The sequence below is a fragment of the Cupressus sempervirens genome, chromosome 6 (genome assembly GCF_028749045.1).
Source record: "Cupressus sempervirens isolate cs-2001-9-10 chromosome 6, ASM2874904v1, whole genome shotgun sequence".
Classification (NCBI taxonomy): domain Eukaryota; kingdom Viridiplantae; phylum Streptophyta; class Pinopsida; order Cupressales; family Cupressaceae; genus Cupressus; species Cupressus sempervirens.
In genome coordinates, this window is record NC_143123.1 from 74,473,917 (window position 1) to 74,546,005 (window position 72,089).

The window sequence follows — 72,089 nt, forward strand, 5'->3', positions numbered from 1 at the left end:
TCTATATTAGAAATTCTAAAAGTATGTTGGAAAACACTATATGAACTTCACTCTTAGGCACTGAAAAAAATTATCTATATGCACTGAAACTCTGTAATTGCTCAAAATTTATTTCTCTATAAATGATAAACTGCAATTGAATGATAGGATGTCTTTATAGCTTGATGTATATTATCAACGTTCATCTTTGCATTGATTATCAGCATGCTCGAGCCATAAAATTAGCTGATTATGTCAACTAAGGGGAGCATCATCATTATTATTTAAAATTTCACTTTTGGTCATTTCTTAAATCTCATTGGTCAAGAATCCTTTGTTGTTTCTAGCTTAGAAAATGGAAAACACAATATCAACTTAGGGTTTACGCTCCTACGATCAACCCCAGAGTCAAAACCCTCATAAAATCTCAAGCAAGGAAGAGATGTCCTTCAATATTATGATCTCCTGAAGTAAAAAACCCTTATCACACTATCGCAAGGCTTGGAAAATATCTCTACAATCTCACAATATGTTTGCTACCGCGACATCAGAGCTTTCCATTAAAATATTTACAATCTCATGACATGCGGTTTATAGTACACAATGTAACATCTCATGTTTCCCTCTAGACCCCTATGCTACTATGAGAAAATGTTACCTCTCTTTATTGTAGCATTGTGGGATTTACCTTTTACTTTTATGATCTCACTTTCCAATCCTCTTTGTAGTATTGTAGCACTTTATCCATTGGCTTGAGATCTTGTGATACACTATTTATTGTAAGATTAGAGATTAAATTATGTTGCATTAAAATATAACTTATGTAAAATAAGTTTTTGGCCCCACCAATCCAGCTTAGCATCCACCTAGTGTACATTTCACAATTGACCAATAAGGATCAGACTCCTGTCACTTGTCTGACACTATACTACCACTTCGTCTTGTCATTTTCCACCTTATGATCTTACAATCATAGGTACCCTATAGCATCAAAGAATTCTCAATCTCACTTTCTGATCTTATGACCAAGACTTCATTGTATCATCTTACAACTATTCAAAGACCTTCCCAATGTCTCAATCACCTTCTTTGTTGTAACATTGCACACTAGACTTGGAATCTCTTCAACATGACATACAACCATACGATATAAAGGGAATTGTAAGATTAGGCACTTTAACTTTCTTATCTATGATATTATAACACATTGCATATCTTATGATCGGGGAACTAAAATCATTACGCTACAATCCTCTACTAACCCTTATGTCACAACATTGTAAGAGATGATGTGAAAGACAAATAAACTCTTGCTTAGATATAAAGCCTAAGGTAAGGGCTAGAATTTAATTTTTATGAAATTTCTTGTAAGATAGGATGAGAAAAAAATCCTTCGAGCATCATTTTCCACACTAGGGAAAGGAAAAATAACTGGATTAGGGAAAAAGAACCATGTTAGGGCTATCCTCTAAAAATGAAAATTGATAACACATTAACCCTAACATCACAACACTCTTTTTTAAAGCATTTTCACAATGAAATTTTACAAATTTAAGTTTAGTGAAAATAGGGGCTATCAGTGGCTCTATCTAGGGATGATGGATAATCTATATCCATGCAAGAAAATAGAATCACTGGGTTAAGTAGACCACATACTTGACAACCCAAGACAACCTTCTACGACTATACATCAAAATATACACATATATACAAGGGTTCTAGACATATGCACATAAATTTATGAATTTGTACAAAGACACAAACCCTAATTAATATTCATGGAAGATAAATACCTTCAACATAAGTATTTCTTCATGAATTGTCTATGAACTAGCAATTCAAGAAAGTTACCTAATAATTCTTTGATGAAGTATGAATCCTCACTTCAAGTAGAACCAACCAAATAGGGACCAAGCTAGATAGGATCAAATTTTCCATGTTTACCTTTATCTTCTAGCCTTGTATTCCATATTAGGGAAAATATCATTTGATTGAAACTTTCTCTCAATTGTCCTCTTATCATACAGATGTTTTTTCTACAGCTATAATTTCATATTTCTTGTAGAAGCCTCCTTTCTTGTTTTAGTTAATCCAACTAACTCATCTATCCTCTCTTGTATATCATCAATGATATCGTCATCACAGATCTAGATGTAGTTGTACAAGCCCATCAGATTGTTCTGGGGCATTCTGAACTAGATTCCATATACAAGGTCAAAAGGTGATACACCAATTTCTTTCTTCACTATTACTCTTTCAACCCAGATTGCTAACTACAATTTAGAGTCCCAAGCCTTCTTGTTATCATCCAAAGTCCTCTTTATGACTCTTAACAAGCTCTTGTTTATAGATTTAGCTTATCCATTCCCTTGTGGATGATAAGATGATGAAATTGATCTATTGATGCCATTTTTATCACAAAATTTAATAAATTCTTTATATCTAAAGCACATAGCATTATCAGTTACTATTCTTTCATGAAACCAAATCTTGAAATAATGTTATTTAATAGGAAATTGTTTACCTCTTTACTATTAGAATTCCTAGTAGGGATGGCCTCTACCCATTTTGTAAAATAATCAGTTGCAACTAGTATCCATGAGTAATCCATCCCCCATTTTTGAGAGGGTGCCTAGACCTCAACTAAATTCAAAGGTGTGTTCCTGGAAAACTTAAATTTTCTTGCAAACCTTTGGCAAGGGTCACATCTCCTAACAAGGACTTGAGCATCCTTAAATAAGTTAGGTCACCAAAAGCCCACTTGCATGATCTTCTGGGAAATAGTCTTTGCCATGTAGTGCTCACTACATACCCCTAAATGCATGTCACTCAATACTTTTTTTGATTTCTATTGATCAATGCATTTCAAAAGTATTCTTTCAAAATTTCTCCACCATAAATCTTTATTTATAACAATGTATCTGACTGCATGCAATTTTACAATCTTCCTTTCATTGTCTATTAGATGGGATGGAGATTGAATATGTTGTAAATAGTATATCACATCTTTGTACCAATCACATTGATCCATATCACATGTACCAAAGGTGAGGTTCTGATCTTAAGCATTTATTTTATTAGCATCTAAATTTGCCTGAGCCATAATCATAGTTAATCCCCAACCTCTTACCAACTTGGTAATCTGAATATCTATGTTAAACTTTTGGATTCTATTGATCCATCTACACCTTCTACCAAACACTTCTTGCTGAGAAAAGATATCCTTTACTGCTACACTAGGCACAAAAGCAATAACAATAGCACCTACTAGGTAACACCTAATATCCTTGACAACTTTGACTAAAGAATATTCTTGCTTCTCATTGATTTCATACTTAAGTTCTACAAGCTATAGAGATTTGCTAAAGAATGTTATAGGTTGTTCATGATCATCTTCATTTTTTTGAAGTAAAATTGTTGCAATGGTATGAAAAGATGCAAAAGAAAACATATGCATAGGCTTTTCATAATTTGGGGTCCTAAGGACTGGTGCATTCCTAATGGCATTCTTAATTTCTTGGAAAGCAATAGGCTCCCCTTCCCAACTAATAGTTTCTCCTTTTCTGAGAATTTTTGAAATTGGCCTACTGACCTCAACAAAGTTAGTCACAAATCTCCTTAATAAATTAACTTTCCCAAAGAAGGATTGTATACCTTTGACATTTTTGGGCTTTTGCACCTTATCAATTGCTACCACTCTTTCAAGGTCAATATTTACCCTATATTTTGAAACTATATGCCCAAGGAGCTTCCCCTTTATTACTCCAAAAGTGGACTTGTTGGGATTTAAAGAAACACCATAATCTAGGGCATTAATAAAAATCTTTTCAAGATGCCTACAATGGTCTTCAACTTTCTTCGAATATGCAGTCAAGTCATCTTGATACACCACCATTAATTTGTCAATATATTCTTTGAATGTTGCATCCATGACCCTTTGAAAAGTTGCTCCTACATTTATGAGACCAAAAGGCATTATCACATATACATAGGTTCCCCAAGGGGTAGTAAAAGTTGTCTTGAATTGTTCCTTTTCATCAAAAAGGACCTAATTATATCCTGAAAAACCATCCATTAGAGACATTAAATCTAAACCAGTCACTTGTTGTAGCATAGCATCCATGTTAGGCAACCCATAGTTATCCTTCAAAGATGCAATATTCAAATTCCTAAAATCAACACAAAGCCTAATGTCACCATTCTTTTTCCTGACTGGTACCAAGTTAGACACCCATGAAGAATGCCTAATTGGCTTTATTATACCCCCATCCCTAAGCTTCATAAGTTCTTGCATTTTAGGGGCTAAAGTGGGATTCATAGGCCGTTGTTTTTTCTTGAAAGGTTTGACATCCTCTTTAAGGGGTATTACATGCTAGAATAAATCTTTCCTATAGGCTTTAAGGTCATCATAAGACCATGCCAAAACATGTCTAAATTTTATTAACAAGCCTATCAAGGATTTTATAATCTTAGGAGATAGGGTCTTACCAATATATACTTTCTTTGGGTTTCTTGTCTTTAGAATTTGAATATACTTGGTCCCAGTTATCAAAAAATAATTCCAAAACAACTAATCCCTTGGGCACCTTGTTGATCTTGAGCTGTAGGATCTCTTGGCCACAGATCTTCTCTTCTCCATCTATTTTTTCTATCCAAGAACTGCAGTCAAGCTTTTGTCCATGATATTTATTCTCATTAAGGAGGAAGTTTAGGATGTACTCATCATTCTCAAAAACTTGCCAACTTTCCATATAATTTGGAATTGAAGGCCTATTTTTCATTTCAATTGTTGATAGACTAGAAAATAATATGTCATTTGTCTTAATAACTACACTAGCTAATAAGTCATCCATTTTATTATTGCTTCTATCTTTCCTCATTATTCTAAAAGCATCAAAAGACTCAATCATATCCCAAACAACATTCCAATATTATTTCAATCTTTTATTTTTTGAAACATACAATCCTCTAACTTGAGAGATAATTAACTTAGAATCACCAATGACATGCATTTTCTTGATTCTATGGCTCACTGCTACCTTTAACCCTAGCAACAATGCCTCATATTCTGCAACATTATTGGTACATGCAAAGTTAAGGGAAAAAGAATACCTGAATGTATATTTCTACAAGGAGATAAAAACTATCCTAGCTCCTAATCCTTCCTTTGAGTTTGTTCCATCAAAATACATGTTCATAAATTAGGTGAGTCCATACAATAAGTCACCTCCTATCCAATCAATGCTGATGACTTCTCAACCTCTTGGATAATCAATTTAGCTATAAATACATTCACCTCTATGTCTAAGAAATAAGTTGCATCCTTGTAAATACTATCTTCAAAAATGTAGGTTACCCTTGGATCTCTATCAACTTTGATAGAATTTCCACTTATATGGAAAGTTGGATATGATAAATCATACTAAAAACTACCTCCCATCATAGCACTCCACTTCCTAGAGAGCAACATCCTATAGTGGGGAGAGATATCTACAAGGATTGTCATAGTTAGTTCTATATTAGGGTATGCAACAAGTTTGAAAGGTAATTTATTTATAGTACCTATGATAGCTACTTCCCTAGCATCCATTGCCCTACACCTACCTTGCTTGGTATCTACTTCTAAACCAAGGGCTTCCATAACCTTGAAAGCCATTATGGTATTAGATGTGCTAGAGTCAATCATACAATTCTTTAAAGTTCTACCCTTTATGATCAAGTGAAGGAAGAAAGGCTCAATGTCTTCCAAGTATGCAACTCATGAATTGTCCAAATACATTTGGGGTGTTTGGGACATGACTACCTTATCCTCTTTTTATTTTATTAAGATTGGTATTTGATGTATGACTATTGGTTCTTGTGTAACAAAATTATTATTTCATATCCCTCCTAACCAAGACAGAGCCCTATCCTTATGTTCTTTTATCCTAAACATTTTTGATGAAGGAACCTTGATAGTAATTTGTGATAACATTGAAATCATGTCAACTTGGTCATAATTGGTAGGCTTAATAGAAATACCTATGGATGCAGGCTTTTGAACAATATATGAATCCTTTTGTTTGATAGTATCAGAGTCTGATCTTTTTTCTTGCATGTTTTCCTTGGTAGTTTCAACTCCTTGAAATTGTACCTTCTTCTTTGGCTCCCATTTATTATTCTTGTTGTCCTTGATCTTATAAGTTTTAGGAGTGTCTTTCTTGTTGTAATTGGTGACCTTTGTAGTAGTGTCCTTAATAAAGATATCGACTGGCTTCATTGGAGTACCATTGACAGTCCTATTCCTTAAATTGTGTCTACTTTGGGCTTGAGTCACAATCTCCATAGTAATCTTATCAATCTCTTCATTTGAAGGATTTCTCTAATCTATGTGATCCATCACTGCCAATGTGTTGCATATAGTGCTTTCATCCCAATCTTCACTATCGAAAAGCACCTGCAGATGATGCATATGATATATATTTCTTTGGTCTGCAACATCATGTTCAGATTCCTCAATGTCAGACTCTTTATCATTGCCACAAAGGTGGATCATATTACATGCCACATCCTCTTGATTTTCTTCTTCCCCTTCCTCATCATTTTATACCTACTAATTTACAGAAAAAGATTGAGATACTACACAATAGTCATGGGAATGAAAGGATTGACAAACAATACACCAAGGTATCTCTTCTATCATGTTCATAGAGTTTCTTTGCAAAGGATCTAGTGTTCCTTTATCTTTATTTCCTTGAGAGAGATTGAGAATTGACTTACCATCCTTCTATTAGAGTAAATAATTAATTAATTGTTAATTATTTATTCTATTTACTTAAGCTTTCTTAGGTTAATGCATGTAGTTGAGGTTAGTTGTCGACAACACGGGAGTTTGTTCCCTTTAGCATACTTATCCTTTTCACCTCTTGTGGATGTGTGCTTGGTTGTCAACCTTATCTCCTAACTCATTCCAACGTGTTCTACAAGCTTCCATGAGGCCTTTTTATTTGGTCTCCCATTCATTGTAAATTCATTCCATTCACATAGCAATTCTAATTTCCTATTGTGAAATATTCTCTTGTGCGGTATTTGCTTCAAGCTCTTTGCATTGCAGGTGATTTTGGTGCATTTCTGGATTCAGATTCTCAACTCCTACATGGTATCAAAGCCTCGTTGCTACTTCTTGTTCGACAGATTTTTGAAGCCATAATTTGGAGTCACAAACCCTAGTTTATTTATGCATTTTTCTTCAAATCAGGGGTAGAGAAATTTTTTGGAGCACTTTACGGTCAAATAGATGTTGCCATTAGATCCAAAAGGCCATTTTCAGTTAGATTTCATATAGAACTTTTTTTTTTGGCTACAGGGCTTTTTTGGAAAAAAAATTTGGGCACCCAGGTCATTGCCGTATGGACTGTACAGACGAGAAAGGAAAGAAAAAATTAAAAAAAAACATGCTGCCATAGCAGCGCCGAAGCGCCACCCAATGGCCACCCAGTGGCCTCCCACCCACCTCCAGTCTGTTGCTAGGTCAGCAGCTCCCTCGCCAGGCTCCACCATAGCTACACTCCACTAAAGCTCCGCTAGAGAGCCACCAACCACTAGTGCCACCATCAAGTTTTCCTCCTTGGCACCACTGCCATCGACAATTTTCACTATTCCACCACCCTGTGGTCGCTTCACCCTACTGACATCACCTTTAGATCAGCTTACATCATTTCACTACATTGTGATGTCATCTTCCATCACTATGACATCATTTCCTGATGCTGATGTCATTTTGCACAGCGACTTGGATGACATCATTTTTCTATTTGTTGATGTCATCTTCCTAGTTGCTAATGTCATCTTTCTGGCGATGGTCGTACGGGCATCAAATTTAACATATTGTCTATAATTTTCTAGCAAGGTGCATTTTTGGAGCAACAGTCAGTTTTTTGGCCATAACTGGAGCATACAGAGGTCTTTTTCCATTCTGAAAGAAGCGTAGGAAAGCTGACTCAAAGAAAAAGACATTGGTGCTAGTTTCATAAGATTTTGATTTCATTTGAGCTCCCATTTTTGGCATAAAATTAGAGGCTTGTGTTTCCTCCTATTTCGCATCAAAAAATCCAGGTTCTTTTCCAATTTTTTGCTTTTCATAGTTATTTTTTGTGGTATTCGAGAGATATTCTTGTACGTTTGTGGGAGGGTGTCTTTCTTTTCTATAATTTACTTTAGTTAATACCCTTCTACTTCTGCCTTCTTTTTTCTCTCAATGGTAGATCCATTTGTGACCCATCTTACTTCGCACAACTATCACACCTAGAAGACATAAATGACTAGGCTTCTCATATCAAGAGGTCTATGGTCTTCTCTGGATACAAATAAACCTATTCTTATGTGCCCTTTTGAGGTTCTACAACACAAGAAGAAAATGGATGAAGCCATGGGACTGATTGCACTAAACATTTTAGATAGTCTGCTATTTCATCTGTATGGTTTGACTACTCCACGGGCTTATTTGCAGAAATTTTAGACTTTGTTTGGATAGGTGAATGAGTTCTAAGAACTTTAGTTGGATGCAAAGTTAACTTCTTTGTCACCAAGAAACTTTCCCACCATCAAGGACTTTCTAATGAAGTTCAAATTCCTATGTGCAGTTTTATAGGGATGTGAGAAGAACAAAACTAATGATGAGTGCATATTCTTGATACTCTCAAAGCTGAAGGGGTAGTATCAGGTTTTTTCTCCTACTTTCTATTCCACCATGGATGCCCTTGGAGATAGACATAGGATCCCTACATTTGAGACATTTTGTGATAGGTTGATTAGGGAATAGGCAAAGATCCAACAGTTGGATGCCTCTGACTTTTCCAGCCAAGCATTGGTTACTCAAAATTCTAAGTGGAAATGAAAGAAGAAAGGAAGATTGAAGAAAGACATATCAAAATATCATCCTAAGCCTCCAGCTAATCCTCTAGCAAACCCTCCCAAGGGTAAATATTCTTCAAAGTCGGGTGAGTCTTCCTCCAAGAACAAGAAGAAATTGAGTGAGAACTGCAATTTTTGTGGGAAAGATGGACATTCAGTTTCTAGGTGTTGGAAATGATTGGAGGATTTAGAGGAAGCCATGAAGGAGGATCACATTTCAACTCCTTAGTCTTCATCTCCACCTATAGGGAAAGGTCATGCTCTTTTTGCATGAGCTATGACTTTAGAACCTTTATGGATTCTTGATTCCAGGGCTTCTCGCCACATAACAAACACTCCTAAGTTACTTACCTCACTTGCTCCTTGTGCCACCACATAGATTACAGTTGGGAACTCTTCACAACCTTTAGTTTTGGGTTTTTGCATGATCGCTTTGGCTGGGGGCTCTCTATAGGATGTACTTTGTGTTCCTGATATTTCAATGAACCTTCTATCTATCTATTAGATTTTCCACTTTGGCTTTGGGAAGACAGTCGAGTTCTCACCACATGATGTGGTTATTCAAGACTTGCATGATCTGGAGATGATCATGGCCACTGGGAGTGTTGACTCTGCATCTCTTCTCTATAGATTTGATGGATTTGAGTCTTCTGATGACACAGGTTCATGTTTAGTTGCACATGCAAATTTAGTAAGCAGACTTTGGCATGAATGTTTTGGGCATGTCAATTACAGATATCTTCAGCATATGAGCACATGGGCACTTGTTCTTGGGCTTCCCCAGATTTCCTGTCCAGATGGTGTTTGTTAGGGATGTGCACTTGGCAAGAAACATAGGGATTCTTTTCCACATGGATAATTCACTTGTAGTTTAGCACCTTTGGAGTTGATTCCTAGTGACCTCATGTCATTTTCTACTCCTTTTTTAGGTGCTAGATATGTGCTTACATTTGTTGATGACTTCTCCAAATGCACATGAGTGTACTTTCTCAAGTACAAGTTTGAAGCCTTCGACTCATTTCAAGTGTTTAAGGCATTTGTAGAGAAGCAGTCTGAGCTTTCTATTTAGTGGATATGCATGAATAATGGGGTGGAGTACATGAACTAGGCTTTCAGAGACTTCTATTTTGAGCATGGTCTTTAGCATCAGCTTTCAGTGCCCTACACTCCTTAGCAGAATGGTGTGGCTAAGAGGAAGAATAGAACCCTTCGGGAGATGACAAATTGCATGATTTAGTCTAGGTCCATGGATTCATGTTTTTGGATAGAGGCAGTCAATTGTGCCAACTACATTCAAAATTGGATGCCTCACAAGGCACTTCAACATATGACTCCTAAGGAGGCTTGGTCCCATGTCAAGCTTGATGTGTCATCATTCAAATTTTTTGGGAGTATGACATATGCATTTGTACCTAATGCTCAGAGGAAAGCATTGGAATTGAAGAGCCGACTATTGATTTCTATTGGCTACTGCGAGGATGTAAAGGCTTACAAGTTATTTGATCCTTATTCCAAAGAGGTCCTATTTCAACGAGATGTCCAATTTGATGAGAGCCCTCCTGCAGTACATTCCTCACCTCCAATGACTCCTTCCGCTCGCACTACTCCCTCTTCATCTCCACTTTGTTTCATGGATGATGAGGATGATGATCATGGTGATCCTAATATATGTCCACCATAGGATCCTCCCCAAATGCCTAAATGGGCTCGAGCTACTGTTGAGGCTGTAGGATCTCTAGCTGGTGACCCATCCACATCCTGTCACACCCATTCTCACACTGCGGGTTTTAGTCTACTCATTCATGTTGTTATTACTAATCCTAAGACATTTGCGGAGGCAACAGGACATTCAGAATGGGATAGTGAAATGGAGGAGGATTATTCTTCTTTGATGAAGAACCACACATGGGATCTTTTTTCTCTTCCCAAGGGGAGAAAATAGTGTGTTGTAAGTGGATTTACTGCACCAAATATGTTGTTGATGGCTCCATTGATAAGCATAAGGCTCATCTTGTTGCAAAGGGTTTTTCGCAAGTCAAGGGTGTTGATTACTCCGAGACATTTGCCCCTTTCACCAAGATGAATTATATTTGCCTTGTCTTATCCCTTGTAGCTTTATAGGGATGGCCAGTTTATCAAATGGATGTGAAAAGTTCCTTCCTGCATGGTGATATCACTGAGGAGATTTATATGGAGCAGCCTCCAAGTTTTTTCTAGGATCCCACCTTGGTTTGCAGGCTTTGATGTTCATTGTATGGTCTCAAGAAAGTCCCTAGGGCTTGGTATGAGAAGATGGACTCATTTCTATTGTCTACAGGCTTCACTCACTGCCATTTCAATCCCATAGTGTAAATTCAGTGTCTTGGTGATGAGATTCTGATTCTTGTTTTGTATGTTGATGATCTTATCCTTACAAGTAGTTCATCATCCATGCTCTAGGATGTTAAGCATGTACTAATGGACCAGTTCAAGATGACTAATCTTGGTTTGCTGCACTACTTTCTTGGTCTTCAGATTCATCGGTCTCTTACTAGCAATTTTGTGTATCAGCAAAAGTATGCTCTTGACATGTTTCATCGCTTTCACATGCTTAATTGTAAGGGTACTCCTACACCATTTCAGTCGGGTGTTACTTTGTCTACCTCCTACTCCTCATCTACAGTGGATGCTACTTTGTATTGACTGTTGGTTGGCAACCTATTGTACGTGACACACATGCGCCTTGATCTTTCTTTTGTGGTTGGCCTAGTCTCTCAATTTTATTAGGACCCTCATGAGAGTCATTGGCAAGTTGCTAGGCATATTCTGCACTATATTTAGGGCACACTCATGTATGTCATTCACTATACTATGGAGACTCCACACATTGTTGGCTACACTGACTCAGATTGGGCCAGTGATGTTGATGATCGAAAGTCTACTTCTGGCTTTGTGTTTTTCCTTGGCTTCGATCCAATCACATGGTCATTCAAGAAGTAGCATGCTCAAGCACTTTCATCTACAGAGGCTGAGTGCAGGGCAGTAGTTCTTGCTAGTCAGGAGGCTTTATGGCTTCATCAGTTGATGATAGAGTTTAGCTTTCCTCCTGATCATCCCACTATTTTCTGGTGCAATAATTAGAGTGCCATCCACATTTCTTGCAACCTAATGGAACATCAGCGTACCAAGCACATTGAGTTGCCTATGCATTTCATCTGTCAGTTGATCCAGGATGGTGTTATTGCATTGGAGTACATTCCTACTGCTGGTTAGGTTGTAGACATCTTCAATAAGGCTTTTGCATTGCCCCACTTTCTTCAGCTATGGTCAATGCTTGGGGTGATGGAAGTTGTCCTTGGGGGACTGGTTGAGGCCTTCCTTCCTTCACTTCATGTTTTTCAACATGTTGTTTTACCTCTTTTTGGGGGAGAGTTTATCCCATTTGGTTTTCTCTCTTTACCCATTTTACAGAGGTTGCATTTAGTTGCATTGTACTTGGGTACCTAAAATGGCCAGGCATTCCCTTAAGTTGCACTTAAGGGGGGGTGTTAGAGTAAATAATTAATTAATTTTTAATTATTTATTTTATTTAATTAAGCTTACTTAGGTTAATGCATGTAGTTGAGGTTAGATTTTGACAACATGGGAGTTTGTTCCCTTTAGCATACTTATCTTTTCCACCTCTTGTGGATGTGTGCTTAGTTGTCAACCTTATCTCCTACCTCATTCCAGCTTGTTCTATAAGCTTCCATGAGGCCTTTTTATTTGGTCTCTCATTCATTGTAAATTCATTCCATTCACATAGAAATTCTAATTTCCTATTGTGAAATATTCTCTTGTGCGATATTTGCTTCAAGCTCTTTGCTCCCTAGGTTTCTCTTCAACAAGCTATTTACATTGTAGGTGATCTTGGCACATTTCTGGAGTCGGATTCTCAACTCCTACACCTTCCACTGAGTGGTATAAGGATAGTTTTGCATCCTAGGCTACTTATTAAAATTATTGTTGAAAGGAACCTTCTTAGTAGTATTTGGCTTATTTTCATGGCAAGTTGGTGGATTCAGTTTCTTAGGCAGACTTAAAACTTGCCCCATTGTATCCTCTCTAGGCTTCTTTCTTGTAATAGGCTTTTCACCCTCTTTCTTATTTCTAGGATTGAACAACTTGGGATCATCCCTTTTCCCAAGCTTACCAGTAGCTCTTCTATTATTTTAAATGTTTACAACCATTGTGTAAGCATCCCTCAATTTTTTAGGATCCTTTTTCTTGAGATCACAGGCCATCTTACTATCAAAAGCGTTGGAATAAGTAGTAAGACAAACATGCTCTTTCAACCTCATCACTTAGAATAACTTGTACATTCCCTCTTGAAATATGACATTGAAATCAAAAGCTGACTCATTAGGATTCTTCTTAATATTGTTGAAGTCATTTAACATGAAACCAACATTGGTCTTATCATTATACTACTCTTTGAACAATTTTTCAAGATCATTCCATAACTAATGCTATCATCCGAAAATCTTCTGAACCAATCTCTGGCATCCTCAATCGGTGAATGAACAAAGAGTTTCATCACTATATCTTCATGTTCCACCTCATAATGATTGAGCGTGTTAATGAGATTCCTGAGGTTCTCTTCACTAGTAATAGCATTATTTCTAGTGAACTTTGTGACCTTATCTCTAAGGTCATTTGAGATGGGATGGGGAAAACCAGGGATACCTAAGAAAGAAATTTTTTTGTGTTTCTCCATATAGATTGGTCTCCTTTGGGAAACTAAAGAACATGATGTACTTCCCCCAAAAACTTGACTTTGGTTAGGGACTTGGGGCTATTGGGATTGTTGAAAAGTAGGGATTTGACTAATAGTAGCAAAAGTTAAAACATGGGTTGATTTAGAAAAGCTTTGGCCTACTATCAGAGGTGTAATACTATAGATAACATGGGCAATTTGTGAGGGTTGTCTTGACTAAGAAGATAGGGTAGAGTTGGATTTAATGAATTGGATCTTTCTCCTAGTCTCATCTTCTTGAGCTTCATTCTCTACTTTCTCAAGTTCATTTGCTAGATCTTCCCTCTCCTTTTTGGCCTTTTCCATTTCTAGATCAAGCTTTGACATGACAAGGCCATTGGGCTTACTAGGAACCTGGGGCTTAGTGATCTATACTCCCACAATCTTTTGTTTTCCTCTATCAGAGTCTCTTAGAGTCAAATCCACAACTCTCGGTTCAAGAAGTTTATAAGGTTGCACTTGTGCAATAACAGGCCCCTCCTTCTCTTTAAGAAGGTGCTCCTACTCTTGGGCCTTAGATTTTAAGCCTTCCATATCTCCAAATATATCAAAGTGTAGTTTGGAGGATCACTCCTCTAATCTCTTATTTTTTCTTGTAGGGAAGTCATTCTCCTAAGTTATCTCTTTCAATAATGGTATTCAAGGTAATTTGTTCTTTTTCCATTTCCAAATGAATCTGTTCGGCTTCCTCTTCTACAACTCTCTTCTGAAGAAGGATAAGTTTTGGATACAACTCTTCATTGTCTATAGTAGTCACCTCAAAATCCACTAAATCATCTAGATCTATAAGGTTAGCTACATATGGTCCTTATCTAGGATTGAAACTTGAACCAACATTCTCCCTAAAACCCCAACTATGGTTTATTTCATTTACTAGTTTTGGTCTATAAGGGATACCCCCCTTAAGAGACATATTTTTATCATGAAAAATCATTTTCTCCCTAAATGGATTAGTGAATGCCTCTCCCAATAGTGTAGCCCCATTTTATTTGGTACTTTTAGAGGATGACTCTTTGTCTATCATAGGGTGATATAGTGATTGGGCTGACATATTACCTTTGGGAATAAATGTAGGATTAGATTCAACTTTCTTCTAATTTTTATTCTTTCTACCCCCAGGAGGTAATACTATAAACAATAGAATATTAGGGTAGTCCTTTGTAAAGGCACATGTATTTTTCTTCTTCTCAGCCACTCGTTTAGGATTTTCCTAAAATTTATAGTACTAGCTACAAAACCTTAGACTTGAGTCATCACCCTATGAAGGGAAAGTATTGAAATGAAGCTTGAGAATGAAAAATAACACTAGAGAAAAAAAAATAGCTCTGATACAAGGTCAATAAAAAAGCCTTAACTCTACACTAGGTAATACACTAGAAAACTATAGCACAAATATATCAATATTGCTTACAAGGTATTCCCCATCAAAGTTTCTATTTTTTTGTAGTTCTTTCTAGGTAAGGAACATATTAGGTGGGTTTAAACCTAATATCAGCAGGCATAAGATAGGGAAAAGCCTAAGGATGAGCTAAATCCTATATTCAGTAGGGCTAAATCTTAGTTCTGGGCCAACATTAATAGAGTCATCGGGACTCACTTCACTTTAGGCGCTATAGGGCCAAGGCAGGAAAACCTTAGGGATTGATCTTATTAACTTGATATTCTTCTCTTCAAGACTATCCCCTATAGCAGAAATGGTCAATGCTCTTCTATGATTTTCTAATAAATTTCCTAATCACAGTAGCTAACTATAAGCACATAGAAGGTAAAATAAAATAAGTAATGACAAAAAATTTTAATTCTTCAATACATAAAATGGTAAATTGATTTGTTTGTTTGTGATGTATTTTTTTCAATTAAGTGAATCATCAATTTTTTCTTGAACTTCAATTGACTAGTGTCTTATCCATTTATATATAGAGTCAAAACCAAAAAACTTGGACCTATTTAATCAATTTGTAATTAAATTTGTCAATAGTGACCTCTGAATTTCATTCTTATCAAATCCTTCTTAAAAACCCTAAACCCTATTAGTTACAGAGAGTGATTATCTAATTCTTTGAATCAGCAACAATTAGTAAGAGATATAAAAATTATGGAATTGCGTCAAACTAAATGAAACTTGTTCATTTCAATCTCAAGATTATAGATATATAAGAAAGGAGGCAAAACTCAAAGACATAGATAGATAGAGAATTTCCTTCTTGTATTGATTTTCTTTGAAAATGGTTATAATACTAGTAGAGAATAAAAAATAACTCAAAACTTGACAACTGATATTTGGTTTTCAGTGTATATATTCAGGTATACAAAAATTGATTACATTCATATAGCTACAAAATAATGGACTGACTATAAAAAGACATGAGAAAGTAGGAAAATTCTATAGATAGCCAACCTCTACTCCACATCTTAGGAATCCTTAAATAGGACTACAACAAGGTACAGATGGGAGGATGACACATGCCAAAATATGGATGGATACTAAAATGACAATATATAAACAAAAAGATATGCAAGACATTCCTCAATGCTTGATCCAAAAGGAGGAGGTAGCTTAAAAAGTTAGTATGTAAAAATTTATGTCATGCTTTTTTGACTTTACTCCCCTTCATCCTTTACTATCTTTAGCAAAACATTTCAACTACCTCCCATCGGTAGGGCTTTAATTTCTCCTACTACTTCCCAAATGTAGATCTCCCTTTTAGCAAGCCACTCTATAGTTCTAACCTCTTCTAGGTCCTTCGTGGCTTTAGTCCACCTGGCATCTATAATTTCTTTAGACTCAATAGAAAACTTGTTTAAGTCTATCTCTACTTTAAATAGGGAGTCAATCAATTTATTATAAGGGGTATCAGAGTTCTCTTCAAAAATTTCCATAGTGGCCACTTCAGTCAAAATGACACCAAAGGAATTAGACCATTCCCACCAATCTCTCACTATACTAGTAGCAATAAAAAATGGTGGTATACAGAGTTGTATTCCTTGAGATAAAACTTTTAGTTTACCTTGTATAAATTGCAATTCACCAATGAAGAAGCTAGTTAATTATTTGACTACCATTAAGTCCTCCTTCACTATGATTATCTTATCAGGAAAATATGGCCTTTTAGCTATCAATACAATAAGCCTCTCTAAAAACTATGTATATGCCCCCTACAAATTGAATGTGGGTGATAGCCATGAAAGTGCCTCATTGCAAAATTTCTTAGCACATTGTAAAGCAATATAAAAAATGTGAGCCTATCATGATATATTCTTTAGAGTCTCAACCCTATGGCTCATCAAACTTTTAAGGACAATAGTCCTTACCTCATCTCCTTGCTGAGTAGGTGGTGCATCAGTACTCATTCTTCTTGGTTTTACTGTATCCTCTACTTCCAAACCATTTTTTTGTGTTGGGGCCTCAGTTGTGTCCATAGCTGGTTGCTCATGATCTTTTTGCTCTTGTCTGTATTCTATAGCAACCTCTTACTCTATATATACAAATTTCTCTCTAAGAGATGCAACCTCAGCCTCTAGTGCTTAGAGCTTAGCTTCAAGCTCTGCAATTTTCTCCTCATACTCATGGATTTTTCTAAGCTCATCCTTATAGAGCTTCCTTACATTAGTGTTATCATGTATGGACTTGGAAAGTTTGGTCTCAATCTCCTCTAACTTAGCCTCATTCATGAATGAGACATACTTCATTGCCTTTGAGATTTCTATACCAGAGGTTCCCTATAGAATCCACACAATCATGTTACCCTATTCTATGCTCTGCACATCCATTAACTTTGGTTTATTTGATGATGGATCCATGCTCCAAACTACCAAAGATTCACTATCTATGTTGAATCTAGTTCTTCTCTGTAGTCCATCAGCACCAAATGCTTGATATGAGATGGCATTTTCCTGTCTCCTTACTTAATCAAGCATAAATGCTTGCTCCAAATCCCATCTAGTTACTTACAACATACCACTCCTCTGCACAAGGTCTCTTGCCTCCTCTAGAGTCATGATTTCAGTCTTAGGATCATAGGACTATAGCTTTTCAACTAGTTCTAACTTCTACTCTTTTGATTCTCCTAGTTTCATCTTCAACATCAACTCACTCTTTTTTACCTTAGACAGAAAACTCTTGAACTCATCCAATTTGATGAATTTATCATCCTCTATGAATTTTTGGGCTTGAATAATCCTATCATCTAGCCTTTCCACTACTAGTTCCAAGTCTATGATTGTGCTCTTGACTACATTGATTCTATCTTGAAGATAGCTTTTCCTTAAGTCAAAAAAATGTTGACCATTGCCTAGTAAAATCTATAGGGTCCTTTGTTTCACCTCTATAGGGATATGGATGACTTTTTTGTCTCTTATTGTCTTTTATGACCCATGATGCCATAGGAGCATCATCTTCCACTATTTCTAGAGTCACATTAGGTTTAGGGCTATCTAGGCATATCGTCTCTTCTTCTCCAATAGGTCCCTCTAGCATATTGGCTATGATTGCATCATGGTCAGTAACCATCTTCCTAATCCTTTAAGGATAGGGGATATCCAAATCAAATCGCTTGAAATTAGGATCATTTTTATTCACCTCCCTCTCCACCCTCAAAACATCATCCAACTTTGCCAATTTATCAACTACCTCACTCTCCACAACTATATTTGGAATAACATCCTCATTTGGTAGCTCCTTGGTTCCAGGTAACACATAGTTCCTTATTTCCTTAAGGGTGATCTTCATCCAATTATCATGATCATACATCATGTAGGGACAAATCGATAGGTTGTAGTGGATGAGGAAAGAATGGATTTGATCAAGGACCTCTTTTCCTATTGAAAAGTCCTCCACCTTGAAACATCTACAAAGAAAGTGTCTTTATGCACTTTAGGCCCTAGATACTCCTTATTGACCATAAACAACTTCCATATGAATTCCATTATCCCCAACCTAGGGGGAATAAACTTTGGTAATATGTGGGTGGCTGGGGTCAACCATAGACTCTCATTAAGGAAAAATTTGTAAATAAGAAAATGTCCCCCCAATTATGGTCTAATCTTTTACCCTTAGAAAGAAGGGTTGGTCTCAACAGACTTTTTAAAATCTCATGTGCCCTAAAATGACTTGAATCTAACAGTCTCATTATTATAGTACTAAAATTATTAAATAATGAAACAAAATTAGAAAAATGATAATTACTATCCCATACCCATGTTCATATTTGAATTGGCATCTCTCCAATTGCATCAATGGTATGGTCAATGAAATTAGGGCTTATGTACCCCACATTCTTGTACAAGATCAGGTGCATCAACAATGAATAGTGATGGAGCTTGAAATCTTTCAACTCTCCACTCTGAGCTAGGGAAATATTTTCCTTCATCACCTCCAAAATGTATTCAACATAATCATCCCCTCCCCATGTTAGGAGTCTTGCACATCTCTAGCAATAATAAATTCAACACCATACACCATATCAATTCCATCTTTTCCAACCACCTTGTGGACACCATATACTATTTTCACAAGATAATTTTTAAACTTGTCCAAAGGCATCATTTTTTGTATCTTCTTATGGTAATCACCCACACTCTTTAAATCCATAGGGATATGCTATAGCATAGACTTCCCCATGTAGGCATTTATATATCTCTCAAACTTCTTCTGTAAATCTACCAAATCTATAGGTTGGCCCATGGCTCCATCCAATCCAAAAGCTTCAATGAATGAAGCATGGTCAAGAGTACAAAGGACAGTTCCATCTCTCCTATGGAAAGATCTGGTGGTTGGGTTGTATGATCAAATTAGGGCCTTCACCAATTCTACGTCCACAAAGACCTCTAGAAAGATCAACTTTTCTAGGTTCTTCTTCCATGGGTTACACACTGGGATCTTCTTCTCCCTATTATGATAAAAATATTTGAAAAGCTCAAAACTTGTGACTCTAGGGCATGTAGCATCTTTGCACATAAAATATGGGTCAATGAAAGCATGGTCATCTATAGCATTAGCATTTGAGGAACCAGGGAGAAGCTTAATCCATTTTTTGACAAACCTATTAGGTTTTCTTTGCCACATTTTCCCTCTCTTAGAGGTCAAAGTTTTTGCCTCTTCCATCTTTGACGCTTGAATTTCTTCTACGTATTTATCAAACATCTTGAAAGTATGCTGGAAAAAACTATATGAACTTCTCTCTTAGGCACTGAAAATAATTATTTGTATGCACTAAAACTTTGCAACTGCTCAAAATCCCTTTCTCTATAAATAGTAAATAGTAACTAATTGATAAGATGTCTTTATAGCTTGATATATATTATCAACATTCATCTTTGCTTTGATTTTCAGCATGGTTGATCCATAAAATCATCTTATTCTATCACCTAAGGGGAGTGTCATCATTATTATCTAACATTTCACTTTTTGTTCATTGCTTAAACCTCATTGGTCGAGAACCCTTTGTCATTTCCAACTTAGAAAATGGAAAAAAATAATGTCAACTTAGGGTTTATTCTCCTATGATCAACCATAGAGTCAAAACCCTCATAATATCTTAGGCGAGAAAGAGATGTTCTTCAATATTATGATCTCTTGAAGTAAAAACTCTCATCACAATGTTGCAGGTCTTGGAAAAAGTCTCTATGATCTCATGATATACTAGCTACCATGGCATCAAAGCTTTCCTTTAAAATCTTTACGATCTTACAACATGTGGTTTATATTGAATAGTGAAAAATATCATGTTTCCCTCTAGAGCCCTATGATACTATGAGAAACTATTACCTCTCTTTACCATAGTATTATAGACTTTATCTTTTACTTTTACGATATTTAGTTCCAATCCTCTTCATAGTGTCGTAACACTTTATCCATTGTCTTGAGATCTTACAATACATTGTTGATCATAAGATCAGAGATTACAATATGCTGCATTAAAATATAAATTATATAAAATAATTTTTTGCCCCACCAGTCCAACTAAGCATCCACCTGGTGTACATTTCATAGTTGACCAATCAAGATCCGACACGCATCACTTGTCTAACACTATACTGCCACTTTGCCTTGTCATTTGGTACCTTATGATCATAGGTAGCCCATAGCATTCTCAATATCACTTTTCGATATTATGGCCAGGGCTTCATCATAACATCTTACAACTTTTTAAAGACCTTCCCAATGTCTTGATCACCTTCTTTGTTGTAACATCACACACTGGACTTGGAACCTCTTCAACATTACATATGACCATACGATATAAATGAAATTGTAATATCATGCACTTTAAATTTCTTATCTATGATATTATGACACACTGCATATCTTATGATTGGGGAACTAAAATCATTATGCTACGATCCTCTCCTAACCCTTATCATGTCACAACATTGTAAGAGATGATGTGAAAGACAAATAAACTCCTGCTTAGATATAAAACCTACGGTAAGTGCTAAACTTTAACTTTTTTGAATTTTCTTGTAAGATAGGATGAGAAGAAAACCCTTAGAGCATCATTTTTCACACCAAGGCAAGGAAACATAACTGGATTAGGGGAAAAAAGCCATGTTAGGACTATCCTCTAAAAATGAAAATTTATGACACATAAACCCTAACATCAAAATACTCTTTTTAAAATCATTTTTATCATTAAATTTTGCAAATTTAACTTCAGTGAAAATAGGGGCTATTATTAGTAGTAGTAAATTATTCAAATATCATTTGGATCAAACAATTTTTGAAAGGTATGAAGGAAGAGATTACTGATTGAGTGGTTATCTATTGTGTTAGCACATGTTCTATTAACATATAAAAGATCCTTGTTATGCACACAAAAATAAAGTACATTGCTATCAAGTATGACTACTTGAGAGAGAAAGTTCAAGACAAAGAAATGAAATTGGAATATGTGAACACAAAAGAGAAAATTGCTGACATATTCACTAAAGATTTACTTGAGGATGCTCATGAACATCTTGGAGGTAAACTAGGGGTGATTCTCCTAGAAAAAAACTACTCAAAGCTACAGAGAAGCATTTCATCAAATGTGTTGATAAGACTATCTTAGCATTGATGCAAATAGTTCTACTCTAGTAGTTGCCTAAGGTAGTACTGAAGGACAATATAACAAATTAGTTATATGAAGAATTGAAAATTGGCATGCAATTATCTACATAATCAAGATGTATGAGAAAGAGATAGTGTCTTTGGCATTGTTGTCAAAAAGGGAGAGATTGCATATTTCATAAAATATTAAAGAGGGATAGATTATCTAAGAAGCAAAGAGAGTATGAATCCTAGAGGGAGAAAGTGGATGCTATTAGAGACGTGCTAAGTAAGAGGTAGTGATTACTTAGAGGGAGTTCATAAATTCTTAAGAGGTGTTACCAGATCATAGATGTGCATCAAAATGAAACTAAGGATATTAATGAATGATATGATACCTTGAGAGTGTTGCTCAAAGACTATCTAATTTTTTGGATTTTATGGTAGCCTGAAGTCTTTCTGCAAATATTTTTTTAGGTGTTTCCATGAATGGAAAAGAGGGAGATTGTTTGAAAATACAATTGGAGCACTTTTTATGTTGTCATTGATGTCAAATCTATTGGTGAGACAATTTTATGTTTGATCTAAATGTCATATCTATTTGATTGATGAAGAGGATTTGAGAAGTTTATCATTACAAAAGCATCTAGAGGAAAGGTTTACTTATGAAGAGGAAACTACAAATGGACATTTGATTAGTTAGACTTTGACAAGACAAAGTGATTTTTTAAATCATGTTGTAAGTGGAGAAGAAAATAATGTTCAAGTGTTGGAAGAATGAGCAAAGATAGATCAAATATGTAGTCTTAAAAAAGTAACCGAGAAAAAGAGTAAGAAATATTGATGAACATGCCAAGTGATGCTAATGTCAACCAAGCCACAATAAGTGCCAAGACAACTTAGTTTTGATTGAGCATCAATAACCATCGAGTGACAATGTTGATACTAAGCAAGAAATTTTATAGCAGTTGAGTAACTCAGTGACGAGTGTGTGTCAAAACTTAGTGTTAGCCGAGGAACAAAATTTTAACTATTTACGAGGAATCACAATTTCTAACTGACTAAGTTGATTTCTTGGGATAAGGAAAACATGTTGAAGATAAGGTTCGATGAGTTGGATCATTTAATTTTAGGAGAGGATTAGGTAAATGACTTAAGAGATGAATTCAAGGAGAAGTTTCTAGAAAATAAGAGATAAACATAATGGCAATTAGATACATAATATATGATGGATCAAATCATGAACCCTAAGATTCACAATGTTGATTAAGTGGAAAAATATCATAACTTTCTATTTAAAGAGTTAAAAAAGAGAACTTTCATATGGGTAGAGAGGTTGTGCACATGTGAAGGAGTTCCAAAGAGCTAGAGCTATTACTGATGTTGTTGACTAGAGAATGTAATCAAAAGGCTTAATTGAGTTAAGAAGAAGTGAAGGGTGATTTCTTGAAGGGTTCCAAGTGAATTTGAGATTGAAATGGGAATGAAGGCCAGGTAGTGAATTGGTACATAGAAGATGAGCATAGATTTGTACATGCAAAGTGAGTTGTACTTAATAGATCAAACATGTTACTTTTTAACCATTGTAAATAGTATTTGAAATCCTTTAATCAAGGTTGACCTAATTTTCATAAGGACTTAATAGTCTATGTAAATCCTTTAAAAAGGTGACATTATAATGGAATGTTATTTAAAGTCCTCTAACAAGGACACTCCTAACATGATGATTAAATCATTTAACAAGGTCATATTTAATAGTGTGTATTGTAAACTTTAACAAGGTTGACCCCTAATAGGGCTCACTTTAGAAGAATGAAAATTGGTGAGATGTTGCTAGTGCTTTTTCCCAAATTCGGTTTCTACATTAAATCCTAGTATCAAATTTGTGTGGATGTTATTATGTTGCTTTACTGATTAAAGTTTACATTCAATAAAGTCTATTATTTTAGGACAATAGGCAACTAGCTAATGTTGCAAATAGTTTATAGTAAAGACCGAGCAATGGAATGATAAGATTTGAAGTTGTTTAAGTGTTTATTTGTTCAATTGGTACATCTAGACCTTGGATAATTGATTCACCCCCTGTCTCAATTATTCTAAATATTCTAACAACTTGGTGACCATAAAGTTGCTCAGCTCCTATAGAGCTTGACATATACAAGATTATTTAGAAGTCTAAAAAATACATAACTCAGCCTATATAGAGTGACTCAGTCATAGTGATGACCGACCAAATTTTCCTTGTATATGACTAAGTGTTTGAAACTAATAGAAATCAAAACTAAAGATATCAACAAATGGAACCTACAAGGTAATGCATTAATATATAAGTTCCTTATGAAAGGATGTGACCTTGTTAGGAGTCAAGTATAATTTCCCTTGTTAGAGGAAAGATCCCTATTACCAGACCTTTGAACCCTTTTTAGAAGGTTACACCCTTAATAAAAGGATGATATCAAACAAATAGAAACACTTGCTAAATTATCTTGCAAGTGTGAATGATAAAACTTTCAAGATAACATATCTAATAGCATGAACTAATTGATCAACAAATTACTTTCTAAATAGTTCCTTTGAAGTCCACTTTCATCAACCAACATCATATCTTCTCTTTTATGATTATCTAGCATAAAATATTTCATCATATGTATTAATACATACCACTTGCATACCCAACTAAGAAAAATAACTTTCCTTTATACCCTTTACAAATGCTTGGTTAGGTTAACCTAATAGAGCCTCTGCAATAAAAAATGAATTCAATATGTCCAGGGGAAGACATACACACCTTCACAAGCATGATCAAAATTATCATAGTGAGGTTACCACATATTACAATAAGGATATCACATTATAGAATAATGAATTACATGTTTCCTCAACATAGTTAGCTGCTAGTAAAATGTACCACACAGTAAACATTAGAGACCTTTACATAATAATCCAAATGCTTCCTAACCATGAACAAGCTGTTATTTATATACCATCTTAAATTGAAAGAACTCTAATTTAATGAATTTTTAAAACCTATTTAATGTGAGTTCATCATGTTCTCCTCCTCTTTCATTTCTTTCTCCCATTTTCATCCTTTCTCCTAGGTGGAGTTGGGATAAAACCTAATAGATCCTCTTTAAAGCTCCTATTTTCATGGTGATAAGCTCCAGGTGGGATAAATTTTCCCCTAGGTCTTTCATTTCCATCCACCTTTCCACTTGGAATCCAATCCTTAGACTGAATTAGGGTTTCCTTGGATTTTGTGTATGACTTCCAGATTCTCAGATATGTTTTGGCATCCCCATATTGTCCCTAGGGTTTGTGCACCTGGAAATTAGGAGTACATTGCACCCTTGATGCATCAAGGGTGCACTATACCCCTAATGGGCCAATAAGGGGTGCAATTTTCCCCTAATTGGGCCCTATTTTTACACTCTTTCTTTGAGTCTAGTCTTTTAGACAATTGGATAGAATATCCTATGTCAGTCAACCCATAGGAGTTAGTTGATTTTGATCTCTATTGAAACACTTCTATTTGTGTCATTTCTCATCCATGATCATATCATGACATCTCATCATCAACTGTTCAAGAAATTGCATTAAAGTATTAAAGTTCTCAAGTTGTCTTCAAGCATCGAAGGCATTCAAGGTTTCCTCCATTGGAGATCAAGGATTCATGCATTTAGACCATTAAAGGATTGTATGCTAGATCTTCCATTGCATTTTCAACATTCAAGGTCCTTTTTCACATCTTCTTTCATGATCAATCAAAGCAAAGTTCAAGCACCCACATTCAAGAAGGTTTTGGTTTCACTTTGATCTCCTTCTAAGGTTTTCAAGGTTGATTCAAATCCATTGCATCTACATACATGATTACATTCCAAATGCAAGAGAATATTCATAGATTTATATTGCTTCATGTTAGATCTATCACTACTAATTTCTAGCATTCAATTTCAATCATTTCAATTCAAAGTTAATTCCTAAACTATAGTTTGATTGAGGCACCTCCCCCCCCGCCCCCAAACAAAAAACAAACAAACCCCTTTTTTTTAAGGTTTCAAATCTTAGATAGAAGAACATGTTGTATATCTGGATACCCTTTTTGGATTTCTTCATAACTTCAAAATTAGGATAAAAATCAAACACATTCAATCAAGGTCATACTACACCCTTAATGCAAAAATTCATCCTCAACAAATCATTAGAAGATATTTGCATTTTTCCTATCATAGATTTCTGCCAAGATCTTGGATTTCAACCGCTTTCTATACCATTTGACAGCATATTTTCAAGTTTTTTTTTTTGTTTCTACAAGGTACTATATTTTCCTCTCCATTTCCACATGTTCCATCTCAAGAATTTCTTCATCTACCTATTCTTTCCAAAAATACTCTTAAGGTGGGGGTGAGAGGGAAGTACACTCATGTTATCCATTCTTCTTTTGTCATTAGCTATTAGGTATCAACCCAATCTACTACAAAAGGGGTGGATCTCGATATTCCCCTTTCTTATTTGTGTGTGTGGGATTTTCTTCCATTTTCCTACACTATATTTATTGGTGAACCCGACTTGTGTATTTCTTTAGCATAAGATTATATGCATTGGAGTTACATTACTCTTACTTCATTAAGCTCCTTTGGCCTATGGTTATCTTTCTAAACATTTCCTTTCTTGCATCTCTTTATAGTAGTTATGATGTTTATGAGAGTTTTATGCACTTTATAATGTTCATGGTCCTTCATGCTTTCCTCATTTATGCTATTATGAGAATGATGAATAGTTTCTCTTTATGCCATTGTCTTAATACCTCTATGGATTATGTGAGAACCATAGTTGAGGATACTCCTCCTCTTAATCATCCTTCACCTCCTTCATCTCCTAGGACTCCTACATATGTCCAAGCTCAATATTTAGTTCATGATGAAGATATTTATACTTTCCTTGAGGAGCCTATTTCTTGCCTTGTTACTTGTAATTCAAGGAATAATAACGCCCCTTTTATTCCTCCTCCTTTTTTATTTTTCTTACACTACCTTTGCACATGATTCTAATTAAAAATATCCTCTTGTTGAAGATCTAATGAATAACTACCCCAAAGGTTATCACATGGTCTTTCAACAAGATTATAATGGCTTAGGACTTGGTATTAATTAACAAGGTCTTAAGAATCCTATTCATGTTTCAACTAAGATGAATAAGTATGGTCTTTGATATTCTTCTTTTGACATAGTGCAAGAATACTCTAGACATTCTCCTCTTTATCTTCTAATACCAATTCCTGACCTTGACTATCTTGATACCTATTGAGACTTGGCTTTAAAGGTGTAAATTCAACTAGTTATCGCTAAACCAAATAAAAATCCTATACCTCATGAACATTTCCTTTTTGTCTACTCATGTTCTTTCCATTACAATGATGATAATAACATTGTCTATTTTTTTCATTTTCATTTATGTTAAGGAAAAGGATTGAATGAGTATTATTCATTATATGTGTGAGGTATTACAATTATTGCATGATGTGACTTAGTCTATGTTCTCACCTATTGGAGTAGATTCCTTGATATTTTATATAATGAGTCTCCAAAATATCCCGATAAACTTCTTTCCCATGTCCTTCAGTTGAGAGAAAGGCTCCTTTATCTTCTTGAGATCCTTTCTTCTTTCTCTCTTATGCTAGGTTAAGATTTTGTTATCTCTTCTACTATTTCGACAAGACCTTATCTCTATGAGATTTTTCTCTAGAAGTATAATGGTCTTCTCTTTTTGTTGATATGTCTTCTTTTCTATAGAAAATTTCATATCCATGCAATCTTCTATAAATATAATATGGTATTATATTACATTTGATATATGTTAGATGATTTTGATTTTATGCATGGTCATTGGATTTTTTCTTGTGATCCATCTTGACAACTTCAAGTCTCTATTATATAATTTACCATAGGTCTTCCTTTCTCATCTCACACTTGGGGGGCAAGAGTATTTTCACATTCTTTTTCTTTTTCTATAGATGCACTTTCTTCAAGCTTATGTGAAATTTGATCATTATGTGACATTGTTCTTCTCTTAATGAAGGTTTATGTCTTTACTAAGGATTCTCTCTTTGAAAGAGGTGTATGTCCTGGGTCATCACCTGTTCTTTATCAAGCAAATATTTGTCCATTGTATATATATATATATATATATATATATATATATATGGGAGGTTGAATAGGTGTATTATTTTTCATCTTCCTTTTCTTCTTGGAGATGTTATCTTAATCAAGTACCCCTCTTAGGTGGACGTCTTGTCCTTAAGATTTCTCTATTTTTGAGGATCCTCTTACCATAAGCGATATATCTTTTTCATGAATGTCTTTGGTCTTAGATTGAACAGTCATGACTCTTTGCTATGAATATAGTTTAAATTATTTATAAAAGTATATCTCCTTCTTATTTAAGTAGGTATCCTCTTTTCTCTTTCTTCTCATGCATATTTGATATAGAGATGATAAGGAGCAAGCATACATACACTCTCCTTGTAAATAACTAGTTTTTCTTACATATGGTAGAAAATATGAATAATGAACATGGTTAAGAGTACCTTAACCTTAGATGCTAGATATGATTTCTAAGTCATCCTCAAATCTATGTAATCTTACTTCATCTTTCTTTTGCATACACAAGCACATATGCTAGATCTCATAATGGGCAACACATACAAACTTGCTAAACTCATTCATGGGTAATACATCTAGATGCACATACATATATGTCAAATATTATATTTGGGCCACACATAACAATTTTCTGAAGTCCCATGTATAAGTAACACATCCAAACACAACATGTTATGTCTCATACATGGGTAATACATCCTTTTACACAAGACCATACCTGTTAGAAAGTAAAGTCCACCAAGATAACTAAAAGTCCAACATTTAAAACATTTATCAATATTATTAGTTCTTAACCATGTGATCAATATAAATAGAAACCATAAGAAGATACACATACACAATAATCCAAGATATGTGAACTAGGGAAACCATTGATGATGCAGGAGCATCTTGGATTTACTTGGTGACTACTTTGGAGTACACTGGGAGCTCGGCATGGTCTTGGTTGCTTGGCATGGTCTTGGTTACTTGGCATGGTCTTTTGCTGCTCGGCATGGTTTGGAAATTTGGTGCATGTTGCAAGTCATGTAATTAATTTTCTATAACTAGTTATAGGATGAAAATTTTAGGAATTTAAGAGAGCCTAGATTTCTATCTACAGTTCAAAGAACAAGTTCTAATTCATCAAGAGATAAGAGATATCAAAATTTTACCAAGACATCAATTTTGGGAATTTAATTGTTGTAGGAGGTCGACTTTGGCATTTAATTTATGTATTTGTATTTGATTCGTGTTCTGGGCTAACCTATGGCTTAGATTGGTATAAGTAGGAGTTGTGGGAAAGTCTTTAGGTATTATTCATCCATCGTGAAGAAGTGGAGGAGCTTGGAAGAGTGAATTTGGAGAAGAGCTAGTAGCTGCGGCTTGAAAAACAAGGAGATTTCTTGGTGGGCTTGCGAGCACAACTTAAGATCTTCCTTGGAGGTTTTCACCAAAGTGTGGATCTGGACTAGCTAGGGTTTTGGATTAGATCTTGAGGGATCTTGTAGAACTATTACTCACTTTGTATTTTGCCATAATCGGGAAGGCCTTATAGCCCGACACATTGCATGTAATCAGTTATATATATTTATGAATTAAGAATTGTAAGTTGGTATCAGATCTGGAATTATTTCTTCTTGTTATTGTGTTCCCACTACGTGGTTTTTTTTTTCCATTGCATTAGATGGTATCAGAGCAAAGGTTGTTCCTGAGTGTGTGGACAAATCGTCAAAGTTGAGGCAGTTCGCACTAGGACTTGGGATGGAGAAGTAGATACGAGTTGATCTTGATTTGGTGGTGGATTTTCTTTCTAGAGTCCTAGATCTCTTGGTTGTGAGGTGGCAGATTGTGGTTCTGGCTTGCAATTGTAGAGGGCTTACAGATGGGTCGATGGATGAATAATCTTGTTGAGGCATGATCGTAGAGAATTTTTGGATTGCAAATCCATGGTCCTAGACTTGTGATGTGGTTCCTGATTGTTCATGCAAGGTGGCAAGTTGTGATCTAACTTGCAAACAATTCAAGGTTTTCACAAGCAGCATGGGAAGGATTTGTTGTAGAGGGCTTTTTAAGATCTTGGGAGATGGCTCTGAGAGGATTGTACCCTAAGATGACTGCAAAACTCAATGATATAGTGGAGAGGAATTTTTCTAAGATGTTTTCTTGGTTGGATGCTAGACTGGCTGATCAAGCTAAGAAGGTCAAGGTGGCAGAGTTTGGTTTTGTTGATCAGTCTGTGGAATTTCATATAAAACCTGTAGATCAACTAGAAGTTGTTGCTGAAGATATTCCTAACCTTGTTAATGCTGGGATGGACATTGGTTTTCATGATTAGTTGGATGAGCCTGACATGGAAATTGCAGAGCACTTCGTCAATCTGGTTGCTATTGGTGGTGAGTTGTGTGTTGCAGAGCATCTTGTTGTAAGCAATGAGATGGTTGGTGTTAAGAGTTTGGCATGTGTTGATGGAGATCTTCATGTTGCTATTGATGTGGATTTTGTGGCTGATATGGAGTTTATTGCTGCTGGTGTGGATTCACTAGTTGTTGTTGTGGATGAGGATTTGATTGTGAAGCATTATGTTCAGTTTATTCTTGGGAGTGAGCATGCTAATTGGATGGTTGATATTCTAGTGTTTGACAGAATGATGTGGATGTAAATGATGTGCAGATTGGTTTTCTTATCCCTATTGGAGTGGAAGCCTTTGGTGAAGATGAAGTTGGTTGTTGCTCTTTCTTTGGGCATCAAAGTGTGGGACACACTTTTCTATTTACCTGGGGAGTTTGATGATGATGTGCAGATTGGTTTTCTTATCTCTGTTGGAGTGGAAGCCTTTGGTAAAGATGAAGTTGGTTGTTTCTCTTTCTTTGGGCATCAAAGTGTGGGACACGCTTTTCTATTTACCTAGGGAGTCTGATGTAGGAGCATCTTGGATTTACTTGGTGACTACTTTGGAGTACACTAGAAGCTCGGCATGGTCTTGGTTACTCGACATGGTCTTTTGTTGCTCGACATGGTCTAAAATTTGGTGCACGTTTCAAGTTGTGTAACTAATTTTCTATAATTATTTAGAGGATGAAAATTTTAGGAATTGAAGAGAGCCTAGATTTCTATCTACAATTCAAAGCATGAGTTCTAATTCATCCATAGCTAGGAGATATTGCAATTTTATGAAGACATCGATTTTGGAAATTTAATTATTGTAGGAGGCCAACTTTGGCATTTAATTTATGTATTTGTATTTGATTTGTGTTTTGGGCCAACCTTTGTCTTAGATTGGTATAAGTAGGAGTTGTGGGAAAGTCTTTAGGCATTATTCATCCATCGTGGAGAAGTGGAGGAGCTTGGAAGAGTGAATTTGGAGAAGAGCTAGTAGTTGTGGCTTGGAAAACAAGGAGATTGCTTGGTGGGCTTGCGAGCACAAGTTAAGATCTTCCTTGGAGGTTTCTACCAGAGTGTGGATCTAGACTAGCTAGGGTTTGGGATTAGATCTTGAGGGATCTTGCAAAACTATTAGTTGCTTTGTATTTTTCCATAACTGGGAAGGTCTTATAGCCTGACACATTGCATGTAATCAGTTATATATATTTATAAATTAAGAATTGTAAGTTGGTATTAGATCAGGACTTATTTCTTCTTGTTATTGTGTTCCCGTTGTGTGGTTTTTTTTTTTTTTCCCATTGCATCATATGGTATCAAAGTGAAGGTTGTTCTTGAGTGTGTGGATAGATCACCGAAGTTGAGGTAGTTTGCACCAAGGCTTGGGTTGGAGAAGTAGATCTAAGTTGATCTTGATTTGGTGGTGGATTTTCTTTCTGGAGTCCTAGATCTTTTGGTTGTGAGGTGGCAGATTGTGGATCTGGCTTGCAATTGTGGAGGGCTTACAGATTGGTCAATGGATGCAAAGATGGATGAGTAATCTTGTTGAGGCATGATCGTAGAGAATTTTTGGATTGCAAATCCATGGTCCTAGACTTGTGATGTGGTTCCTCATTGTTCATGCAAGGTGGCAGGTTGCGATTTGACTTGCAAACAATTCAAGGTTGTCACAAGGAGCGTGGGAAGGATTTGTTGTAGAGGGTTTTTAAAGATCTTGGGAGATGGCTCTGAGAGGATTGGACCCTAAGATGATTGAAAAACTCAATGATATAGTGGAGAGGAATTTTTCTAAGATGTTTTCTCGGTTGGATGCTAGATTGGTTGATCAAGCTAAGAAGGTCAAGGTGGCAAAGTTTGATTTTGTTGATCAGTTTGTGGAGTCTGATACAAAACCTGTAGAATAGCTAGAAGTTGTTGCTAAAGATATTCCTAACCTTGTTGATGCTGGGATGGACATTGGTTTTCATGATTAGTTGGATGAGTCTGACATGGAAATTGCAGAGCACTTGGTCAATCTGGTTGCTATTGGTGGTGAGTTGTGTGTTGCAGAGCATCTTGTTGTAAGCAATGAGAGGGTTTGTGTTAAGAGTTTGGCATGTGTTGATGGAGATCTTCATGTTGCTAATGATGTGGATTTTGTGGCTGATATGGAGTTTGTTGCTGCTGGTTTGGATTCACTAGTTGTTGTTGTGGATGAGGATTTGATGTTGAAGCATTATGTTCAGTTTGTTCTTGGGAGTGAGCATGCTGATTGGATGGTTGAGATTTTGGTGTTTGATAGAATAATGTGGATGTAGATGATGTGTAGATTGGTTTTCTTATCCCTATTGGAGTGGAAGCCTTTGGTGAAGATGAAGTTGGTTGTTGCTCTTTCTTTGGGCATCAAAGTGTGGGACACACTTTTCTATTTACCTGAGGAGTCTGATGCAGGAGCATCTTGGATTTACTTGGTGACTACTTTGGAGTACACTAGGAGCTTAGCATGGTCTTGTTTTCTTGCCATGGTCTTGGTTACTCGACATGGTCTTTAGCTGCTTGGCATGGTCTGGAAATTTGGTGCATGTTGCAAGTCGTGTAACTAATTTTCTATAATTAGTTAGAGGAATAAAAATTTTAGGAATTGAAGAGAGCCTAGATTTCTATCTACAATTCAAAGCATGAGTTCTAATTCATCTAGAGCTAGGAGATATCACAATTTTACCAAGACATCAATTTTTGGAATTTAATTGTTGTAGGAGGCCAACTTTGGCATTTAATTTATGTATTTGTATTTGATTTGTGTTCTGGGCCAACCTATGGCTTAGATTGGTATAAGTAGGAGTTGTGGGAAAGTCTTTAGGCATTATTCATCCATCGTGGAGAAGTCAAGGAGCTTGGAAGAGTGAATTTGGAGAAGAGCTAGTAGCTGCGGCTTGGAAAACAAGGAGATTTCTTGGTGGGCTTGTAGGCACAAGTTAAGATCTTCCTTGGAGGTTTCTACCAAAGTGTGGATCTAGACTAGCTAGGGTTTGGGATTAGATCTTGAGGGATCTTGCAGAATTATTACTCACTTTGTATTTGGCCGTAATCGGGAAGGCCTTATAGCCCGACACATTGCATGTAATTAGTTATATATATTTATGAATTAAGAATTGTAAGTTGGTATCAGATCTAGAATTATTTCTTCTTGTTATTGTGTTCCCGCTGCATGGTTTTTTTTTCCCCATTGCATCAATTAATCAGAAGGAAAACCCCAGTGGGGATGGTACCCGATCAATGATGTACTAATATAAAAGTTCCTTGTAAGAGGATGGAATTTATTACAAGAAAATGAAATAAATTCAATAAATATTAGTCCTTGTTAGGATATTCCAACCCTATTAAGAGTTAAAGATGTGAGAAGGACCCACTATCCAAACATCTTTAGGAAAAGACTACCGAAAACACTGTCCAATTTATCTATATATTAGTCCTTGTAGAATAATAGAAATAAAATAACTGAAACTCCTCCATCCTCTTGAATGGACAAAACCTCTTTTACATCTCAATACCATATCACTAACTTCACATCCAATAATCCCTTGGATCACTTATATGCATTTATCAAATTTGTATATCACTTCTTTACATACAATAGAATTCTAATTTCATCCATACATCACACTCTTCTCCATAAGGAAGATAAACTTCCTTTATACTATATCCTCAAAATAGTTTCTTGAGTCGGCCTTGAGACTTTCCCAATTAGTCACAATAGGACTTCATTAAGATATTACAAAAGATTACATCTTTTTACAATTACAATACACTATCGACTCACAACCTTTACAACTTCTTCCACATGTAACCTTTTATCTTGCACACTCACTAATGCCATCATCATGCTATCTATTATCATTGTCTAACTTCACTCATTACAATTCTACAAGAGATACTATCCACTCATCAAAAACCACTTGTCGGGTACTCTGTCTATACACTATCCTTTGTAATTCTTAAATAACTTAGATGTCTTCAACTGTCTATATGCACACTTTTTCATTTAATCATGACACAATGTATAATATATCCTCAGTTATTCTTGACTTCATCCTCAATACATAGTTTGTACAACCTCATTCTCTATCTTCTACCCTGCCAGTCTTTGTAGAAATAATAAAATGTTGAAATAAACGATGAACATAGTCATGAATGAAACATGTCAATCATGCTAACAAACTCTCCAATACTTAGGATACTTCCCCAAAGAAATACCATCAGCATTCATGCTAAAAATCTCCCCATTTATCATTGATGACAGCATAGATGAAAAAAAATCAAAGTTCCAAGAATACCAAATCCAACACTATTGTTGGTGCTACTGCTCTCTTTATTTCAAATCCTCTTCATCAATAAATTATGAAAATTATAGGAACACCTCTCCATCTATGATTTCTCATTCTTAGGATTGAAATTAATTGTTCGCACTCTAACTCATAGGAACGATTCTACTTCTATGCTTTCTTATTTGTACATGGATGGGAATCAATCGTTCATACTTCTCCCCTATTGAAAAAACCAATGTATTTCTCCCCATTGACATCAATATACTTATGAACAGTTCTCTTCCATACATACATCTTCCACTTACTAGCCTCTACTCCAAGTCTTCAACCAGCTCAAGTATCCAAGGACACTATTCTATACCAACTACCAAGAGTCCTTAATGACTATACCCATAAAAAATACTCCCCATACCAGAAGCATCAAAATTTAGTCCAAATAAAAAATATTGCTTTGTACTATTGGACAGATGCACTCTCTGCATCATTTACTTAGATGTAGGTAGGGGAATAACCCCAAGGATACCTCACAAATACTCAAATTTATCTTTAGACAAAGGCCTTATAAAGATATTTTCAATCTGCTCTTTTGTAATAACATATTCCAATTTGATTTCTTAGAATGTAACATAGGATTCTTAGACATACTTACTGAGCTTGTGTTATCATAATGTATGATAACAAGTTCCATAAAATCTATCCCAATATCCTTCAACCTCTTCTTCATCCACATAATCTGATTATAATTGTTTGTTGCTACTACATACTATATTTTTTTCTACTTTGTGAGATACAATCTCATTTCTTGCTTAGTCAAGAAACCAATCTTTCTTTAGGGAACAATGCTCCATCACTAGTGCTCTTTCTATCATTCATACTACCTACCCAATATACATTAGTATATGCACACAAAGTAAAACCACTTGATCTATCATACCACAAACCAAAATCAGGTGTATCCTTCAATTATCTAAATATTCTCTTACTATTGCATAATGTGCTTCTCTAGGATCTTCTTGAAATCTTGTTGCTTTACCAACTACGTTTTCTATATCTAGTTTGGTGTGAGTCAACTATTACAAACCTTATATCATGGATTTGTACTTCTTCTTCTCAATAGTAAGCATCTCATCTTTTCTAGATAACTTGTAACTAGTTATCATTGGTGTACAAATAGGCTTATAACTTTCCAAGCCAAATCTTTTCAACAAGTCTTTCAAATACTTAGTTTGTGATATGAAAATACCATCACTATTCTAGACAATCTGTACACCTAAGAAATACTTTATTTCACTAATCATACTCATCTCAAATTCATTCTTTATTTCATCAAAAAATTTGTCACTTGCTTCATCATTACCTCCAAAGATTATGTCATCCACAAATATCACAATAATAAAAAATCCATTCTAAATTTATTTCAAATAAAAATTACTATGTGTCATACCTTTAGCAAATCCCAACTTTTCTAAATACTTGTCCAATCTCACATACCAAGTTCTAGGTGCTTGTTGTAGACCATATTATGATTTCTTCAATCTACATACCATATCCTTTTCTTTTGTCAAAGGAAATCCTTCAAGTTGCTCAATGCAAACTTCTTCTTCAAGTTCTCCACTTAGAAATGTTGACTTTACATCCATCTAATACACTCTAAACTTCTTACCTACTGCATAAGCCAAGAACATTGTTACTTCTTCAATTCTAGAAATAGGGGCAAATATCTCTTCATAATCTATACCTTCTTTCTTTATTTCTCACTTCACCTTGTTTATTCATCTTGTTTCTAAATACCCACTTAGTTCCTATTACATTCTTGTCTTTAGGTCTAGGAACCAATTTCCATGTCTCATTCTTCACAATATGATGTAGTTCTTCCTTCATTTCTTGAATCTAATGGTCATCCTTGCATTCCTCATCTACATTTTTTGGTTCAGATTGAGAAATCAAACACAATTCTTCATGTATTATGTTTCTTTTCATAACTCCATTTTCTTTGCTTCCTATAATTTGATTAGTAGGGTGATTCTTATTGGAAATACAATAGTGAAACTAAACTCTGAGAGGGGGGGGAGGGGAGGGCGGGGGGGGGTTGAATTAGTCCTTCAAAACCTTAACCATAAATTCATTCACCACACATCCATCTCACAATTTTCATATAAATTGAAATAGCTAGCTGAACATATTCATCCATAGTATGAAAGAAAATAAAATTCAACACATGTATGACAAAAGATATTTGGTTACCTAGAAACCCTCCAATGAGAAGGTAAAAATGGGGTGGGGATGACACCCAAAAATCTTCACTACTGCAGTAATAAAGTGTATCTAATGAAGGCTACAATGTTTAATCATAAACTATGATCTACCTTGTGAAAGGTATGCCCTATTAAAAGCTTACAAGATTTTTAGATCTTGCCCTATTAAAGGATTTCAACACCCTATTAGAAGTGTACCTGATTAAAAGGATTTAACTTACAATGAAGTAAGCACCTTGTTAAAGGATTTGCAACATCCTATTAGGACTACTATATAAGAGATTTAACTAATTCACCCATTAGAATGTCTCAGCAATGATCCTATGGTTAGCACTCTGCTACTAGATAATAGATCACCTCTTCCTGATGTGTACTTGATCCGCTCTGATTAGATACATCTCTTCTCTCCTCTAACTTCTTTCCTCTATTCTCGTCTAACTGATTTTGCAATGTATCTCAATTTACAACTCCTTAGCCACCATGAATGCTTTGTTTTTTTATGTAAACTTCTCTCTTTGCCCCTTCCACTCTTTTTCCACACAGACAATGTTTAGGGTTTGTCTTCCTTAAGAAGACCTAGGTGACTTAGGGTTAGGTATGAATCAACAATTTTGATTCCTTCAATTGATTGGTTGCATGTACTGCATCCTCAATATAGATTCATCCTTATCATCTAAAATTGAAAAACAATCCTTAAGTCAGCTCAAAAATTGGTTTACATAGAAGTTTGTACCATTACAAACAACTATGTCCAAAACTAATTTCTCAGCACTTGAAGTGTCTGATTCTTGATATCTACTATCTCTTCAATGTTGTAACTCAACCTCTGAATGACTCAACATCTATTGATCACTCGACATCTAAATGATTTGGCACTTACTATCTTCTTGACACTTACTAGTTCCTCAGCATATACTATATATATCTCGCTCAACATACACTATCTGATAACTTATGCTTGGCATACATTACTTTTTCACCATGAAAAAAGAAAATGATGTAAGTGTATTGTCACTCATATCTCAAAATCAATTTGAGATTAACAATATCCCCCTTTGACGTGAGTGGCAAAAACACTTGGTCATGCATGAATAACCTTAGCTCTTGAGCATAACTTAGATAATATCCATATTTTACTTGGTTTACATACAAAATTTTGCAAAACTTATAACTCATCAGTCTTACTGCAAAATTCTATAACTTCCCTTGAGTTGATTGTTCCATTCTGAATCTGAAACTGCATACTCCTACTCAGTAGATCTGTTGTGCTAGCTATGTCTCTGTTTGGTCTCCCAAAAAAATTGTCTCTCCTTCCATGCATTCTCCCCCTTTCTTCATTCTCTCCCCATTCATTTATTCTACCCCTTTTGAAACTTATTTCATGGGTTGTTCATGACTTATTTGTTTGTCCAAGAAATATTTGTGGACCTCTTTCATTATCTTCAGTGATGCATCCTAGCTATCACATGCAACCTCTAGATATTTTATCTATATGTCTAACTCAACAACAAGGGTGACTAAACCTTCATGTGTAGAAAGATGGGGAATCTTTCTTCAATAATGTCTCTGCATAGGCTAGTTCCTTGTGTAACACCTCCATGTGAGGGGTTAACATGGACTGGATTTTGATTAGTGTAGCCCTATTATTTGCATCTTGAGCATCTAAACCTACTAACTAACCTTGTGCTAATAATAAATTCCTAAAATGAGACTAACTTTGATTAGGAGATTGTTTTAGGATGGTACTTTTTTTCTTCAAATCTTCCTCTAGATGGTCAATATATCTCTGTACTTCTTGTGTGAACAAGGGAACATCACACAACTTGGTGTAAAGAGAGAAAATGTTCTCTAGCATCTTATTCACACCCTCAATCTTGGTTGCTAATTGAACCTGGTGTAGTGTAATGACACTAGATGTTTGTTCATCTACCTTTCATTTGAAATTTCTTCTCAAACCATTCCATTAATTTGACATTAGAATCTAGGTCTTCATGATTGATCTTTTCCACAATATTTTCCAATTACTCAATGATTGGCTTAGCTTCATCAGGTGTAGGTAGGCTAAATGCATCAGGAAATATGTTCTTGATATCATCAAGTGCTTTTTTATGTCTATTCTCCCTTTTAAGCACTTCTTGGTGTTTCTTCCTTGCCAAAGCATCCTAAAATATTCTCATTTGTTCTATTGTGATTATTGTAAGATCAGACTTTGGCAACTTAATCACCTCATCTAAGTTGATGTCACCATAGGATGTCACCACATCAACCTTAGATGTGATATGACTTGGCCTTAATGCTTGCAATGGTGTAGATTTAGTACTTGGCCTATGAAGTACTTAACTAGGAGTAGGAGTAGTAGTTTCTAGTAAGCTAACCAATGTCTCCATTACTATCACTTCCTCTAGCTTCATAGTGAAGTCTAAATCTTTATTCCTATCCTACTCTATTTCCTTAATTTCTACTCTACCTTGTGCTTGTGGTGTAGGTGTAGAACTGGCTTCCTGACCTATTTGGATTGGTGTCCCTTTTTGCTCAATTATTGTAATTGCTAGTACTGAAACATTTTGTACCTTAATGTTGACATGTGAGGACATCGTGTCCTTCCTTTTATATACTACAATATAAATTGTAGGTTTCACTTCTTTATATTGAGAGGGGGCAATGGATAATGCTTGTATTTTCTCTCCTTCAGATGCTAATTTTTCCTTCTTAATCTCATCTACACTGACCAACACAGGATGACTTTATAATTGTGCCTTGGTGGTGGAATTAGCTAGTATCTTATACATATCCTCCTTTGATAGGGGATTGATCTTCTAAATGGTAGTGTCAGAAACATCCTTAACCTTTACTATATATGCCTTTGGACTTTCACTCGACATGTGTACTTCTGGTATACTCTAGTCTTGTTGTTTCTCTTCCTTAGCTATTTTCCTCTATAGTGCCTTCCCCATGTACTTCCATTACAAATTCTTCATTTGTTACTTCAACTACATCTTCTTCTTCTTTTTCTTCACCTACTTCCTTAGGTTCCTTCTCAATAGCCTTTTGTGTTGTCAGCCCATAGATCATTTTCCATAAGTGTGTGATTTGCTAAACAACATCTTTAATTTTGTTTTGTAAGATATTAACGACTTGGTACTTTGGAGAAAATCTTCCTTTATACTTTTTAATTGCCTTTTTCATTTCAGATTTGTCCAAGTCTAGCATCACTCTAGCAAGTGCAGTCTCTCTAATATTTCTCTTGGTTATGAGACTATATTGCCACCTTTTCTCAACTCTATCACATAGGTCATTCGGTAAAGAGTTGGGAATCTCAATTGGAGTCTTCTTGAATATTTCCATCATGGCATATACATATTCTTCTGCTTTATTCTTTTCTATCTTCCCAAGTTTATCAAACTCAAAATGTGTAAATCCACTTAAGTCAACATTATTCTTGATATTTTCACAAAAGTTCTCCAAATCAAAAGAGGGACTATGACTTACCACTTAGAATTGGTTGTTTTCATCTAACTCAGTCCTTTCCTCATTTGACTTAGCTAGGGCAACATATTTCCTTCTTTTCTTTTTCTCAATTTCATTTTCTTTTTTAGTTGTGCTAACTCTCTTACCTTTAGGCTTCTGAACTTCCTGAGTCTTCTTGGTAGTAGCTCTTGTGCTTTCCCTCATAACATGAACTATAGGCTTTTTCTTGTGAAGGTTTCACAACCTTTTTAAGTTTTCTTTCTACTAGATTCTTTTATTTTCTCTTCTTTTCTTCTATGGCAATAGGTGCTTCATTGGCTTCTCCCTCGCACCTTCATCAATTTCTACTTCTTCTTCTCCTTGGTCCTCACCTTGACCTTGTGTGAGAGAAAGTGGTTCTTGGGCAGGTGCATCTTCGTTATCTTCATTATCTTCTTCCTCTTAATCTCCTTCTACCCCTTCACCAAATTGTTCCTTGAGCTTCTTCACAAGATTTTTCTTCTTCCTCATCACATAAGTTTTCTTTAAGTCCATTGTGATATTTGACTTTGCTACATCATAATTTCCAAAAGCAATAGCATTCTTATCTACTTTTTCTTCCAGTAGAGTAGTGACTGTTGTAGATGCCTCATCAACATTAATCTCATAAGGAAATGGCCTAAGCCATCTCACCCTTGGAACAATAGCTCTAACATAAGTAAAATCAACATCGACTAGGAAACAAACATCATTGAAATTATCCTCTACTAGTGATACTAGAATCCTAAGTCTTTGTTCCATTGAATTCCTAATGTCTTAAAAATAACTAGTCATTACAGTCTCAAAATTATCTCCTAGTTGTTCTATAAATTTACCAATCTACATTGCAACTGACCTATTGGTCTTTGAAGCTACCTTCCCAAATAAGGGAAAAATATTCTACACTTAGAAAAATATACAAACAAGTATTGAACAAAATTTGCATTGTGCAATTTTTGTTTTCCTTATGGCTCCGAAGTTTTTAGATAGTTGTTGGAGTTGTAACTTGGCAAGGTCATTAGAATGGTCATTATTCACTATCTTGTAACCCAATTCCATAGCTATACATGGTACACTATTTAAGTTACTAGATTTAAAGAACTTATGTGCAAATATTCTCAATACAAATGCAATTAGGGGATCAGTAATTGTGTCTATGGGCATCCCTCTCTTGTTCCATAGTGCCCTTATATTCTTCTCAATTTCCTCTTTTGTATCACTCATCATAGTCTTAGGTCTATTAAGAGTTGGATACCCTATCACTCTATGAATAATAATTTCTGTGATTTTTATAGGGCCATCCTCCAACCATACAAAATTTTCATGAATTCTACTAAGATCAATCTTAATTCATTATGTCTTGAACATGTTTGAAAAATCTAGGGCACTAGTTAACCCTTTTCTCTCTACAACCTTGTATTCTTCATTCATTACTCCATTCTCACACAATTTTCCATATAATTATCTTATTTCTATGTCTCCAATGCTTCAAACCTTACAAGTGTAGCAACACCTTACATCTTGTATCATCAAAACTTGTGGTGGTATCATAGGTAATGTACCAAATGAGTCTCCTTTATATGAAATGTCAGGAATTTCCTAGAAATGTGGTTGTTTGATCTCATTAATTATCAATTGAACATTTAAAACTTTCTTTCCTTCCTTAACCATAGCAATATAAGAGCTAGATGCCATAACAACAACTAGGTTTTGCATAAATCCAAACAACGTAGCTCAACACATGATAAATACCTTAAAAAATATGATGAATGGTGTCAAGTAACAATTGAATTCAATATGAATACACTTGAATCAATTTCTCCAATTCACCTAAATCTCTTCGTGCTCTCTTCAATCTCAAATAATTGCAAATGAGTAAAAAAGTGACCATATAGCCCTTAAAACTTCACAATTAATGCTTAGTGCTTACACAACTGTAAGCTTGGCTCTAATAGAAATTTTGACTCACTCAAGTTCCATGAAATTCCTACTACATTTAGCAACCAAAGTGAGCTCAACCAACACTATCACCCACTATAATTTAGAAACAACTAACTTTCACTCGGCAACCATACTAAAAATTTTCATGCTCGGCAACAACATGAATACTTATAGATTTCTTCTAAGTTATAACCAGTGCTTTGCATCTTACTTCATGCATATATGATCTTTTCATAACTAAATCCTTAGAACTGATGTCTAATTTAACTTTGAAATATCAATCCCTCACATACCTCTTAATTGGCTAGTTGGGGGTGGTGTGATCACCTAATCTATTCGATGAAGTGACCCCATCTAAACTTAATGTGATGCAATCTTCCTTCTTTTTTCCATGTCTTTTTCATCTGCACTTGGACTTCTTTAACATCAACCTTTCCTTTTCCTTTATTGAATTCACTACTAGGTGTTTTTGACCTTGTTGGACAATTTTTGCTTATGTGACTAGTCTTCAAACAACTAAAACATGTAGTTTGACTCAACCATCTTTTTTAGTCACTTCTAAAATGTTTTTGAATGCAATTTGCAGCAACATGGCCATGCTCTTGATAATAGTGACAACTATACCTTGTATTGTAATGCCAATTGTAGGTTCTATTAGTATGGTTTACATTAGCTTGCTTGTTTGATGACCAGTTAGGCTTTGATCTACCATATGATCTATTTCCATAATTCTTACAGTTGTAGCACTAACCTTCAAATTTTTGTGTGCTTGATGTCTTGCTCTTGCATTCATGTTCTTGATGTCTTTTTTTTTTTGCACTTGTGGTTGTTACCCAAGAATTTATTCTTAGGGTTATGATTTACATTGTTGCTCCTACAAACATTTTTTGTATGACCTATCTTTCCACAATTATGAAAAGTAGGCATGTAGTTCTTACCTTTTTTGTTCCTTTGTTCACCACTTTTGGACGATTCTCCTTCTTTAGTACTAACACCCAATCTAGTAGTATCACTGTTAGATCTAGGAAATCTCATCAATTGCTCAAAATACTTGATGGCTTAACTAGGTCTATTGAAACTTTCAACAAATTCTTCTTTTCTTTTTAGATCATTTCTTATTTGTTCATTTTGTAACCTTTGTGTTGTGATCTCAAAGTCCTTTCCATTCAATTCATGTTTGGAAAACAACATTTGATTCAATGTTTCCAGTTGCATGTGAGAAATCCTATTCATTTTTGATGTCTTCTCTTCCAGTCTATTGGTTAGTATCCTTTTGTCATCTTCTATCATGATTTTTTCTTCTTCAACTTTCTTTTTCTGCTCAGTCACCTCACAGAGAAATATTGATTGGACTTCTTGTTCTCTCTTAAGATTTATGACCTCTTTAGGTACAAAACCATTCTTTTCCATCAGATTTGCAACTATTGCTTCAAATTCACTTGTGTTTACATCTACAAATAATTTAGTAGTGTCAATCTCTTTGTATTATGTGTCATTCTCTTCAATAGCTATCCCTTTCCTTTTCTTTAATGAGCACTTCAACTTATCTCTTACTTCATTCAACTAATGTAGGGTAAGTTGGATTTAAATCTTTTGATTCTCAATAGTTTTTCCCAATGAGAAGGTAAAAATGGGGTGGGGATGACACCCACAAATCTTCACTACTGTAGTAATAAAGTGTATTTGTTGTTTCTGAATAACCACATAGTTCCTATAACATTCTTGTCTTTAGGTCTAGGAACCAATTTCCATGTCTCATTCTTCATAATATGATGTAGTTCTTCCTTCATTTCTTGAATCTAATGATCATCCTTGCATGGATCATCTACATTTTTTTATTCAAATTGAGAAATCAAACACAATTCTTCATGTATTATGTTCTTGTCATAACTCCTTTTTCTTTGCCTCCTGTAATCTTATTAGCAGGGTGATTCTTTGTCACATTCCTATTAGATGTAGGTGTTACTATTTCAATTCTTACTTCTTCTCTAGCTTTAGATCTTGGTTCATCTCTTTGTTCAACAACTTGAACATCATTATACAAATCAACATTAGTCCCACAAAAAACTTCAACATTTTTTGTAATAGGTTTAGGATTAGTTTTTTCTTCATGAGAATTATAATCCAACATTCTTTCTTTAACTCAAAACTTTTCATCCACATTTACATTTGTGCACTCAATAATAATCATAGTTCTTTAATTGACACATCTATAAGATTTTCTTTTCAATGAATAACCAAGGAACATACCTTCATCACTTCTTGCATCAAACCTACCAATACCATCATCTCTCTTTATGTAGCACTTGCTTCCAAAAATTCTGAAATACTTCACTGAGGGTGCATGTCCAAACCATAAATCATAGGGATTTTTGTTTGTACCTTTTCTGATCTACACTCTATTCATTGTGTATACTATTGTGTTGACTACTTCTCTCCAAAATTTCTTTGATACATCATTCTAAAACATCATGGCTCTTACTACTGTTGTTATAAATCTATTGCTTCTTTCAATAATCTCATTTGTTTAGGGGTCTTAGGTGTTGATAGTTGTCTCTTGATGCAATTTATTTCACAAAAGGTTTTAAACTCATCCAAGGTAAAATCTCCACCTCTATCTAATATTAAACATTTTATCTTTACTCCAGATTCATTCTCAACTATATTCTTAAACAACTTAAACTTTTTAAATTCCTCATTCTTTTCTTTAAGAAACACTACCCACATCATCCTAGTGAAATTATCAACAAAAATCATGAACTACCTTTTACTATAGAATCCTCTTGTTCTAGTAGGACCACTCAAATTTGTATGAAAAATCTCCAATTTTTTTATGGGAGTGAAATTATTTTTAGGAAAAGAAACATTCTTATGCTTATCCATAACACATTCTTTGCACACAATATTAGTAGGCTTTACAATATTAGGTAAATCTCTGACAACAAATGTACTACTAGCCTTCACAATATTATCAAATTTTATATGAAAAAATATTGTATTCCATAACCAATTGTTATGCACCTTTGTGACCAAACATGTCATCTCTATAGGGTTCAATTGAAAAACATTGCCTTTGGATCTTGTTCTATTGTCAATCAACTTACCTTCTTTATCTTTGATAATGCATGTCTTTTTTTGTGAATTACAACTGATATCCTTTATCAACCAAGTGCCCAACACTCAATAGGTTATGCTTTAATCCATCAAAAAAATAGACATCGTCAGTATTAGTCTTTCCATCAAGAGTAATATATCCTATTCCCTTGATATAACAAATTGCATTCTTACCAACTTTGATAATCCCTCCATCAAGTCTATTGAATCTATTCATGTCACCAGTCATATGATGTGAAAAACCACTACCTATAATCCATTAAACTTTCTTTTCAACATGTGAAACTATGGATTTCTCTTCTCCAACTTCTTCTTTAATAGCTAAATATTCTAGCTCATCATCACTTTCACTCTAAACTCTCTCATCAAACTCATCATCTTCATTTGCATACAAACAATCTCTTGGCCTTCTATACTTGAAATTATTCTTATATTTTTTCTCTCTTTTAGGACACTTAGAAGAATAATGACCAAATTCATTGGGAGTTCAAAATTTAAATATTCTCTTATTGTTTGGTTCTCTCATTACAAGAAGGGAAATCCATTCTTTTATTCTTCTATCCTCCTTAGATCTAGATCTGTTGCTGCTAGCATAGTCTCTGCTAGTGCTTGCACTTCTTGACAAGGAAGGGTGAACACTTAATGCACTAAAAGTAGTTTCCACTCTTGGAAATTCTCCAGATTTCCTAAAGCTCACTTCTCTTGCTTCTAATCTTCTAAGTAGAGTCTCTTTGGAAAACTTCTCAGTGTAAGGTATTACTTGCCCAATCAGTTGCACTATCTGTCTAAATGGTGGAGTCAAAATTTTCAAGATCTTCCATATAATCTCATCTTCATCTCTAGATCCATTGCAAGACTTAATTCTTGGAATAGTTTTTGATATTTTACCAATATAGCTTCTTATAGATTCATCTTCCATCATTTTAGCATCTAGAAAAAAAACATATCCAATCATGTAATCTAACTCTTTTAGCATGATTATCACCTTCAAAAGTTGATTCTAAAGCTTTCCAAATTTCATGAGATATCTCTAAGTATTTTACCTAACTGTATCCATTCTCAAGAAGAGAAGGAAATAATACTTCTCTAGCAAACATATTGCACATAAAAAAATATCTTTTAGCTTCACTACAATTTTCAAGTTTTCTTTCTTTGATTAGCTCATACATTTATCAACCTATTCTTAACCATGTGATCAATATAAATAGAAACCATAAGAATATAGACATACACAATAACACCATATATGTTAACTAGTGAAACAATTGATCAAAGGGAAAACTCTGGTGGGAATGGCACCCAATAAATAATGTACTAATATAAAAGTTCTTTGTAAGAGGATGGACTCTACTAGGAGCCAACAAAATACATTTAGTACATATCATCCCCTGTTAGGAGCATTTGAATCCCAACTAGAAGATTAATACCCTATTAGGAATTGTGTGAACATTGCTAGGAGTTGAAGAAGGTAGAAGGACCCACTATCTAAATAGCTTTAGGGAAAGACCACCAGACACACTATCCAACTAATCTCAATAGTATTCCTTGTAGAATAACATAAATTAAATAACTTGAACTCCTCTATCCTCTTGACCAAACTAAACCTCATTCAAATCTCAAATCCAGATTGCCAACTTCACATCCAATAATCCCTTTGATTTCTTACACACACTTACCAAATTTTCATATCACTTGCTCACATATAATAGAATTCACACTTCATCCATGCATCACACTCTTCACCACATGGAAGATAACCTTCATTTATACCATATCCTCAAAATAATTCCTTGAGTTAGCCTTGAGGCTTTCCTAGTTAATTATAATAGGACTTCATTAAGATATTATAAAATATTACATCTTTTAAAAATTACAAAACACTATCGGCTCACAGTATTAACAACTTCTTACATAGACAACATCTAACCTTGTACATTCATTGACATCATCACCTTGTTGTCTACTATTAATATCTAACTTCACTCATCATGATTCTATCCCTATTAAGAGATACAATGCAATCATCAGAAACTACTTGTCAGGTACTCTCTTTGCATATTATTTTATGTAATTCTTGAATAACTCTCGCATGTCTTTGACTCTCTATATATACACACAATCACTTAATCATGACACAATGTAGAAAATATTCTCAACTACGCTTGACTTCATCCTCAATACATAGTTTGTACAACCTTGTTCTCTATCTGCTACTCTGCCAGTCTTTACAAAAATAATACTATGTTGACATCAATGAAAAACACAATCATGAATTCTACATGTCAATCATGCTAAAAAGAACTCTCCAATTCTTAGGATACTACCCCAAAGTAATACCATTAGCATTCATGCTAACAATTCCATGGTGATAGAATGGATGTTGATCTATGGATGAAACTTTGGTGGGTTGACTAGCAGGTTGCCACCCTATTAGACTATTTCACCACCATCTCTTGCAACAACTTTCTTAGTAGTTCACAATGGGGTGGGAACTCTACCAGGAAAGGTAATAACTCTTTTCTTTTTATCTTTTTTTTTTTAGTTTAATGCTAGTAGATATAGACCAAAAGTTATGTGGATCAATGATATTGTTGTTGCATTTCTTATGTCATTGCTTATGCTCTTGCAATGGCTTTGGAAATGTGATATTAGTGGGAGAGATGTTTCTACCACTAAGATTCTTCTCACTAATTGATTTGGGCTTGTTTAGTACTAACCCTTGGTTATGTTTTTTGTCTTTTGTTTTTGGTTTTTATTTTCTTTGTATCCTTGTGTATGTGTGTAGAGTTAGGACCCATAGTCATGGGTGCTTGTTCTCTTTCACTAAGAGATGTCCTATATCATTGAGATTCACCAAATTTTTCCCGTCTTCTTCTCTCTACTTTACTACAAGCATGGGTTGATCTACACTTTCACTAAAGTGGGGGCTAAATGTAACATCTTAAATTAGAAGCATTCCAATTTAATGAAGGTTTAGCACCTATTTAATGCAAGTTCATCATGTTCTCCTCCTCTTTCATTTCTTTCTTTCCTTTCCATCCTTTCTCCTAGGTGGAATTGGGACTAAACCCAATAGATCTTCTTTAAATCTCCTATTTTCATGGTGATAAGCTCGAGGTAGGATTTTTTTTCCTCTAGGTCCTTCCTTTCCACTTGGAATGCAATCTTGACACTAAAACCAAATTTCCTCAAATTCTAGGAATGATTTGTGGATTTTGAGACTTGTTTTGGGTCCCCAAATTGTCCTTGGGGTTTGTGCACATGACAATCAAGGGTGAATTGTACTCCTACTAGATTAGGGGTACACTATCCCTGTGATGGCCCAATCAGAGGCATACTACAACCTTGATTAGGCCTTATTTTGGTCATTTTTCTCTAGATCTTGTGTTTCAGACAATTGGGTAGAAACTCCTATGTCAATCACCCTGCATGAGTTACTTGATTTTGATCTCTATTTAAACCCTTTCATTTTCTTCATTTATCATCCATGATCATATCACAACATCTCTTCATCAAGTGTTCAAGCAACTGCATTCAAGAATTCAATCTCTCAAGTTCTCTTCAAGCATCCAAGGTATTCAAGATTCCCTCCATTGAAGATCAAAGGTTCATGCATTCAAACTATTGAAGGAGTGTATGCTAGATCTTCCATTGAATTTTCAATATTCAAGATCTCCCTTCATAAATTCAAGGTCCTTTGTTGCATCTTCTTTCATGTTCCATCAAAGGTGGATTTAAAGCACATACATTCAAGAAGGTTTTGGTTTCACTTTGATTTCCTTCTATGGTTTTTAAGGTTGAGTCAAATCCATTACATCTACATAGTTGATTACATCCCAAATTCAAGAGCATGTTCATAGATTTACATTCCTTCATTTTATATCTATCATCACTACTTGTTAGCATTCAATTTCAATCATTTAAATTTAAGGTTAATTCCCCTTTGATTTGCAAGTTTAGGATTTCACTTAGAAAAATAGGTTGTAGAGATGGATACCCTTTTTAGATTTCTTTAAAAATGTTAAATCAGAATCAACATTAGACATAGTTAATTAGGGTCATACTACACCCCTAATACACTAGATCACCCTTGAGAAATTGTCAAAAGATTTTTGGGTTTTATTCATCACACGTATTTCAGCCCAGATCTTATATTTATCTTGATTTCTACATAATTCAACATTATATTCTTAGGTTTTTTATCTAAAAGGTACTATACCTTCCTCTCCATTTCCATACTCTCCATCTCAAGCATTGCTTCATCTACATATTCTTTCCAAAAACCCTCTTAAGGTGGAGGTGGGAGGAAGCAAACCCATGTCATTCATTCTTCTTTTGTCACTAGCTATTAGGTCTCAACCTAATCTTATCCAAAAGGGGTGTATCCCCCTTCTTAGTTATGTGTGTGGGATTTTCTTCCATTTTCCTACACTCCAATTTCTACAAATAATCATATTTCCTATTAGTGTCAAAACTGTGTATAGAAATCAAGTTAGTATATTCCCCAAGTAGTGAAGGAGAAGTAAGTGAAAATTGTTGAGTATACCTGAGCTCAAGTATTCATTGACAAATTCTACTTATACCAAGATGAAGAGAAGATAGAGTTGACCAAGCACATATTTTACTGAGCTATAAAGAGGATGTTGATAAAATGTTTAATGAGTGAAAAAGAGACAACATCCTAGTATGAATTGACATTTATTCTAATGCAACACAAATCTATTGCAAAAGGAACAAAGTTTACATGAATCAAGGTAAAGATTTGAAAATATTTTATTGAAAAATGTTAATTGATTGTTTTTTATTAAAAGGTTGGAAGGACCAATGAAAATAAAGATATAAAGGAAGGAAATTATGGATGGTTCTAGAACCATTGATCATGATCAGAGAACAATTTCAGGAAGTTCTAAAACCCTAATCAGTTCAAGTTGAAAAATGAAGGACTAGTATAGAAAAAATTTAAGGGATTGAAGAGGAAATTCAATATAAAGATCAGAGATAGAGACCAATTTGGAATGAATTTAAAATCTATCATAGGAGTGATAATTAAAGAGTAGAAGAAAGATCTAACTAGGAAAGTAAGTTTTTTATTGTAAAGGTCATTTATGCTATTATTTAACCACTATAGTAGTTTTTAAAATCCTTTAAAAAGATAGACTTAACAATCTTATATATAATCTCTTAAATGAGGAAACACTTGAAGAGTATTGTAAAATCCTTGTAAAAGGTAGATCTATATAGGTCTTATTGTATACTCCTAACCGAGCAAGTCATTAGAAGTTCAACAAACATTGTAGTACTAACAAGGCAACCTCTTACTGTAGTAGTGATGGATTTGTGGGCACCATCCCCACTATAGTTTTCTCTTTGGCCAAGGGTTGCTATGATACCAAATGACTGTTTTATGTGTTATGTTCATGAGCTTATATGTTTTAGTTTGTGAATGATTAAATTAGTTATGATATTTTCATTTACAAAGTAATATGGTAAAAGACTAGTGATTATTGAGTTACTAAAGGTGAAAAGAGAAAGGTTTAAATTGTTTGAAGGTGAAAGTTTTAGTGGATATTGAATCACCCCCCGTCTTACCATCCTATATATCCTTACTATTCAAACACATACATGCATGAATAAATATTGTATCACATTCTAATAGCTCCATGGTGAATTTACATTCATTAATAAGATATACCCAAAATGCCAACAACTATTTTTTGTAATTGTTTCCTGCACATTGGCCTACTGCTAATATTCACCAAACACTTTTCAATTTAATCATAAATTTACATAAATAATAGATAATAGAGATATGATATCTAAAATCCCTAGGCTTCTTACAAGTAAGATCACATAGATAATACTATCACCAACTAACCTTGGTAAACTAATAATCAACCTATGATATAAAAAATTTATGTCTATCACAAACATAAAAACATTGTTGTCATCAATGACAAGGTAGTCATCAATAAAATATATCAAAATCTCATGCAAGTTCCAATAAAAGCCTTAATTCCTAACAATCTCCCCATTTTTCATTGATGACAACATATGGTGAAGAACCATCAATCCAAACATAATTAGTGGAATACAATTTTCTAAATATCCTCAACATATATAGTCTTCACCTATAAATATACCTTCACTTTGTCTATACCTTCATGATGAAGTGGTAATCCACTAATCTTCAACTCCTTCGACATTAATGGAAAAAGTACCAATATGCCAAATATAAACATATCTCATTGATCTTGTCCCATTCTAAAGTTCTCTACCCATTTGATGATGTTCTTCATCAAAGTGCCCATATTGGATCAAGCTAATCAACAACCAAAGACATGTCAAGTGCCAACAAATAATGTTATGAAAAAAATCATTATACAATAGCTCCAGGATTAGCCTTGCACCATGTGACCACTTCCCCTAAGGAAAAATACTAAGCATCACATCTAGATGACTAAATATGCTTTGAATACACTACACTAATGCAAATATCATTAATTACTTTGCACAAGGTAAGGCCATTAGCACAAACATACCTCTAAGGTACTCAAAAGTGCCTTTAGCTAATGGTATAGTGAATATATATGCTGCTTACTTTTTGTACTCAAATATTCCAACTTGATTTCCTTCTTAATGACTTTTTCTTTGAAACAAAGATACTTAATTGTAATATATAAATTGTACTAGTATTATCACAACACATTAGGTTCAAATAATGTAATACAATAGCTCTAGGATTAGCCCTGCACCATGTGACCACTTCCCCTAAGGAAAAATACTAAGCATCACATCTAGATGACTAAATATGCTTTGAATACACTACACTAATGCAAATATCATTAATTACTTTGCACAAGGTAAGGCCATTAGCACAAACATACCTCTAAGGTACTCAAAAGTGCCTTTAGCTAATGGTATAGTGAATATATATGCTGCTTACTTTTTGTACTCAAATATTCCAACTTAATTTCCTTCTTAGTGACTTTTTCTTTGAAACAAAGATACTTAATTGTAATATATAAATTGTACTAGTATTATCACAACACATTAGGTTCAAATAATGTAATACCAATATCCTTTAACATCTATTTCATCCACATTATCAAATTACAATTGTCTATTGTTTCTACCTATTTTTCTTTAACTATACACAATAAAATGAAATCTTGTTTGTTTCTCAACCACAATACTAATCTTCCTCCAAGAATAAATTATCTTCCAATGCTTATTTTTTTATCATCTACATTTCTCACCCAATCAACACCAATATAGCAAAACAATGCAAAGTAATTAGATCTTCTATACCATAATTTATATTCCAAAGTTACATTCAAGTATGTGAATATTATTTTTACTATTTAAAGATGTGATTCCTAGCTACATTAGAAATATCAGTCCTAGTATGTGTCAGATATTGTAAGGCCACCAATCATTGATCTATATATCTTGTTTAAACTATACTAGGGGAATCATAATTTTTTATTGATCTATATATTGCTTCTCTTCTCTTCTCGTCTTTTCTCTTCATTTGAATGGCATGAAAATGAAAGAAATTCAACCTTATACCTATCAAAGACCTAGCATTAAATGCTTTGTGCATGCAGCTGTAAAATTGACACTTGAAGGATTCAACATGACTCGGCTCCCATTGTATTTCATTTACTTAGCTTCCACTAGTTCTTCACTTCACTCAGCTTTTATTGTTAACTCAACATCTATTGGAGCTTTATTCAACATCTGAGGATAGTTCGGTAGTATTTGCAAAAAACTTTAGATTTTGGCCTGACATCTTTGCTCATGCATATTTCTTCCTTGTAGTACTCCTTTGTTCTTTGGATCTGATGTATGATTTAACTTTGTATATTAGTCCCATACACCTTTCTTTTGCTTAGTTGGATGAAGTGTGATCACTTGTCCTTTTGGGTGAAGTGATCCCTCCATCTGATGTACTGCTCTCATCTTTCTTCTTCCAAGCCTTGTTCATTTTCCCTCTTATTTTTTCCTCATCAACCTTGTCTTTTCCTTTGTTGACTTCTGTCTTGTGTGCTTTTGACTTTGTTGGGCAATTCTTGCTAATATGACCAGTCTTCAAGCAATCAAAACATGTAGTTTGGCATAGCCATCTACATAACTCCCTCTAAAATGTGTCTTTATGCAATTTTCAAGAATGTGTCCATACTCCTAACAATAGTGATAGCTATACCTAGTATTGTAATCCCAGTTGTAGTGACGTGCATGGTTGGTTCCTCTTGTAGGCTGATTAGGTGTCCACATAGGCTTTGATCTACATTCAAATGCTCTATGTCCATATTTTTTGCAGTTGTTGCAATGACCTTCAAATCTTGGTGTCCTCATGGTCTTGGTTCTACACTCATGTGCTTGATGTCCTTGCTTTTTGCACTTGTGAAAAAAGCTTGCATTGGTAAACTTATCATGCTAATGATTGTTCTTTCTCCTGCATAAATTAGAGGTATGTCCCTTTTTACCATAGAAATGACAAGTAAGTTTTGTATTTTTACCTTTGTTATTCATTTCTTCTATAGTCTTGGATAATTCTCCTTGTTTAGAGCTAGTGTAACTAAGTCTTGAAGTATCATTACTAGCCCTTGGTGATTTTAGTAGTTGCTCAAAGTACTTGATAGCCTCATTGGGTTTGTTGAAGCTTTCTACTACCTCCTTTTCTCTCTTCAATTCATTCTGCAATTGTTCATTCTGCATTCTTAGAGTGGAAATCTCAATATCCTTCACGTTTAGCTCATGATGAGCATTTATCATCTGACTTAAGGTGTCTAGCTACATGTTTGATATCCTTTCAAACTCAATTGTCTTCTCTCCAATCTATTGGTAATATTTATCTTGTCATCTTCTATCATGGCCTTGTCCTCAATGGCTCTCTTCTTTTGTTTAGTCATTTCACAAAGCATTATGGCTTGTGATTCTTGTTCAAGCTTGAGTAATTTGATTTCTTTAGCTTGTGCTCCATTTTTCTCCATCAGTTCTGCTATTGCTACATAAAATTCCTTGGAATCTTCATTTGAGAACACTTGTGTGGTATGAATCTCCTTTTAGTGCATGTCATTTTCAGCTATGGCTATCTCCTTCCTTCTTTTTAAGGACTTTCTCAATTCTTCTCTGGCTTCTTTCACTTTGTGTAGAGCTAGGTGTACATCAATCACCCGATTATCTATGATCTTTCCAAGTTTGAAGACTTCCATCTTCTAACCTTTTCTCTAAGCTATTAGGCTTCCCCTTGTGAGAACCTCTACTCTGATACCAATTGTTGGAATGTTCGAAATGGGAAGAGTACTTCTGAGAGGGGGGGGGGGGGGGGGGGGGGGGGGTGAATCAAAAGTACCACACTTTTAACCTTTTTCAATCCTTTAAACATAAAACTACATGCATGTAAGCATATAAATGAACATAAAGTAAACATATGTAATAACACATAACACCAGATTTGGTAACCTAGAAACCCTCCAATAATAAGAAGGTAAACTAGGGTGGGGATGATACCCAAAAAAATCATTGCAGTACTAAATGTTTTACCACTTCTGATGGTCTTTCTTGTGAAAGGCCTACCCTGTTAAAGGTTGTACACTGTATCAATAGTGGCCTAATTAGAGGATTTACAAACACTTTACATGAAGTGTCACCTTGTTAAAGGATTTACAATAGGCTATTAGATCCACCTAATGCAATAGGATTTTCAATCACCTTCTCCAAAGGTTATCCTACCTAGCTGTTAAGCTAACCTATCAATCTAGGATTTTGAACATCTAATACAATGACAAGAAAGTATTAGAACAATAAACATGATAGTATGCAATCTCTAATTGTTGGATTTAGGCACTTGATCTGTTCTTTTTTATCTTGATCCTCTAAGATCTGATATTTGATCATGTCCCTTATCTCTTGTGCTATTCTAATCAATTGAATAAGTAATTGCTGCTTTGTTCCTCTAAGTCTTTCTTCCTTCACACTGAATTTCACTATAATATCCCCATATACTGCTCTCTTTTCCACTTTTTTGCAATGGAGTTTTTGACCTCCTTTTTAAAGATTGTGAAGACTTAGGGTTAGGTATGGATCTACAATCCATATTGAATCTTTAAGTTCCCACTTATTCCTTGCATTTTCCTCATTGGTTGCATGCCTTCTCCAATTTTTTGATTGGCTACATGTTGATCACATAGGGAATGTAAAAGATTCATTCTTATCCTTTTGATCCTTTGAAATCCTTCTATGTTAGCTCCAAAAATGGTTTACATTTGAGTTTTTGAGGGCACAAACTCATATGTTGATTCTATGTTACTCAACACATATTGAATTACTAGTGCTCAACACATATACTATCTTGGCTTGCTTAGCACCTATTACACTGTCTCACTCGGCACATATATGATTTTGAATCACTTGGCATATGAAGCATTCTGACTTGCTTGGTATCAACTATGACTCAACAATTATATGTCACTCGACACTTATATACTGCTTGGCACATGAAGTCACTTGACACCTATTGAAAACCTGACTTGGCACACACTATGGCTCGACATACATAGTGCACTTGGCATCAGTGTAGAAAGTGGTCAAGTGTATTGACACTCAATTGTCAAAAACATCGAATACCAACATTTTACTCTTGTCAATGCTCCACTACTCTTACCACCAATAATCTAATACTTGGGGTGATTTGAAGAAACATACCTTAGTGTTCTATGTTCTTATCTAGGTTCATCAAGTTAAACTTGAATTCCATTATCAATCTCAAAGAATAAGTCATGTTTTGTATTTTTATTTTTAAATTGATCTCTAACTTGTACTTTCCTAATTTGTGTCATCATTTGAATCATACTAAAAAGTTATTTCTTGTACCTAAAATCTTTCATCAATTCTAAAATTTTCACTTTCAGCAATTTTCTTTAGCCTCAAGTTATAGCATATATAAGTCTCACTCTTAGTTGAATATCTAAGAAATATATTTTCATATCTTCTAGGATCAAATTTCCCTATCTCATCATATCTTTTGATATAAAATTTTCTCCCAAAAATTATGAAATAATTAAAAGTAGGTGTGTGACCAAACCAAATTTTATAATGTGTTATACCCATTCCTTATCTAATATAAACTTTGTCCATGGTGTATACTATTGTATTAACTTTTTCTCTCCAATGTATGTGTGATACCTTACCTTCAAGAAATATCACCCTTACCTACCTCACAATTATTCTATTTCTCCTATTTCCTTATACATTCTGTTGTGGTGTTTTGGGCACTAAATTTTGTTTGTCAATACCATTGTCCTCAGAATATGCATTAAACTAATTAGATGTAAATTCTCCACCTCTGTCAGACCTTAAGCATTTTATCCTTAATCCTTATTCATTCTCAACTTTTTCCTTAAAGATATTGAATTTATTAAATGCTTCAATTTTTTATCTCAATAAAGAAACCCACATTATCTTAGTGAAATTATCAACGAAAATAATAAACAATCGGTCCTCATATAATTTTCTTGTCTTTGTAGTTCCACATAAATTTGTGTGTACAGTCTCCAACTTCTCTGAAGTGGTAAAAAAAAATTCATTAAAACATATTCCTTTTCTATTTTCTATTAGAAACTCCTTACACATCATGTTAGAAGGTTTTACTATTCTAGGTAGATCTCTAACTACACTAGAATTACTTACTTTCACTATGTTATCAAACTTTATATGCCAAAATCGCATATGCCATAACCAAGTCTCATCTATTTTAGCAACAAAATAACTTATCTTAGAGGAATTCAAATGAAACACATTAAATCTAGTCCTTGTACTTGTATAAATCTCATTTCCTTTCTTATCCTTATTAAACATTTCTTATTAGTAAATTGCAAGCAATATTTTAGACAACAATAGACATAGGTTCAATATTCAATGAGGGTCTAGAGAGATTGCAAGAAGAGGAAGCCAAAATCAAGAGTATGTCTCAACAATGACTCCTCCCACTAAAAATAACCAATCCTAGCTATCAAGGGAAACTCTACATCATTTTACAACAACTAGCTTTGAGTAGACTGACTTCATACCCTTGACATCCATTCTCTGAGGAGAGGATGAAGAAAAAAATACCACTAAGGGACCTGAAGTTATAGAAAAAATTTAAGATCTAGTGACTATTCTAACCAATCAAACAGAGACATCTTCATCTCAACCACACCCACACTCACATAATGAAGATCCTTATGTGGAACACATAAAAATGGTCATCTCCTAATTCCTAGATAGAAATGAAGCAAGTATATATGACTCATTAGAATGGGAATGGGATCCAACTCTAGTTTCTACAATTGAGTTGTATATTGATGTTGTACATTGGTATGGTAATAAAATTTATGCAGATAATGGGTTAAAGGTTAGATATAATGATTTTGGTTTATGTATCTCCTTTGCAAACCAAGCTAACAATGTTAGGATCCCTATTGAGATAGACACCTCTTTAACAGATGGCATTATAGACCCTGACTTACCTATAATTGGATATGATAAACCTATTGTCAACTCACTTGAGGCTTATACTTCCATATCCCTCATACATCTTTAGTTCCATGACTAGACCCAATAATATCAACTTGTCAATCTTCCCATCTTTCAAAATGGCTACACTTCAACTTGATACTTCAATGATGTTGAACCAAAACCTCTACCACCAACAAACCAATAACTAATAAGAAAAAAGTGTACATCACTTGTATCTTAGACATTAAATTAAAAATTTTTAAAATATTTATGATGGAAAAAACCACCTAGTGACAATATCATAGCTGAAAATAGTAAAAAAAAAATGCATCCGAGGTTGAAAAATTCCCTAATCTAGTTGAAGATGAGATACTTGGTACTTTTCCTAGTCATTTCAAAGATAAATCATCCATTATAATTGAGCCCACACAAGTAGTGAATATCCAAATAGAAGAAGTTCCTAACATTATCCATTTCGAAGAATCTCTATATGAAGAAGAGAAGAAACACATCACTGACTTCATGGAGAAAAAAGAAACTTTGGTTAGACCTACTTTGGTATGCTAGTCTTGGATATAGATGTGATCATGCATTACCTCTTAATAGCATTAGGTGTCAAACCTATAAAATAGAATCTTAGAAAGATGCACCCTCGTGCCAATCTATTGGTAAAAGATGAGCTTGAGAAATTGTTACAAGTAAGGTTCATTAGAGAAATTGACTATGCAGAGTGGATATCTAAAACAGTCCTCATAAATAAACATAAAAAATCTATTAGAGTTTGTATAGATATTTGGGATCTAAATAAATATTGACAAAAGGATGAATTTCTACTAGCCAACATTGACATGATAGCGGATATGAGTATGGGTTATGAAATGTATTCCATGATTGATGACTTCTTTGAGTATAACCAAATCAAAATCAATCCTGAAGACCAAGAGAAGATAGAATTCAATTGTGCTTGGGGTAATTTATATTGGAACATGATACCTTTTGGATTGAAAAATATTGGTACAACTTATTAGAGAGCCATGAAAATAATATTTCATGACATGATGAATAAAAAATGGAGGATTATGTCGATGATATGCTAATTGAATCAAGGAAAAGGATGAAACATCTCATATACCTGGGTTTGATCTTAGACCACATGGAATAGTTTAAATTGTGTCTCAATCCTCTAAAATGTTCCTTGAGAGTCACATCCAAAACATTTCTTGTCTATATTGTATCAACTAAGGATATTGAGGTAGATCCAAAAAACATTCAAGAAATAATGGAGATACCACCTCTATGCAATATCAACGAAATGAGGATCCTACAAGGACATCTACACTCTATTCACTGATTCATCTCTCAACTAGTTGATAGGGATCAACCATTCAAAAATAAAATTTATAAGGTAGACAAGTGCGTCTAAAATTAGGAAAGTAACAAAAGATTGAATAAAATCAAAGAGTTTTGACCAATTCACCAATCATGATGTCAGCTATCCAAGGAAAACCTCCCGTCCTATACATTCCAGCCACAATTGCCTCATTGGGGGTATTACTAGCCCAATATGATGAAATAAAGAAATATTTAGGTATCTACTTCATTAGAAGAATGTTTCCCTCCTATGAGATCAACTTAAGCAACTACGAGAAGTCTTGACTTGTAGTTGTGTTTTTTTACCCAAAAGTTGCATCACTACATAGTTGGTGGCTACTATTGATCCTTTGAAATACTTGCTTAACAAGGAAAACTTGGTCCAATGGCTTTCAAAATGGATGATAATTCTCTCTGAATTTGATATTGAGTATGTTGATTGCAAGGCCATCAAGGGACAAGCTATTACAAACTAGTTCGCTGATTTTTTTTTTTGGGATGGTACTACTATGCAGATTGAGATTTTTTATTCCCCCATCATGTACATCATATAAAATACTTGGAAAATATTCTTCAATGGATACTATGCACAACATGGCTAAGGTGTCGGGGTCCTCTTTGTCACCCCTTATGACTATACAATTCCTAAGGAATACAAGTCACACTTTCCTTGTTTCAAAAACATTAATGAATATAAGGCTCTGATAAATGACTATAAAATAGAAATTTGTTGAGCTTCATGACTATGATGAAACACAACTCATTATAAATGAGACCATTGATGAGTAGGAAACTAATGATGACAATTTGATGTCATACAAATGAATGATAGATGATACAAAGAAATATTTTCTTTCATTTCCTTCCAATTAATATCAAGGAATAAGAAAAAATATGTTAACATAATGAATACCTTAGAATCTTTCCTTCAACTACAAGATCATGAATCTCACTATGAGTTCCTAGTAGAAGAGTTACACTACATTTCCTATAATTCCAAAAACTCATACATAATCTATTCATCCATTGGCCATGATTCATCTAGATACCCAAAAATCTATTCTTTCCTCCATAACCAAGGGGTTTCCTAAGAATTTATTAAAGAATTAAAAGCATCAACTCCTTAATGCCTCTTGATACACTATCATCTTTGGTGATTTTTTTAGGAGAGGTCTAGATGGTACTCTACTTAGACGACTAGAATGGGAGGATTTTGAGTGTGCATTAGCGAAAGTACACAAAGACATGTGTGGATCCCACCTAAATAGTCTCATACTCACCCAAAAAACTTCTTAGAGCTAGTTACAACTACCCTACCATGGTAAAGGATGTAGTAAAATTCACCAAAATATGTACACAATGTTAGTTACACAATAATATGATACACACTCCATCTAGGGAGCTTATTTTTGTTAGATAACTGAGGGGAGGTAGGGGGGTTAGATGGTGAATCAATTATCCTTAGTTACCCTATAGTTTCTATCAAACCTTTCAGACTCTTTATACAACTTCAACTTATTAGTAATCAACTTGGAAGATAGTTTAAACTTAATCAACCTTATGCATCAAACACATTTCACTTCCTATACTTCCTATATTGAGTCTCAACTTCATTAACTGAAACACAACAATGTAATAGTTTCAACAATAAACATGAAATAACATCCAAAACATTCATGAACACATAAAAACCATGATTTTTAAAGTGCAAACTCAATTAGGGTAAAATCCACCTGCCATTAGCACCAAAGTATTTTCACTATTCTAAAATGAACTCGATTAAGAGCCAATCCTATCAAAGGTTACAAGTACACTGTTAGGTGTGACCTTGTTAAGGGATTTTCACCAAAGATCATCTTGACCTTATCACTCATCAATAAGTGGCTTCTCTAAAGGACTTACACATATTCAATGGAATGTCACCATACAAATGGATTTACAAATAAGACTATTAAGTCCACTTGGTTAAGAGATTTTGTGCTATAATGGTTAGAAAGTATAGTTAAATGATCTATTAGAAATAAAAGCTCACTTTGTTTGATCATATTTCTATTCTTCTTAATATCACTGCTTATTAATTGGCCATCACATCAACTTTTCAATTTTCCTCAACTTGGCACTCTAACTTTCTCAATATAATCTCTTTTAGATCTTCACGTCAACTCAACTATCAAAAAGACCAATAACAAATTCAATCTCTCTCATCTCTTATATAGATATATTTTTTCAGCTCCTAATCACACTTGTCAATTAACCTTTTCTAGCTCAAATTCATTGAATCTAGACACACAGGTACCTTGAATTTTGAACTTCTCCTTGGGTTACCAAACACGCTTCAAATATCCATCTTTTGATCTTCAATTAATTATTTTAGTTATTGATCTTGAAAACAAAATTTCTCCTTATAAACTTCTCAAATAATCCAAATCTTCACATCATGTCATCCATAAGCTCAATCTTTCACAAACTATTCTATTTTTACCGAATTATGTTCTTCCTTTAATAACCTTAATCATATTCATTTAATACTGCACTTGGTTAACATTAGATTTTTCCATTTATCTTTGTGCTTTCTCAATTAACACTAACTCATTTACTTAAACTTTCATCTTCTTCATTTACCAATTAGTATCTATAGCTTAGTGAAACTTACTAGTTCTTCACATTTTCACTTGCCAACTACATTGTTTCTTTTATTGACAAAAATAACTAGCTTCTACCCGATCTCAATAGTTCAAGAAATTATGTAAGACAATCAAACCAATAGTATACTATCATAGACCAATTCTCCAATTACCCAATTAATATGACATACTTAACATCACTTCTTTAACATCTCATAATTCTTTTTCTTCCACTTCTTTATCCAAAATGACATCCTTCTAATGATTGCAACTTACATCAATATGTAACATGCCTTTCCCATTTGACAATACTAATTCATATCCTTCATTCTTCTAGGCTTGACATCAATGACAATATAAAAATGATCTAAATCTTCTACATATACTTTGTATCTTTTTTCTAACCTTGTATATGATCACTATCAACAATCTCTCCCTTTCATTTATCATCATCAGTTGTGACCAAAAAATTTTGTTCTCACACACTAGTCATTTCAACAATGGGTGTTTGACCTTTTAGGTCAAATATATGCAAACTCATCTAGAGGATAAAAAAAAAATCACAAACACATAGTACTTTACAAAGTGGCTCAAAGTTGTCCCTCTTTTTGCAACAACTAGGAAGCAATTATCCATGTTCATACTGAACTGCACCATTTGTGGCTACAATGTGCCTTCCTCCATCATTTTTGAACATGGAGGATAGTTTAAGAATAAATAATTGAAACAATTATGTAAACACTTCAAGATAAATAAAAAATGGTCCTAAATATATTATCCATGTAGTAGTGGACAAGTTGAGGCTTCCAATAATACCATTATGAAGATTCTACATAGAACAATTGTTAAGTTGGGAAGAGATGCGCAAGTCCAACTCAACCCCTCTTTGTGATCTTATAGAATAAGCATAAGAACACCAACATGAGCTACTCCATTTTACCTTGTCGATGGTGCCAAGGTACTCTTTCTTATTGAGGTAGAAATAACTTCACTTAGAATCTCCCTGAAAGGGCTTGTAATGGATGAGGATTATCATATATCTGGAGTCTAAGAACTTGCAGTGCTATTGGATGAACATAGATAAGTTGTTCTCAATCACCTTTGGGTCTACCAAAAGACAATATCTAGAGGATACAAAAAAAAATGTTGAAATATAACTTTTAAAGTTGGTATCTAGTACTATGAGAGAGTCTCAAGAATCAATAGAACCTTGCTCAAAAGGGGAAGTTTAAACCCAACTAGTTGGGTCCCTACACTATCATGAAATTATTTGGCTCTAGGGACTACTGAATCTCAACACCAAAGGGAGAGTAGCTCTTGGAACCCCAAACCATACACCTAAAGAAGTTCTATTCTTGAACTTCTTTATTTAAGACTCTTGTACAACATAAATTATTCAAAGGTTAAAATACCAAAAAAATAGAAAATATTCTATTAAAAAAAAATCATCATAGTGAGAAATAAGGAAAACATGTTCTTTTATAAATACAATTGTTTAAAAAATAATAAAATATTAAAATATTAAAACAATTGAAAAAAAGAGAAAATAGAAAAAAATTTAAAAAAGAAGAAAAGTGCCCTGGTAAAAAGCTGGTAAACAGACATCTTGGTAGCAAAACTAGTAGTCCTCCCGAATGGTGATAAATCTCGTAAATAGGTTCCACTTGTAAACTTTGCACTCCATCTATCAAATTGTATCTTTGAATATGACCAAGCTGACTCTCCCAATGATCCTATGGTCTAGAATTGATCTTCATCTAGATCTTACTAGGGGACAATTCCATACCACAACTATCTCCAGAAAGAATAAAATAGGATTTTTTCAACACAAACCCAATTAATGTTTCTTGAAACTTTTGGACAAAATATCTCAAATGACCATGCTAATTTCAATCAAGTGTGTCTTTCGATGCTACCTGTCTACCTAATCTTACAAGAATACATCTTTAGAAAACATACATAGACTTTGACACAACAATTCACTAAAAATAACTGAGCTATGCTTCATCATACCTCCTTCACAAGAGGGTAGATTATGAATATTATTTATTTTTTTTCTATTAATATTGATTTTTATTTATGTTCCCTTTTTAGTCTCTTTAGGACGTCACATAGCTAGAGAGATGGGGGCATGGAGCATCATATTTTATTTAACATTTACTTGTGGGCATAGTTTTGATGATCCTACATGCTCAATGCATTAGGTGTCTATGATAAGAGCTTCTATCATGATTGGGATGCCCCATACCTCAACCTCATTCACTTGGAAACTTAGGTGAATTTGGAGCTATCTCCTTGATTGTTATTAGTTTATATTTTCATGCAAGATCACACACATAGCCATCTCAACTCTAAATTCCTTGATGTCAATATAGTCTTGAACTATAAATTAGAAAATAGACTAAGGTCATATTGGCTTTATGCCCTGATACATAAGTTAGTGTCCCACATTCTATCCAATAAAGATCACATTAATAGCCTCATGGTTATAATGATGCCAATAACAATTTTTTGTTCCTACAATGCCACATAATAATGCTCAATAATGATACTAAAGAACAATGAGACTAATCCTGAAGTATGATTTTGTATCTTCATCCTAGGTTTTCATTTTAGTATTTGAATATTGCATGAACTAAGGCATGCCTAAATATTCATATAATTATGAAACTCATGATTCTCATTACTTTAGGTGATCAATTGCATGAATCATATCTTAATTATCTCTAATTGAATTTCTCATCAAATCTTCAAGTTCAGTCCCCTTCATCCTAAAATCAAGGTGTTAATCATCATATCATAACATCTATTTATCCAAAACCTAAGATTTCAAATTATCTGCACATATATCACATCATAGGTCATTAAAAGCCATAAGTATAGTGATGAGAAACATAAATGCATTACATAATACTAGAAGGGAAATGAGACATATACATCAAAATCACATGTGTAGAAATGAAATGTACATAAAGTAAAGTCCATCTATGATATATATATATCAAGCATGAGAAAGACAGAATACACATGTTTCACATAAATCTAGTAATCTCATATATATGCAACCAAAGCATGCACAAGATTCAATGAGATACAAATTTTGTATAATTTCAAAATATCTTTTAATGTAAAAAGTACTGTCTCAATTATATTAGATACATTATGTATAGACCATAATCAAAATCTAGATACAAATATTCTAGTCCTAAGAATAAACTACAACATGACATGTCATTGTTGACTACCTCCTTCATTAGTAGGAGGTGGGGGAGGAGGATCCTATCCCCTCATTGGTGCTAGTACTAGCTCCAAATTGGGTTACAAGATGAGAGTACGAGAGAACTCTATATCAATTCGAGACCACTGCAATGTAAGAATCATAGTAAGATTCTACATGTGTGCCCTGACATCATGCCTCCTATTAGTCTTGATCCACATCCTAAGTTAGTACCTTCTCTTTCTAGTCTCGACCCCTCATGAAATCATCTATTTATTGATCACCTAGGGCTATCATGATATAAGCCCGCTCTAGCTCTTCCCTAAGATTCCTAATCTCTGCCCTCCACTACAACATTGTATCATCTATAGGATAATCCTCCACTCTCTATCTCTCATGTTATCTTGACTTCTCTATATATCTCTATTTATGTTGACCTCTCTCCACCTAGAGGTGTACCAAGAACTCCTCCTCCTTTGATATTGCATCCTCCTATGTAGTTATCCCACTAATGGGACCTAGTGTGCGCATCTGCCCTCATTTTCATTATTGGCTAGCCACTAAAGCCCTACTATTTTCTCCTAGTGTCTCTCTTGACCTCATAACTTGTCCCCCTCCACCTCTTCCTCCACCTTTATGTCATGCACTATCATCATCTAAATTGTTGGGCTTGGGCTCACTCTCTATAGGTTCTATAAAATAAGGAAACAAATGTGCCTGAAGATATCCCTTGTAGTCGACAATGATCCATGTATCTAGGACATCGACAAGGTAATCCCACTACACAACCTATAGCTCCTACATCTCTTGTATGAAATTTTAAAAGGACAACATTATTCACCATCTCAAATCCTCCTCCCAAACATATTGAGAATAGGTGGCATACTTGTTGCTAATGCCCTATTTCTTAACAAATTAACTACCTCTAGATTTGGCTGATGCAGAGATGCTCTAACAACCTTGAGTGTCTCCCCAATAGTGACATAGTATAGAACATGTATGAGAACTCCATATAAGATATTCCTCATATCTCTAACCAAAAATATGGTTTCTAGATAACTATTGTGAGATCATCTTATCTTTTGCACTAGTAGAACATCTTCTCCAATCGGGGCTAGTGGATATATCACATGTGTCTATAAATATAAGGCATCCCTAGTGTTCACACTACACTCACTGTTGACCACATCACTAGGATTTGATCTTAGGCCCATATTTGAACAAATAGAACACCTTCTAACCAACTCTTACCTTTTTGGTAAGACACATCATGTATCTCCTAGCAAAGGTCTTAGAGTAGGCTAGGCCCTAAAGAAATATGGAAAGCCTCTATTAGCATGTCTCTAAGAAATTTTCCCCACCCATACAAGAATCCCTATTTCCTATGATGTAAATCTAACACACATCCTATCAATGATACCACAACATATGGTAGAGGGCATTCATGTCCATAATATTGCATCATGTAGTCCCATTTATTGTGTTATTTCAAGATAACATCATCACCAAATATCTCATGCATGGAAGTTATACCCTTGACAAACAAGGGTAAAATCAAAGTATACCTACAAAAAAAAAGATGAAAATTAATACACTACATGATAATAATGAGTAATTAAGAACTAAATTTCAATAAAATTCTCACTTGGTAATGAGCGTAATAGATCTGAATAATCCAATACATGTTCTCTAAGGTAATGGTGATCTCACCTATCGATAGATTGAACATGTTATGCTTAAAATAGAAGTTCTCTACCAAGGCTTTCAATATTCTATGGTTCACATAGATAGTTCCAGAGATGTAATAGCTTCCCAAGGCCAAGAGAATCAATCATACCTAGATCATGATCGTCAAGTTGTCTCACTAATCTAAGATGTGTTAGATAAGAATAGTGAATATGAAGGTCTAGACAACACACTTGCATCAATCAATTATAAATCACTCAAAATTCAATAAAAATTTCTTTGATAGCATTAAAATATATCTACAAATAAGATAATATGTCAAGAAAAAGGGAAAATAAACAATAAACAAAAGTGGAAAACTAGCTTAACTAATTGTGTGGCACAAGAATTCTTCCATTAGTATTGTATGATTAAACTCAATAATCCATGTGATGCAACAACATCATGGAATATTTCATACCACGCGGTACAAGAAAAGGGTCTTCCCAATATGATCAAAACTAGTACTAGAGTACAATGCAATACATGTTAGTATTTTACCATACAATAAATTTCTACAATTCAAGTGATATAAATGATTATTTCCATAAAAAAATACTAAAACCTAACCTAAAATTTGAAAAAATACATCAAATTCTATACAATTTGAGTTGGATTGGATTTCTTACTGGTGTGTTATAGTCTTGAGGCCAATTGTGCCTCTTGGAAATGCTCTAAATGCTATGATCAAATGAGAATCAACATGATGTCTATAAAATAGGCTCTAAACTCACTACAAGATAATTGTTCAAATGATATAAAAATGACCCCTTGGAGCCCTTAAACACAAATTTGACTAAATAATCAACTTTCTCTGAATAACATATAATCCACACCCCTAGTGTATATTAACATCCTAAATCTATTTTTTGAGATCAAAATTAGAATTTGACATCATTTTATTAGTCGAAGTTGTTACTCAACCCTTTTGGTTAAATGTGATTGATCACCCTCCTAAACCATGCATACATATGCAAAATCAACCAAATTTCTACCAAAAATCCTCCAATTTGACCTAATCTCATATCTAAAAGCTATGGGTAACCTCAATTGAACCTAGTCAACTTTGGCTTCAGTGGGGCCAATTATTGTTTAAATATCTTAATCATTTTTTATGCTATCTAATCATCATTTGATCAATTCTACCTCAATTCTACATCTTCTTGATATTATTTTGATTTTTCTCCTAAGGGGCATAAATATTCTTTAATTAAATTTCAAAACTAAAATGTTTTCTCAAATTCATTGCTAGGGGAATCTCAACTTTATTGAAATCTCAACTTTATCGAACCATGCCAAGTTGTTATTTTTTAATCTTCTACACAATTGACTCCATTATTTTACATAAAATTGCTTTGGGAAAGTACTTTATCTAAATAGTTTCATATTAGTCTCATCACATTGCATAAGTCCGATAGTGTCTAAACAAATCCAAAATTAGTCCTAATATTTAGTTTAGTTTCTTAATATAAATTTGTTCTTTCATACTTCTCTTCATCTATTCTAGTTCAATCAAGTTTAGGACCAGTGTAACTGATTTTGTTCAATCAATTTCAGAACTAGTTTCCTATCAAAGCTCATTGTTATTTGTATGATAAAGTGTAGAGTAAGTTTTTTTAAGAATAGTTCATTGTTTCAAAATAGTTGTTTGGCATCAAAATATTATTTGAATAAATGTGCTTTTTGCACAATGACTCAGAGATGGGTAAATTTAATCTTCTAATTTTGGTCTAGTAAACTGTGTGTCCATGTTCTAGAATAAATAAATTAAATTAATGCTAAACCTAATTATACATAAAAATTAGTTAAATCATCAATTAATTTTCAAATCAACTATATTATGAGTTTGATTACCTAATCTATGTGTCATTTAATTAAAAGAACATCCACTTTTTAATTAAATAAAAATGTCCCCACTTAATATGCACACTTAAATCAAATTTTTGAAATAAAAAAAAATAAAAGAAATTAACTACACTCAAAGTGCACATACCTTTTAGAAACTTCTAAAAATGAGATCACGTGGATTAAGAATGGAAATATCTCCACCATTATTCTATTTTGCATCTCAACCGTACATCTATTTTTTTTTAAATCTATATAATGAGGTCTTTGTCTTTTCTCAAATGATTCCCATTTTCATGACATTGGTATGCTGTCACTTTGAATATCTAACATTATAGAATTCTAGTTTTGTAATCAACCTAGTTTCTTTCATTATATGTTATATTAACACATCCAGATTAATCTATTTATTTTCATAACATAACATATCATTTTAGCATTAATCTACATTTTGCATTATGGAGAACTTGAGGGTTTCATATGCCTACTACATCATTCCTCTTTAAATCTTCCATTTTGTAGTGCACCTTGTAAGGTCTCATTATTGAAACCTAGGAGAAAACAAGCATAGATCTCACACATTATGGACATGAAACTAAAAGTCAATTTCTAGGAATTTAGAGTAGTTTTTAATCCTAGATGTATGATTTATAAAAGTGTAGTGTAAGGCACATTTTGACTCACAAAGTATGTACATTTATTTTTCTGCTAATAAATATTGATCTCACTTGATTTTCTCTGAATTATTGTTATTTTTGTTGTGTTTACTATTTTTGCATGATTATATTAATCTCCTTGAGGTCTCTTTGGTCAGGGACTACATCACCATAACCATAAAACATTTCATCAATCTTTCATAAACTATTTTGTCAAATATTTATTGACATCTCAACCAGAACACAAAAACACCACCTATAACTAGGAAAATCCATTTGACTTGATCATCTCAATTAATCCAAGCTACCAAATCATCAATCACATAATCTATAATAACCCTATGTTGACACCTAATTAATATAAATATATTCAAATAAATATTATTTAATTTTTTATCTAAATATATTTAATAATAATATTAATCAATACAATAAAAATTGATTAATAAATAATAATAGATTGGAAACTATAATTTATATGTTAAAAAATATTTACTAACTATTTTCATTAATTGATCAATATATAAATTATCATAGATGAATATACATTTACTATAATAAAGTGAATAATATTAGAGTAAAATATATTATTAAATTATAGTTAGTAATAAACAATTAAATAAACATTGGTGGAAGTAGTACTGGCTTTTAGAAAAGCCATGTCCCACCACGAGGCCACATAACTTATGGGACAACCTTCCACTAAACCAACTTTAACAATTTGGTTTTTTTTTGTGCAAGCTGATGATGAGCGCACCTAACTTCTCAATGTTATCCTCACTATATACATCCAAGAACATAAGAGTGTCTACAGTCAATAATATATTCATAGTCCATGTCAATCTCAATCCATGTGGCATATTCCTCACCAAAAGACCAATGTAAACTTAATTCTAATCATATCTTATTTCTACCTTGGAGAAACAATTGTATTTAAGGATTTAGAAGGAAGAGTATAGGTGTCAATAATAAAAGTATAACCTAGTCTTAACTACATAATGGGGAATCCAACTTCAGAAAGAAATGCATATATAAGAGGGGGTCCACCGCATAAGGAGGGAAAATCAATAAGACACCAATAAGACCCAAAATTAGAGAGGGTAAGTTAAGAGAGGTAGGTGATATCAAAAGATATATATTTTATTAAAAAAAGAAGAAGTTATCTTTATAGTTAAGAAATTTATTTTATAATTTATGCTTCACATTAAATATATATATAAAGGTATTTGTATATATATAATAGTATTTGAGACATGTCCTCATTCAAATGGTATTTAATAATTTAATATTTTATTTGTTAAATATAAAGAATTAGTTGACATGTTGCAAGATTTTAATATAACTCTTTCTGAACTATGTAATTGATTAAAGCTTCCATAGTGCTAGTGTAGATTTTATGATAATCTCTATATGAATAGTTGTGTGTCAGTGTAAAGATTAAGTTCATCTCTATATGAGTGGCTAGATGAAACCTCATAGTGCCAGTGTGAGAGGTTAGTGCCCATAAAAGAGATTAATAAAACCCTGTACAAATAACTGGAAGAGAAATAAGTGGAACCTCATAGTGCCAACACAAGAGGTTAGTGAAATCCTCATATGAATGGATATCATCCAATGCAAGAGATTAGTACAACCCTATAAGAATTGCTAGATGAGAAATGAGTGGAATCTCATAGTGCCAATTCAAGAGGTTATATCCTTGTATGAATGGCTCTCATGCCAATGTGAGAGATTAGTATAACCTTGTACGAATGGCTAGATGATAATACAATAATTTCTAGAGTATTCTAATGGCATGTCAATATATGCATATGTGATTGGCCTTGGATAGAGGTTTTCTTATCCTAGAAGAACCTTAAGGAGTGAACTCTTGAGAAGACAAAGAAATAACTAAGGGACATGAAACCTAACCTAGAGACATCTTTAAGGTTGGGGTTGGGATATAAGGTAGAATAACATATTTTTATTTATTTTGCATGTAATAATTATCCTAGGCCAATCCTACTAGAGGGAACATTATATAATCCTAGATCAACCTAAGGCATCATGAATATAAAAATTAAAATCAAATCCATCACTCTAATAAGATCTTTTGACATATTATGATAAACATCAAGAACACTATAATTCCTAACTAAAATACTTGTAAATCCCTCATGGATCATCAAAATCATCAATCCTTTGACTGAAAGACATATTATCACATCCTTAACAAATTCCAAGGTTTGTGGGCAAAGATATTACCTTGAGCATGTACATGAAATTAATCTTTGTAGCTTGTTTCACTAGCAATAGGTAAAATATCATTCTTCATCTATTATTTCATAACTTGATCAAAACATCATGTAAAAATTAAAACTTGACATGAACCATGTAGACAACCTCTACATCATCCCATGAGGTGTGCTACTCCCCACCTTTAGTAACCTTCATTCTCCATTCTTTTGAATATCTTGTATTACTAAAACAATAACATAACAATTATCCAAACTACATAATAGACATGTTGAGATCAATGAAAACACATCCAACTTGCCAATAACTAGTACTAATCATCATTGTAATGGTGATGTGATCCTTAGAAATATTCTATAACTTAACATGTTGTAACATATCTTATCGATGATATTAACTAGTAACTTCTATATAAAGCTATATGGGAGAGAGGAAAGAGGTGTTGGTATATATGGGGGATTTCCTAATTTAATCCCTCGTTTTGGTAACCATCACCTCCAAAAGTAACCAAGTTTGATAATAATTATGTCTATGATAAATATTGCTTGTTTCTAAGGTTGTTCCAAACTAAACAAAATAAACACAAATAAGAGTCCTCATCAAACATGTGAGGGTGAAATTT